General features: G+C 46.9%; 2 protein-coding genes and 1 pseudogene across 4 annotated transcripts; 1 reads left to right on the top strand and 2 right to left on the bottom strand.

Moving 5' to 3' along the window:
- Positions 1-2,418: 2,418 nt before the first annotated feature.
- Positions 2,419-17,035, top strand: LOC102574260 (cytochrome P450 2W1-like; annotated as a pseudogene).
- Positions 17,036-22,792: 5,757 nt separating this feature from the next.
- LOC102574494 (cytochrome P450 2W1-like) lies at positions 22,793-35,971 on the bottom strand. 2 transcript variants are annotated; one of them, XM_019494820.2, is made up of 9 exons: positions 35,388-35,971; positions 32,300-32,486; positions 31,085-31,234; positions 30,828-30,985; positions 30,501-30,674; positions 28,795-28,936; positions 27,772-27,956; positions 26,799-26,940; positions 22,793-24,058 (listed from the first exon to the last, which is right to left on the bottom strand). In XM_019494820.2, exons 1-9 carry the CDS (start codon positions 35,583-35,585, stop codon positions 23,868-23,870), a joined length of 1,527 nt encoding a protein of 508 aa, XP_019350365.1. In that variant the 5' UTR covers positions 35,586-35,971; the 3' UTR covers positions 22,793-23,867. The 2 variants fall into 2 exon arrangements, with proteins under 2 accessions (XP_019350365.1, XP_006261161.1); XM_006261099.3 differs by having other exon boundaries at positions 32,324-32,486; positions 35,388-35,970.
- Positions 35,972-46,028: 10,057 nt separating this feature from the next.
- LOC102574728 (cytochrome P450 2K4) lies at positions 46,029-49,782 on the bottom strand. Of its 2 annotated transcripts, none has more exons than XM_019494616.2 (6): positions 49,565-49,782; positions 48,747-48,920; positions 48,037-48,178; positions 47,282-47,469; positions 46,584-46,725; positions 46,029-46,246 (listed from the first exon to the last, which is right to left on the bottom strand). In XM_019494616.2, the coding sequence occupies exons 1-6, from the start codon at positions 49,721-49,723 to the stop codon at positions 46,059-46,061; spliced, it is 993 nt and encodes a 330-aa protein (XP_019350161.2). In that variant the 5' UTR covers positions 49,724-49,782; the 3' UTR covers positions 46,029-46,058. The 2 variants fall into 2 exon arrangements, with proteins under 2 accessions (XP_019350161.2, XP_059572259.1); XM_059716276.1 differs by having other exon boundaries at positions 46,029-46,186.
- Between the last annotated feature and the right edge of the window lie 11,166 nt (positions 49,783-60,948).

Below are 60,948 nucleotides of genomic sequence, written 5' to 3'. Positions count from 1 at the left end.
TAAAAGCTGGGATTGAGGCTTTGAGGATTCAGAGCCTGGCAGATGGGATGGGAGTGCCAAGGGAAAGATGAAGTTTATTTAAAATGCATAGTGAGTCATGCTTCAAAATGCCATGCAGTTAGGCTAGGCCTGCAGAGTGAGCAGGGCTCATGGCAGGAGGTGGAGCTCAGCACCAGGATTAGGAAGGGATTCAGAAGCCTCGAGAGGGAGCACAAAGCAAAAACAGCGCTTGAGAGACCAGGTCTTTGAAGCCACTGCCCACCTGCTGGCTCCTGTTTCTGAGTCCGAGCAGCACGGGCTTTGAAGCAGCTGAGCAGGTATAGGAGGGAAGGTGGTGAAGAGCAGGAGTCCCCTGCACACAGTGATTTCCTTCTACTGACTTTTAGGAAATTAATGCAAACTTTATTATGAAAGAAGAGAGGAGAAGGGGTGTGCTATGTAGCTGGGGCCTCTTCCCCCCCCCCCCCCCGGCTTATTTTTCTCTTAATGTGGAAATTAAAATACTGTATTGATTTCTGGAATTGCACAAAACCATTGAAAGTCCAAAAAAGGTTTCACTGGATAAATGTTAAACATGCAGAGAACAAACAGTGCTAACCAGAAAAGAGCTGTGCACTACACAGACACCTCTGAGTGTCCGGGAACCTTAAGAAATAAAATGCCTACTCACATGAATCCTCATGCCTGCCTTGTCTTGTTTATTTTTGTGCAATTATTCTGCGTATTTACTGATGATAATACTCTTTTAAGAGCACCAGAGAGATGTTTCTGCTCTGGTCCATATGATTCAATACAGTGCCAAAAGCAGTGCACGATTCCTCAGCATTATTCCATATCCAGCAGGCAAGAGAGCATAGCTCAGCTTCTGTTGGTCAGTCAGCCCTGCCCACCGCAGGTGATTTGGGGGAGCTCCGTGTTTTGTTATACACCAGCTATGGAATATCCCTCCCACAGCAATGACTTGCCATCATGAACTTTTAAAATCCCTGACTAGATTTTACCTGCCTTGTCTTGTGTTTTGCACTTTTTTCCAAGCCTCATCTTCTGCAATGTTCCTGGCACCTTGGGCAATGGCAACAGTCTAAACCATCATCAGGGTCCACATTTTCATGAGGGTTATCAACTTTTAAATAAAAATTAAGTTTATCTTTTAATTTTTAACTTGCATTCCTCTATGAAAATGTATTTAAATGCCAGTTTAAGGAGTTGCTTTGATCTGTTCTTGGCTTTACCTCTTCCATGGGTTATTCTGTCTTGCAGGTTGTGCATAATTCATCCTTATGGCACATGGATTTGTGGGTGAGGACAGTGAAGCTATTGTGGCTTCCCAGTTGGATAGGTGGTGCCCTGGTTAGCTAATCTGATTGCGTCCTCCCTCCCTACCGCCACTAAAAGCATGCTTGGTGCACAGGGACTTCTGAGCACCTTATCAAATAAAAATGGCTAAGCAAAAGCATAGGGCTTGCCTGAGTTGAATAGGAGTCAAGCCCCCAAAAGAGGCAAGGGTGCTACAGACAAAAGCCTCATTCACTGTGCAACCCTAAATTCATCCCCACAGCACAATCTGTCCTGTGGGCGGTCAGTACGGTACACAGTGCTAAAGTGAATTGCCTAAAGTTGCATAGAAGGTCATTGTCCAAGCCTAGAGCTGGAACCGAGAGGTCCAGACTGCTCGTCTCCTGCTCTAACCGCAAGAGCACGCTGCCATTCGTGACATAAGCAAAGTGGCAAAGTGAGGCAGTATTGCAAAGCATTATTTCAGTTCCCTGCACCAAAGTCCCATACTGCGTGGTCAGTCAGTGGCTTTCCTGATTGCTGTGGGATCATCCTGATGGTCACATGTCTGTTAAATTCTTGTCACGGCTGGCACCATTGATTGTAGTAAAATGAAGCAAAATCTTTGCCCGATAGAAAGACATCAAAGCTTATAGTTTATAGCCCAGTGGTTCCCAACCTTTTTTTTGCTGTGACCCACTGCTGGGAGCGGAGTGCGGCAGCAGCGGCGGTGGCAGAGCTCCCAGCGCGCAGCGCGGATCATTGTTTGTGTGCAGCGCCCCCGGCATTGCCCCCGCGACCCTCTTTTGGGTTGCGACCCGAGGTTGGGAACCGCTGTTATAGCCCATCGGACATGGGGAGTTTTTGAGCCCTTGAATACCACATACTGTTTCTATGTTTTGAAAGTTGCCAGAAGCCAGTCAGAGCTGCACGTGTCCCTGTCAGTTCTTCCATGTATATTTGGCAGCATGGTTCAATGCTCAGCAACACTGGTGTGGTTTCTTCATGTTATTATTGCGTTAACAGCAAAAGACAGGACAATTAGCTGATTATACAAGGAGTAGGAGGAAGTACAATACCAGGGAAAAAACAAACGTGTTAACAAAAGAGAAGATAAGGAAATGGAAGGTGTCTGCAATAACGAGCTGTTGCTAGATCAGATTTCAGCAGCAGAATCACTGTGAATCACTTAGCAATGGTACATTTAAATAAGGTGGCCACAGCATGGTAACTGGTAGGTAAGGAAAAGCAGGCTGGGTGGCCCCGCATCTCTAGCCAAGTCACCTCTCAACATCAGGCCACTACTTAGCCACAAAGCGGCTGAACTGCGAAGCAGCAATGCTGGGGAAGCAAAGTAACTCTGAATGGGAATTTGCCCAGTGATAAAACAGTGCAATGAGGCTTTTACACATGGAGGCACTGGAGAGCGATGCTATTGCCACTCTCTGTTAGGTGACTTCTGCCTTATTTAAACAACACAAATTCAGAAAAGCACTAATAGACGATCAAGCCATCCTTTGTTTGGGGTGTTCCTTACCATCCTGAGAGAGCCTCTGAATCAACCAACACCCATCAGGAAATATCTCTGACGACACCATTTTGGTCAAATGAGAGCCAGCAAAGACAGAATCAGCAGTGTTGAATAATTCGTTGGAAAGTAAGGCAAGGGATGGATTTTGCACTCGCTCTTGAGACCAAAGAGGGTCTTTCCTGTCTCATCCTTCTCAGTCTAGGGCAGGAGCACTGTAGCCGTGAGGGTCCAGGAAACTTGCACAGTTGTGTAGCTTAGGCTGCACTTGCTTCTTTCCCAGACCTGAAGAAGGGAACTTCATGCCTGAAGGTTTGTCTAACATCTGTCCCAAGTATACAGTTGATTCAAGAAAAGATATCACCCCAATAAAACCTTGATTTTGTGAATCTGCAATTCCAGACCTCCTTTAATTATGAACAGACTTTGCCCTTTGAGGCTTATAAAGCAGGGAGGAGCATATATTTAGGTATTGTGCAAAACAAAACCTTTGGCAAGTTAACTCAGAGCGCATACAATACACTCCTCGAAACAACTCGGACAACTTTCCGGGGCGTTTCATCACAGTTGGGCTCTTGTTCAGCATGGCTTCTCTAATATCTCTTCATTTCGAGCCTACCCTTATTGGTCCGCTATGTGCTCTGCTTTTATTATTCATACCGTATGTTTCAATGGGCCCTAAGAAGTCAGCTTTAAATTTACCTCCTGGTCCATCTCCTCTTCCCATCATTGGTAACCTGCATTTGCTGGACATTAGAAGGCAAGATATGTCACTAATGAAGGTAAGATACACATTCTGATTTTCAGCATATTATGCTTTGAATGTAAAGATTTACTGATTTAAAATTCTGCCTTTGTGTACAATTCCAAAGTGACTAACCAGCACCAAAATCATTTAGAAATATAATAAGTTTCAAAGGTTTCTGAATGTTCTGGTTATGTTTTAGACCCAAGCTTTGCAAGAACTTTTACAGGTGCTGAATTGTAAAGATCTACACATGTCAGAACTACACAGGTGCTTAAAATTCAGGACCTTGAAACCTTCATGCTTGTAGAAAATATTTTGCATTATTTATGTTACTCGTAGAAAAAAGACAATGAAGGATTTAAGCCTTCATGCTTTTGTTAAAGCAGTAGTACTTTTACTAAACTTAATCAGTAATACCGTAGAATTTGCTTTAAGAGGAAACCTCATCTTGCTTTATCAGTAGAATTTGATAAAGGAAACCTATGAGTCTCATGAGATCAGAACTTAGTGCCCAGTTCTGACGGTTTAATCGGGTTGCCCAGTACTTGACTCTAGAAGAGATCATCTAGCAACGTATGCATTGACTTGTGAGGAGTTGTTCCTCGTGGCTAACAGCAGGACTGGACCTCCATCTGTTGTTCTTTCCATTGGTATGTGGATGCACAGCATTTTTGCTGATTGTTCACACTTTCACACCTGACATTTCCTTTTCATGCAAGTTTCTTGTAGTACTGTAGTATGGGAGCTTGTGAAGTTTTAACAGTGATTTGACAGCTGTGTTGCCAGAAGGCTTTTAAGGCATTAGCAAATAAATGACATGAGAGAGAAAATCCCTCCAATGGAGCAAAAGGATTTCTCCATGCAAGTTTCTGGGGGAAAAAAAACAACAATCTACATAACACCCTGAAGATGCCATGCAACGAAAATACTGTTTTTACCAAATGACTGAAAATATTATCCTGTGAGCTGCTTTTGTTAAAGTGGAAATACAATCTAGAGCCCTGTCTGCAGCTTGGGTCTCTTGCACTAGTGAAGGACATACCACATTGGCAGAAGCGGATCCAGGATTTTGCAAAGGGTGGCACAGGAGCAGTGATTGGCACTGCAGGGGTGACTGGACCTCTTGCTCCCACTCTCTTCCCCCCTTCCCACCTGGTGTGGGCAGACCTCACCATGGGAGCAGCAGTTGAGGACTTCTTTAAGTCCCCAAAGAAGGTAAAACATTTCCCCCCCTTTCCTTACCTGTTCAGAGGCACGTCCTCTCCTTCCTCCCCCTCCCCAACTTGTCACTGCCAGTAACTCAGTCTGGGGCAGAGGTTATGATGGACAGCTGGCTTCCCCCTCCCTGTACCTGCTCCCCAGCTGCCTGGGGGACCAAGCTAGGAGGGGGCAAAGGGGGAATGTGTCCAATGCTGCTACTTAGATTATCCTGGGCTGAGCCCAGCTCTCACACAGCCAGGCTGGAGCAGGACAGGAGCTCCCCTTGCCCCAGGGAATGGGAGGGGACAAAGAAAGGAGGGGAGAGGCTTCTGAGCGTGGAGGGGAAGGGAGAGATGGAATACTTACCTTCTTTGGGGACTTAAAAAAGGCTCTGGCTGCTGCTGCTGCTCTCGCTACATGGTCAGAAAAGGGGGTGCAGCTGTGTCACTGCCCCCACTCTCTTCCCCCTGCCTGATCCACCCCTGCACGCCAGCATAAGCTGTATCTATGCTACAAGTCTCCTCTGGTATACTGCACTGGTAGCCAATGCCTCAGGCCTCGCATGATTCACATTTTCAGAATTTGGGTCTTCTCTCCCAGGTTGTCTAAGACTCAGTTATGCTCTTGCGTTCACTTGTTTCATTCCTTAGTTGCTTTGATGTAAAGCCCTGCAGTATTGAACTGTGAGCCTCACAGAGAGCTGTCACTATCTATTATTTCAAATTTAGCCAACGCATATCAAGTTTTATGACTTACCAGCACCCATACACCCTGTCCTTGTATTCAGATGGCCTGAAAACTTCAGTATATCCCTAATAAACAACAGGTTATTTTATTCTTGGCAATTTTTTGCCAACAGTAATATTATCTCAAGAACCAGCTATTTCTTATGTTTTCTTCACTGTATGCCAGATGATATTAAGCTCTTTGGGTTCACAGATTCACAGAAGTTTGGGTCTGGAAGGGACCTTGTGAGATTGCCAGGTCCAACCCCTCCTGCTCTGGGCAGGAAAGACAACTCGGGTCAAACCACCCCAGCAAGGAGTACATCCAGTCTCCTTTTGAAGATCTCCAGGGTAGGTGCCTGCACCACCCCAGCGGGGAGTCTAGTCCAGAGTCTGGTCACATGGACCATGAAGAACTTTTTCCTTATATTCAGTCTGAAACCTTCTAGGAGTTCATGACCATTGCTCCTGGTTTTCCCTTGGGGCGCTTTGGTGAATAGTTGCTCGCCTAGCCCCTGATGCTCACCCCTGATATATTTGTAAGCTGCCACCAAATCCCCCCATCTTCTCTTTTCCAGGCTGAACAGTCCCGTATCTGTCAGCCTTTCCTAATATGGCTTGCTCTTCAGGCCTCTAATCATATGAGTGGCTCTTCTCCAGACTCTCTCAAGCTTCTCCACATCCTTCTTGAAGTGCGGCACCCAGAACTGGACTCAGTACTCCAGCTGCGGCCTGACCAGTGCCGAGTAGAGTGGGAGAATACCTTCCTTACTTTTGCTTGAGATGCATCAGTTAATGAGTGCCAGCGTATTGTTTGCTGTGCTAACTGTAGCCTCGTACCGACGGCTCATATTAATTTTATGGTCAGAGTGAATTGTATCAGAGTGAAGGGTTAGAGTGGGTGATCAGAGTGACTTTTATATTTCATTTTTATAAGTGACCAGAGATCTGGCTTTCTTGCACCCTCCTGTGATAGGCTGAGGTATTACAGGCCTATTAATTCAGCCGTGATTGTATAACTGCCTTGTAGGCCTGCCATTGTAATCTGTATTGCAATTGTCTCAAATTTCAGCACACTAGATCATGTTATCCAGTTTACACATCTCAGAACATGACTAGGTTTATGGCACTGTAGCGCTTAGACAGACCAGTGTTTGCCTGGTTTGAATGCTATTTTGCTGGAAAGTTTCAGGTCCTTTGCCCTAACTTCAGTGAGGTCTGAAATCAATCCTTCCCAGGGTAAAATATGGTAGTCAACACATGCTTCTCTTTCCAGATTGCAGAAAAATATGGCCCAGTGTTCACCATCCATTTTGGTCTTCAGAAGGCTGTGGTGCTGACTGGCTATGAGGTGGTAAAAGAGGCTCTTCTGAACACTGCTGATATATTTGCAGACAGACCTGCTATCCCGATATTCTATCAGATCCAGCATGGAAGTGGTACCAGCTGTATGAATGAAAGAGGAGATGCTTGCTGTCTGAGTTGTGATTGCTGTATTGCCTACCCCAAGCATTTAAAAGTAATGGGCATCTATACATGTGCAAAGAAGCTGCTGGAGCATGGTAATTATTGTGCTCCAGCTGACTCCAGCATCACATGTATCATTATTCCCACACCAAAAAATGGTGGTGGGGCTGCTTTAACTAAAACCTGTTCAACAAGCTTTAGTTAAAGCAGCCCCACTGCCATTTTTCAGCACGGGGACACTGATACATGTAATGCTCCGGGCAACTTAATTAGAGCGGCTCTCAGAGCTGTTCAAATTAAAGTGCCCCCCTGCCCCCACTGCTAGAGCACGTCTATAAACACCCAATGAGTCAGTCCCCAAAACTCATGAGAGATTTAAATGCGGTGCACTTGGGTTTCTGGCATGTTACTGAGCTACACATTGGGTGCATCTACACATCACACTACATCACCAGAGCAATGCACTACAGCTACATAGAGACTGTGTGCGTCTGCACATGACAGGCAGCTACTTCACCATAGCAGCACTTCCCCCATTATAGTGCACCTCTATAGGGAAGTAGCGGCTAAAAATAACCATGCACCGTGCGTAGGGTGCAGTACGGGCAGTTACTGCATCGTGCACCACTAAAGCACTGCTACTTTTGGAAGTAGTAAAGCACAGTGCAATAACAACATTGCCATAGGACAACGTGTAGATGTGCCCACTGAAAATTGAACTGGGGAACATAACAGGAAATGCTGGCAGGAGCAATCCTGCACCGAAAGGAAATGAATTTCTTAACTTAACATGCAGATATTTTTCATTTCCAATATCAGTGATTCTATAATCATCCTATAAACCTGGTCCAGATGGGGCCCAGTGTTAGGAAGGGTCCAGTATTATATCACCTCCCCAAGGTGCATACCTAGGATGTCTTCAGTCCTCAAAGAAATGCACAAATTTAGAACTCTTGGTTCAGAGATGATACCTTTTATTAGACCAACTAAGAAACTGCAAAAAAAATTGCCTTTTTCAGCAAGCTTTCAGGCTCACACACCCTTCATCTGGTTCAGGGAAAATTAAAGATGGTAAAAAGTCCCCACAGGTAGGAAATAAACTTCATTTTTGCACAGAGGGAGTTGAAGATGGAAGTCTGGTCCCTCTTGGGTCCATGCAAGTTTCTCTGTGAGTTGCTCTTTGTTGTGGAGATCAGGCAAATTACTTCCCTGTTGGTGTCAAATGGCATGCAGGGAGGTTTTAGAAATCTTTCTTGTTGTTCAGCAATGAAGTTTAAAATCCAAAATCCAGTCCTTGAAGCATGCCTTGGAAAGAGACACTTCTTGGGGTGAAATCAGAACAGCTCTCTGTTCCAGCAGCTGACAGTCCAGTTGTGTGCTCTCAGTGAGACCACGGGGAATAAGAGGCACAGCACAGAAGGCCAGTTGCTCATAGCACACTGTTACCCCACCCTCTGATTCCTGCCGTTTCCCACAAAATCCCATTTCTTAACAATGTTGCCGTCCAGGTCCACATCCAAGAAAAACAGAAAGTTTGTTCTTATCAGGACAACTCTTTTTCATACGTCTACACTAATGTACTCATCCTCTTTGTGGTGCGTGAAATATTTTAGCTAACCAGGCTATATTATCAACATTAGTGTGGCATTCCCGCTGACTATAGGCCAATAACGCACATGTTCCCTCTGCCAGGGTGTTCTTTTTTTCTGGAGACGGCTCTGGAAGACGACTCGTAGGTTCACCATGGCCACTATGCAGGACCTGGGGATGCGGAAAAAACTGCTAGAAGGAAGAAATCCGGAAAAGCTTCATTTCCTTATTGAGATGATCAAATCCTTCAACAGTGAGTTGAGTATTTGAAGATTATAAGGGTGAAGACAGATGTAACTACTGTATTAATATCATAGGATACCTATATAAGCTGTTATCCTAAAACTGCTACATCTGCCTAACTCTATACTGACACAAGTGCAGCAAAACTGCTCCAACTTTGACCCTGTTACATTCAGGTCAAAAGATTTAGCTCATTTCTAGCATTACAGAATCATGCAGGGGTAACAGGTGATAACTGGGGGTGCTCACTCCTGAGCAGCAGATCTCCTTCCCCCTTTAAAACAGTTAAAAGGTACATTGGTCTATACCCAAAGTCTCTATAGTTTTTTTATTGCTTTCCAACAGAGCTGTATCAACCTTTGCTTTTCCCAACTGTTGAGTGACAAGTATGTTTTTGCTTTTGTTTGCTTTAGGTGAACCTTTCAAGTTAAGGTAATTTAATACTGCTCCCACCAGCATCACCTTTGCTCTGCTGTTTGGGAACAGATTTGATTATAAGGACCCGGGATTTGTCAACCTGTTAAAACTCATAGATGAAGTTATGATTCTTCTTGGATCTCCATACTTGCATGTAGGTTACTCTTCCATCTCATAATTATTTTCTTATGGCTTTCAAGACTAGCGAGTCAAATGGACTTTGATCACTGAGGGTTTCTTTGAGACTTGCAGATCTTGAAACATGGTTTTTTTGTTTTGGTTTTCTTTTCCTCTTTCATGAAACACAACTGCAAAGAACTGCTTCAGTATCGTTGATGGAAAACACTATGCGGTAGCCAGAGTATATGAGGCTAACATGACCTCTTCAGCTGAAAGTTGGAAACAGCCTCAATCTAAAAGGAAAGTGCTTAATTCTTTTACACATTATAACCAAAGTATTTTAGCTTCCCATCTGATCATCAGATCCAGGTGGACAGTTTCCATGAAATTCAGTGAACTCCACCAAGGTGCAAGGGGCTCTGTTACTCCTCTCAGTATAATCCACCCACACACAATTGAATACAGGATTTGAGTCTATATTCATGTGAGCTGCAAAAAGAGACACAAATGATTTCCAGTTAGTGTAAAGCTGATTCTAACAAATGGAATCGCCAGATCTGACTCAGAGATCCGGATCTTTACTTGGGCTTTCTTCTTGTTGCAACACGTGCCAGGGAAATGTTCTTGCTCCCTATTTCCCAAAAATTAGTTTAAGGCTTTGGCAGAGAGTTCTGTGGGATTCTGCCCAGCTTGTTTTTATTATTATTGCTACAGTTATCTGTGAAGTGCTGGCAATACACTAAGCTTTTTGTAACTATTTAGTTGGTCTAATAAAAGATATTGCCTCTACCTAAAGAGTTCATCTGCCTCTGTGCTTAGACCAACACGGCTACAGCCTAGATCCCTGACAATGCACTAGGCATTGTATAGGACACAAAATGCCAAGGGTCTCTATCCTCAAAATATTTATAGTCAAAACAAGTCTTAGAAGAGAGAGGATTCAATGAGAAGCCTATGGGGTGGGTGGGGAATCAGGATTTTTTCTTGATGGGGGGATAACACTATTCGTAAGGCTGTTGACATGACCGGCTTGCTTTTCGTAGGGTCCCTGTAGAAGTAAATAGGTCTTTGCTTAAGTAGGTATGAGTGACCCTAAAAGTAACTGTTTTTCTAACCTTAGTTATTGGGTCAATTCAGTATGCATTTAGAAGTTACTAGAATTTGGTACTTTAAGGCCACCACTGAAGAGCTCTGGGTAGCAAGTGCTACAACAGCCCCTGCTTTTGGTGCTGCCGGTGCTTATTATCTGGGCATTGCAATCAAGTAGGATGTTAGGATGTATGTGATAAACTGAGCAGCAGAGGAAAAACAGTCCATCTGGGCTTAACTAAATCTTTCAGCTATAATCAAGCAGCTCTTGTCATGTTTGAGGCTTTGTTTTGAGGCTAGAGGAAACAGTTCACATCTTTGATACTGAGTGCCAAGACAATCTTCTAAATGGCTGTTTTAGCCAGGCATCTTTGCCAGTACATTTATTCAGTGGATCAAAACTCTGAGCAGCAAAAACAAAAGAATTAGAAACTTCCCTTTCTGTTTGATTTGCTTTCTTTTTCAATGCAAGCTTAGAAATTGGAGCAAACAGCAACAATAATAACCAGTGAGCAAAAGGTAGATCATGAGATTTGCAGTTGTTATTTTGAGCCTGCTTTCTTTGTTGTAGCAATATGGTGTAAGTAACCCCCCCAACACGCACACATATAAAACAAAACTGTTTATTGTGCTGTGAAATTTAATGTTGCTGAGTAACTGAGTGTAATTGATTTATAATTCATCTGAAACTTAAAAATGATGATCTAACAACTTTAAAACATAAGTATTTTGGTTCTTTAAATGTTTCAGGGGATTTTTCCCCTAAAGTGTGATGCTTTATCTTTTTGTTTTATTACCTCTCTTAAAATGTAATTTCATTGTTTCACCAGTTTACTATCACTTTCCCTTAATTGTATTTTTTAATTCATGTTTATAGTCTATGTCTAGACAAGTCTGATAGGCTCCATTCATTTCTCTAGAGATTCTTTAATAAGAGAAGACACTTTATACATTAGAAGTTAGAGTTAACAGCAGGGACGAAACTCTAGTAATGTATCACTTGGCTACCCATATAGATAGCTTCTCCATTGTAACACTTTAGTTTTACTATATAATTAGCACATCTAATTTTTGTTTTAATCTTTTTCAGTTATTTAATTTCTACCCATTCCTGGATTTCTTTTCAAACCTCACAAGATGATCTTAAGACACGTAGAAGAGGTATGCATGGTCTTAAGGAAATACATCAAGACAAGCAGGAAAGACATTGATAAAAATAACTTAAGGAGCTACATTGACGCATTATTCTTCAAACAGCAAGAAGTAGTTTAGTTTAGTGGCTCTCTGGGTAACTCGTTCTTGAATCTGTCCTACTAAGTTGCACTTGAAAATAACTAAATGTTACTAACCTTTCCTTCTTTCCCAGCAGAGATCTGGGAAAAGCAAGACAGTAAATACCTTGGCTCACAGAATTAGCTCTGCCACATGACATTAATGTGCAGAACTTGTCCTCAAGTGGTGACGTTGTTGTCTTCGCTACTGCAGAGGCAGAAGCAGCATGTGTCATTTTCTCCAGGCACTTGGAGACAGCTACATGCTGTCGTCCAGCGTTATCAGTGTCCTCATTGCTGTTGTACTTGTTGGGTATCATTGATGTGCTGTCACTGTTGAAGTCCCAGGAACTGTGGTGCCAGCAAAGTCGCAGCCACGAGATCCCAACACTAATCTTATAAAGAATGACCCCAGGCTTGATTTGGTCAGGTTTATCATCTAGAAGCACAGCCCTAACATGTTTTGGCCTAACAAGTATATCAGACTAGGAGCTAAGGCATTTGTACCTCTGACAAAGGTAGTCGGCACAACACCGTGCAGGGTCCCCCAGACCTCTATAAAGCTTTCCCTGCTTTCCAATTCTCCTTTTATACAATGATCAAAACAAATTGCAATACGTGTTGCATTCCATCTGTATCTTGAATGTTTCAGACTGTCCTGTCCTGTGGGCTTGTTTCTTATTTTGACCACGGTGTTCCCATTCCAGCCTTATCATCCTGGTACTGGACTATCCTACCTTGTACCATCAGGTCTTCTTCCCACCTCTGGGCAGGAGTGCACATCTGGCCCACATGCCAGGTTTTGTTTATGTGAGGCGTTCATGCAGCAGTTTGCTAGTGAGGCCTCCCTGGCCAATGCTTTAGTGAAGCCTTTATTGAGCAACATATATTAACCAATGCTCCAGTGAGGTCTATGTATGCCTCACTAAGGACACTGGGATGGTTATCAGTTTACTACCAGGAGATGAAAGAGCCCAGCTGTACTGTACCTGAGAACGTGCACTTGGTGCTTGTACCAGAAGAAGAGGATTGTTTGAGAAGACCACAAGAGTCAAACCTCTCAATTATTGCCTGGGAATGAAGAGCAGAGATCAGCAAAACTTAAACATCTATAGCAACCAGTAGTCATTATACTGCTCCATGTCACCTCTGAGAACTTCCTCGGGGAGCAGCAAGAATACTATCTAGGCCCTCCTGCCCTGAAAAGCTATGAGCCCTTAAGCTGCTTGTACAAAGCAAGAAACCCCTTTAGATGATGAGGCCGATGATGCACATCACTCCTCAGCTCTTTTTCAGTAGGCGGCAGATGTACCCCTCTACTTCCCTCCAACCAGTTCACTAATCCCTACTCCCCATCACTGCTGACATTGCAGGTCCTGCCTAATATTCTTTATCCTGACCCCTACCATCCCTGGCATCAACAATGACAACATCAAGCCCTCTTGTAGGGTCTTTAGAGACAGAGCTGAGGCAGCCAGTCATGGCTGGCACAACAGCTGGATAGTGTTAGGACAGAGAATTTGATGTGCATGTCAGATGTGGTTGAACGATTAGCAGTGTTTTTTGTTCAGATGAAAATGTTTCTATCTTGGCAAAAACATGAAGGCCATGATATTTTGGCTGAAAACCAAAACATTTAAGTTCTGAAGTGCCACCAGATGGAAAATCTGCTGTAGTTCATATGCCCCCTGCTCCCATCTACCTCCACAGGCCACGATCCCTGGTTGGTTGACGTTGCCCAAATTGCTGAAGAGGGCCATGGTGCAGGAGAGAAAATGATCCATTTCCCATGATTATATGACCCCAGTTCCCTCTGGCCACATAAATGCACTTGCTCACCCACAGTGCCACTTTCTGCCTCTTTGCACTAATGTCAGTTGTTTTTACTTCAAGAAGAAGAAAAAAAGCAATTCTCTTTTTCATGATGCCAATGTCCTGGCATCCACTCTCGACCTGATGATGGCTGGAACAGAGACCACTTCAACAACGCTGCAATGGGCCATCTTGCTGATGAAGAAATACCCAGAGATTCAAGGTGATCCACAGTTTGGTTTTGTTCCTTGACGCCCGCTTAACCTTGCTTTAAAAAAAAAAAGGATGGCAATAAGTTTGATGTGGAGATATGAATAATGCTACTTAACCACAGAATCTCTCTCATGTCTTATAGGTACTACTCACATATGCTTCACCTAAGTGCATGAGACATTCCTGTCTGGCTTATGGTTTTATACTGTGATCTACCTTTGAATTTTTACATGTCCATCTGGATCCAGTCTTCTAATCCAGCCATAATCATAGCTGGGTTAGAGATGCAGGTTAGTAGGTTAGGCACAGGGCTGGGGCTCAGGAGATCTGAGTTCAAGTCTCACCTCTGCTGCAGCTTTTCTGTGTAACTGAGCAAATCACTGAAGTTCTTTGTACCTCAGTTGCTCTGCTGTAAAATGTGAATAATTGTTCTCGTCTGCCTTGCCCTTGTAGAATGCAAGCTATTCGGTGAGGGGCTTTCTGTCATCATGTATTTGTACAACTTACAAGAGCCAGGAGAGCTTCAGTTGCCCTCATAACATAAAGAATATATCATCACAGTTATTACAGCCATTGTTAATTGACAAATGGGGAATTGTAAAGGAGATTGTCTTTGCAATTCAAAAGCCACCAATGGGGAAACTGGAAATGTTTCTGTGAGCGGTACCCAAAGCAATGTTGTGAAAGCATTCATAAAACCATTAACCTGCATTTCGTTTTATTCCTACCTTGCCATAGGAAAGGTGTATGCAGAGATTGATAGAGTTCTTGAACCAGGATGCTTACCCACCTTTGAGGACCGGAAGAACATGCCATTCACAAATGTTGTGATACACGAAGTGCAAAGATTTGTCACGCTCCTACCACATGTTCCACGGTGTATGTCTGTTAACACCAACTTTAAAGGCTACTTCATTCCCAAGGTATGCTACTCTCTTTGGGAAAGGATTTGGGATCTCCTTTCTGATACTGCCTACCTTCTCTCCAATCAGTGCCCATGAGAGGATGGGCTTACTTTTGAAAGTCACCTGGCTGTGGCTTCATCTCCTTAGGCAATGTCTACAGCCTGCCCGCTCCATGTACCCCATATAATCCTGGGGTTTGCATAGCTCCCAGCTCCATCCCATGTAAGCCTCTCTGGGGGGCTCTGCAAATCTTAAAACATAGAATCATGGGGCTGGAAGGGCACCAATGCAAGGTGTGTGCTATTCCTACATCATCCCAGTCCAATGCCCATCCAGCCTCTCCTTGAATACCTCCAATGAAGGAGCTTCTACAACCTCCATGGGCAGCTTCTCCGTGGTCTGACAGCTCTAACAGTTAGGAAGTTCTTCCTAGAATCTAATCCCATTTTAAATCCATTTCTTTGTGTTCTACCCTCCATATCAAGAGACAACAGGTGCTTTCTCTCTGCTTTATGGAGGAGCCCATTTCCCCCAGCCTGGACATCACAGCAGGCCAGGGTGATCTGCTGCCACTGCTAATGCAGACTTTGTTTGTGTGTCCCAGGGTACAGCTGTGATCCCTTTGCTCACCTCTGTGCTGCTGGATAAAACTCAGTGGGAAACACCATATCAGTTTAACCCCAATCACTTCCTGGATGCTGATGGAAAGTTTGTTAAGAAAGATGCTTTCCTGCCTTTCTCCACAGGTAAGTAAGGGGTCTTTCCTGCAGGCAAGTCGGGTGCTCTGAACCCATCAGGATCAGGCTCTGCATTAGAAAGGTCCGTGTAGCTATATTAGGAATACATTAGTGATGCTGGCAGCAGGCTCTGGTAAGAGTTACAGATCCCAAACCCATGCCTATTCAGTGATGTCAGTGAGAGCTGTAGGGCTCAGCACTTCTGAACATCAGGCCACTTTTACTCACAATGTGCACCTCGGGGATTAGGGTGATCCACTTGAGAAACCCAGTGTGGTCCCCTGCTCCACCACACACTTCTGATGGAACCACGGGCAAGTTGCTGTATGCGTCTACACAAGACACTTCACTGCACATCAGACAAATCTAATGCACAGTAAAGCATCACCATCTACACATATACAGCAATTACTGTGCAGTAGATTAATCTAATGAACCATTTTCTAGTACCTATAGATATATGTACTAGAAATTGGTGCATTAAACTAATGCACTGAAGCACACATGTAGATGCTGACTGGGAGCAAATTGCTCCCAGTCAGCCTAGGCAGCAAGGGGCCACAGGGGGTGGGGAGAGCTGTCCTGGCTCAGTGGGATGCTGCCTCCCAGCCATGCAGAGATCAGGACCCATCCCATCTCCATGTGACTAAGAGGCAGCTGCCTGGCAGCTAGGACAGCTCTCCCCTGCCCAGCGGAGATTGGGACCAGCCCCCATGCTCCCTGCCAGCCCAGGGATGGTAGCCAGGGGAGTCTGGAGCTCCCCCTGGCTGCTGTAGGGGGGCAGAGCAACGCAGGAGCAGCCTTGAACTGAACTGCACCTATCTGGAGCAAATTTGCTCCCGATGGTTACACATTTAGATGTGTGCAGGGGCTCAGTTTAACGTGCCTGAATTTTTTGTGCACAAAATTCAAGCACATAAATTTCACATGTAGACACACCCGCTATGTCTGAATTCCCCAAGCTATAATGTGGGGATGACAACAGTGGCTTAGCTCCCAGGGACATCGGGATGCTAGCTATCTGATTATGAAGCACTCAGCCATTTCATTCTCTTATGCAGACAACTGTGCAAATATAGATTTAGGACCCTAACTTCAATACCAAAGTTCAAAAACATCAGCCTGCATTTACCCACCATTAATCAGTCTACAGTAGGAATCACATGGCTGTTGCTCTGATTTCAGTTGTTCACTCCTGCTTTCTTTGGAATCTGTGGCAGACTCCTATTGACCGGGCGGGGGTGCTGACACTCCAGAAGCACAGCCACGATGCACACGCAATGCCCTGTGGCTGCAATATTCCATGTGATTTTGTAATGACCTTGGGGTAGTTGGTTGGCTGTGCTGATGAGATAGATAACAGGGTCTTTGCTACCACATCATTGCTACCACAGAAGCATGTGCTTACTGAAGCAGTAATTTGTGTCACTGCCCATGTCTCTCCTCACCACCCTCCTGTGTTAAAGGCTCTGCTTTTGTCATTGCAGGATGTAGGAACTGCATTGGTTAAAGTCTGGCCAAGATGGAGTTCTTCCTGTTCTTCACAGGCTTGCTCCAGAAATTTACATTTCACCCCCCAGCTAGGGTCACTGAATCTGATCTGGACACTGTCACGGAGGCTGGATTCACCATGAGACCTCGTCCACAGTCAGCTTGTGCTGTTCCACAACAATAAACAGAAGATACTTAAAAACCTGCCTGACTAACCTGGTTTTCTTTTATGATCAGGTAACAAAGTCCCTGGATGAGGTCGTTGAGGTGGATTTTGTCCTCCTGGATTTTAAAAAGGCTTTTGACACTGTTTCCCACCACATTCTCTCAAAAAAACTAGGTGACTGCAGCACTGATGCCTATACAGTCAGATGGGTGGCAAATTGGCTGGAGGACTGCACCCAGAGAGTGGTGGTGGACAGGTTGTTTTCAACCTGGTGGGATGTGGGCAGTGGAGTCCCCCAGGGCTCGGTCCTGGGGCCTGTATTGTTCAACATCTTTACCAGCGATCTGGATGTGGGTGTGGAAAGCACGCTGTCCAAATTCGCTGACGACACCAAGTTGTGGGGCGAGGTGGGCACGCTGGAAGGGAGGGACAGAATCCAGCTAGATCTAGACAGGTTACAAAGGTGGGCAGATGAGAATAGGATGGAGTTCAACACGGACAGGTGCAAGGTGCTGCATCTAGGGAGAAGGAACCTGCAACACACCTATAGGTTGGGGAACTCCTTGTCAACACGGTGGCAGAAAGGGATCTTGGAGTCATTGTTGACTCCAGGATGAACATGGACCACCAATGCAAGGAAGCGGTCAGTAAGGCTAACCGCACCTTGTCGCGCATCTACCGATGCATCACAAGCAGGTCCAGTGAGGTGATCTATGCGGCATTGGTCAGGCCGCATTTGTAGTACAGCGTCCACTTCTGGGCGCCGCACTTCAAGAGGGATGTGGACAGCATGGAGAGGGTCCAGAGAAAGGCCACTCGCAGGGTCAAGGGGCTGCAGGGCAGGCCCTACGAGGAGAGGCTGAAGGGCCTGAATCTATTCAGCCTCCACAAGAGAAGGCTGAGAGGGGATCTGGTGGCCATTTACAAACTCACCAGGGGGGACCAGTGGGAATTGGGGGAGGCTCTGTTCCCCCAGGCACCACCTGCAGTTACTAGGGATAACGGCCACAAATTGTTAGAGAGAAGGTTCAGGCTGGACATCTGGAGACATTACTGTACAGTTAGGGCTGCCAGGCTCTGGAATGGGCTCCCAAGGGAGGTTAGATAGATATTTAGCTGGGGTGATATGACCCTGGCACCCGTTCCTGCCCGGGGCAGGGGGTCGGACCTGATGATCTGTTTAGGTCCCTTCCAACCCTAAGCGCTATGATACTATAAATAAATATAATTCCCTTATTTTAAGGCATAGAGGTCATTCCCTGTGGAAGTGCAAAAGGGAAATCAGGCCTCAGGTCAGGGCTGGGCAAAACACGGCCCACAGGCCAGATCCATCCCACCAAGCACTTTCCTCCGACCCGCAGAGCCCCTTCAAAACCCAGGTAATGGCAGCTGCCTCTCTAAAAGCCACCAGTGGCACCAGCTGCTGGCTGCAGCACCTCAGGCTGTTTCCTTGGGATCTGGTTGGGAGGCAACCAACCCGGACCTCAGCCTGCCCCAGCTGGCCTCGCCCCGCCCTTGGCTCAGGCCATGTTTGCACCTTGAGAGGGGCAGGAGGGGCTGGACCAGCTTCTGCTTTGGTGCATGGGACTGGAAAGGGCCCTGCCCTGCAGGTAAGCCCAGGAAAGCGGCTTTCTCCATGCCGTGCCGTGCCATGCCACTTGGGCTGTGCAGGGTCAGGCTGGGATGGCACTGGGGAGGGGAAGCAGCACCTGGGCTGCAGCTCTGGCCCAGTCAGCACCAGGAAGGAGAGGTGGCGGCAGAGCCATGTGCCACTTGGGACATGATGGGATGAGTCTAGCTGGAGCAGCAGGGGCTCAGCTGCATTTTCCCGCTGCCTGCGCTGGTCAGTCCCGAGCGGCACATGCTCCACCGCCACTTCTGCTGGCCAGTGCCAACCCAGCCGGGCTCCTCCTGTCCCCAGCAGCACATGGAAGCCGGCTTCAGCTGCATGCCGCTTTTCCTGGTTGGTGTCGACCCGGCTGGGCCCTTCCCATCCGGAGCAGCATGCAGCTATAACTGACTTCCCACGTGCTGCTGGGGATGGGGCGAGCCCAGGTGGGTCAGCACCGGCCAGCAGAAGCAGCAGTGGAGCCTCCTGCCCTTTGGGACCAGCTGGCGCAGGTAGGGGGAAAGTGCAGCAGCACATGGGGAAGTCGCTGCTTGAAAGGGGATGGGATGGGCTAGCCGGCCGCACAAGGGAGGAAAGCTATGGCTGAGCCCCCTGCAGCTCAGGACGGGAGGGGTCCAGCAGCACCTGGTGACAGGACCTGGGCCTGGGCTGGCTTCCGCTGTGCCACAGGGGGAGGGGAGGCAGGCAGGGATGGGTCAGGACAGATTATGGGACGGATATGGTGAGCGGGGTAGTTTGCTGTTGGGTGAGTGAGTCTGATGACACAGACCACATGACAGGGTGAAACTTTTGGTTTCAAGGCCACCACTCCAAAAGGAGTGCTTCTTAGGGCAAGGGGAGGGACTTCTGGTGGCATAGGTCAAGGGTTAGGGGGCAGGACTTCCAGTCCCGAGGTGGCGACCAGGGGGTGGGGCAACTGAAGGGGCGGGGCTACCCATGCGGACCTCAACAGCTCACCATAAGTCATCAAGCAGCCCTCTGCCCAAAATAATTCCCTGCTCCTGCCCCAGGTGAACATTTTTCACTCTCTGTCTCGGGGTCCCACACGTGTGCGCGCGCATGGCTGGCAGTACAAGCAGGGTGGTGGGAGCAGCTCTGGCAGCTGCACCTTGCTTTCCGCTTCAGACAGGGCTCGGGAGCTGCTTCTGCGAGTTAGTCTAGGGGATAGGAGATAGGGGAGGGGGTTGAAGGGCCAGGGCTCGGGGACCATCCCTATGCCACTGAGGCCAGAGGCCAAGCTCTGGTGAGCCCAAACTGGCCCTGCACCTTTGGGGGGCTCCCCTGATGGCACAGGGGCAGTCTGGGCATGCCAAGCTTGGTGCCCAGCCTGGCCCCAATTGTGCAGGGCTGGCCCGGCCACTCCAGAGCCTGGTGCATGGCCTCTGGCGTGGGGCTGATCTGGACACACCAGAGACTGGCACATGGCCCTGATGGCTCAGGGCTGATCCGGACAAGCCAGAGCCTGGTGCACAGCCCCAGTGGCACAGGGCAGATCCGGACACATCAGAGCACCTGTCCTGAACCTGCTGCGTACCCCCAGAACCTTTAAATTGTCCTCCCTGGCTATCAACAGTCACCAGTCACCTATATCTGGGTGGGCTCCAACACTATCTTCTTGTTTGTTACCCTTTCCCAGAAGCCAGGACCTCACAGTCAGGCTGCCCTAGGCCCTTGAGACCAGTGCTGACTCCATGCCAAGGCATCATTGTTATTTAAGCACAGTCTTTTCCCACAGCTCCAGCTTTGGTTGCTTCAAGGCACAGTTCAATTTTCCAGGAATACGCAACAGGAGAAGCCAACAGACACACCAGCCTTGGAAAATGGAGTCCAAAACCCTTACTCATTACCCTAGAGACTTAAATCACACAAGAGATATGCAGATCCAGATAGGAAAACAGTGCAACACCCATGCCTTCCCTGCCTCGGTTTTCTCATCACTCAGCCACCCAGTGAAAACCCTGTGGGGCATCCAGGGACCTCCCCTCTTGTCCTTTACAGCTGTGCTTTCTGCTTCTGGTCTCTCCTCTGTCTCTCTGTAATGGCCAGTGAGGAAGCTTATCATCCTGTCCAGTCCTGTCCTGGGTTGGCCTGAGTAAGGACGGTCACCTGGGCCTCTCTGCTAGTAAATGCGTTGGTAGAATATTGGCGCCATCTTGTGGCCCCAGGTGGAGTCCTAGAGAAACGGTGCTCGACTGAAACGTGGTATGTTCATCGTGGGGCCCGAGCACCTCACCAACGCGTTTTGCAGAGGAAGTGAGAATTAGACGGACTCGACTGAGGAGGGAGATAATATCTACACCCACGTTAAAACCCTGTGAGTCGATGTTATCTGTCAAGTAAATCTGAAGCGGAGTCCCAATTGATGTTCTCCCCATCGTTCCTGCCCCTGGGGCGGGGGGCTGGACTTCATGATCTTCGAGGTCCCTTCCAGCCCTAACGTCTGTGAAATCTATGGATGAACAAGCGCCTGGGCTGAGTCCCTTCTGCTCCTGCCGAGCGGTCTCCCCCTCCCCGCGTCTCCAGCACTCAGGAGGTTGTTTCACCCATACGCCGACGCAGGAACAAGTAGGAGAAGTGTGATGCAAGTTTTCAAATGTGTAAGCAAGAAAGCTGGTTCTCTGCCCCTGACATTTGCAGCGGATGGTTGGCTCTTGTTAATATTCTGTCTCGGGGACTTCGGATGCATTTGCCTCGTGTAATCTGCCGCGTTTTGACAAACAGCTGATCTCAGCAGACTCCTCTCTCGTCACCAGAAGGTACGAGTGTGGGAGGTGATGCCTGGGGGCAGCAGGATATGAACACTGTGATTCAGGAGAGGAGAGAAATCATCTTTTCACTTTCCAAACCAAGATTCTCAACAAACTTGACAAAATGTGAATGGATTAAGCTGCTGTATGGCACGGATGGGAGATATGAACCAGGGGCCTTTCAGTTCCCATAGTCACCCAGTGAATAGCTGGATGTAGGACATAGGTCTCTTGACTCCCCCTTTCTCTAGGCTGTTGTCTCTTCCCTCAAACCCTGCAGATCCCTAGATAAGCTAGTTGGAGCTGGGCTAATATCTGGACTTAATCTGGGCCCTACTGAAGAGAGCAGCAAAACTCCCATTGCCTTCAGTAGGGTCAGGACCTTACTCCTGGTTTTGGAAGCTGCCATCAAAGAAGGGAGCTATTATGGAAGCTGGGTTAGGACCTAACTTGACTGATTCCTGCCTTAACTTGCCTACCTGCTACCCCCGGCCTGCCTTCCAACATGGTCCTGATGTCCATGCCAGATCTCTCCCTCTGGCCTGGGGATGCAGAGGTGCATTGAGAAAGGTTTGGCCTGGAGCTGAGAGCAACACAGCCCAGTTGGTTCAAGCAGGGAGGCAGTGTCAGCAGCAGCAGAGTCTCTTTGCACCCTTGGGATGAGAAGCTTGTTTTCTTGAGGTGTTTCCAAGCAAGGACCTGGAGGATGCATGTAGAAGGGGCAGGAAAAGCTTGTTTTGGGAGTATAAAAGAAAACTCTTGAGACCCAGCCTGCTCAGCCCCAAAGCAGAATGCAGAGGGCCTTCTCCTGAGCTCCATGCCGCTGTGGTTGTCTATCTAACAGGCAGGCAACAGTGCAGTCAGGGGACATCCTGGGTGAAATGCTCCAGTCTGCATGATGCTCTCAGCTAGATGATTGCAGTGGTTCCCTTTGTGGTGAGACAGCTGGTGACTTTAAGTCCAACAGCCCCGACTGTAACTAACCTGTGGACAATCACAGTGGTGCATGTGACAGCAGCCTCTGGCCCTCTCGCATAGCCTTGCAGGGGCCACTGCATGCTGGTCTGGGGCAGCTGCACTGAAATCACTTCCAGTTTAGTAAGACTGAACTGTCTCCGGTGTGGAGGCTCTGGAATCAGTTGTAGACTAAGCTGGAGGAAAGCAACATCGAGCTTAAATGGATTTAATGGGTTTGTTTGAAGAGACGCATCCACCACTTCAAAGCCATTTCAAGGCTTCAAGCCATTTCAAGTGAAGTTGGTGGGATTCTGTATTTAGACCAGGCCTCCGCGTCAAAGCAGTATCTTAAGGGACGCAGCACTTGGTTAATTAGGGCAAAATCCTTCCCTTGGATTTTACCTTCTTCAAGCAAATTTCCTGACTGTTTGCATCCTATTTAAATAACTTCCTGCAATAAGTACCATCAGGAGGGGAAAACTTTATTGGGTGCCCAAAAAAGAGAAATGTGTACATACCCAGATGATATGCATAACATAAGGTGTATAGCATGCAAATGCAAGGGCAGAAAAATGCTTGAGCTATACATGAACTAAAGCAACATTTGTGAATATGGTGGCAGATACCCAGGGCACTCCTGGCAGAAGTGTGAGAGAGAACTGAGGGAGCAATCAACCAGACCCTAGTCCCAAACTAATTGTGAGGATGGTTTTCAACTACCCCACTATTTCTTCCTTATACAGGCACAGAGCTCTTTCTCCTATTCAGTGAGACCAAGGAGGGCAGAGGGCCATAACACTGTGTGTGGCGTTGATTCATTTTCCGCTTCACCGTTTGCATGCGACCTGGCCGGTATACCTGGCAAGGTGACCTGGTAGGAGGATGCTTGATGCTAGAAGGTAGCTACTGAAACATTGAAGCAGTTGGTTGATCCCACTGGATGGCTCCCACATAGTGACACAAGGAGCCTTTCTGCATGTCACAGAAAGAGACCCTGAGAGCCGGCTCTTCTGCTGTCGAATGACTTTGATCCAATCGATGCTATGAGGTTTGGCCAGAAGAACTCCCGCTCTGCTGGCAAAACGCTGAGCGCACTCCCTGAAAGCCCCTCCGTGGTGACAGCACCCTCCTTTCGACAGGCAGCACCAACCTCTTCTGAGCGGCGTGAGGCTTGTGCTCGCTGTCTCGTGACGTATCGGCCCTTCTGCTGCCTTGCCGGGGTGCATGTCTGCGGAGCTACCTGGAGCCACAAGAAGCACAGGGGTAGATGCGTGCGCCGGTGGGCAGGCAGTGGCCTCCAAAATGTCTGGCAGGAGGCCGAGGTGAGTACAGAAGAGGCCTCAAGGCAGCTCAGTCCCGAGGTGTGGGAGTCTGTACATGGTAGTGCATGAAATGACTGCAGTGTACATAATGGCATCTCTACGTCCTCTGAAAAAATCACTTGCTGTTTCTCCAAGCTTCTGGCTTCTCTTTGTTACCTCCCGCATAAATGCCTCCGGGTGGACACAATGAAACGGCCACCGACCAGCACCCCATTCACTTGCGCAGGACTGCCCACGTGGACTGAGGCTGCGGCCTGAGGGTGAATGTGGTCTGGGGAACAGTGAGGTCCAAATCCGATTCTGTGACTCCTGGTGGGGCTCGGAAAGTGAAGGTCTGCAGCAGCCCTACAAAGAACAGGAACAGCTCCATCTTGGCAAGACTTTCGCCCATGCAGCTCCTGCGCCCTGCAGCATCCAAAGACATCATTAGTTAGAGAAAGAATTGCTGGGCGAGGGAGTAGCGGGGTGCTGGGTGGTGTAATGTTACAGTGATGAGGTGATGTTTTAGGAGCAGTAATGGCATCTCGGTATCGCTATCATTATACCCAGCTGAACTGAGGTTCAAGTGCAGCAAAATGGTCTGTGTCAGAACAAGATGATTATGTGGCTCACCCAGGTGACCCAAGCCCCCACGGGTCACCCGTGTCAACCTGACCTCCGACCCGACCACCCATGGGTCACCCAGGTGACCTGCTGGTAGCTGATCTCACCTGTATGCAGGTTCCTTTGCTAGCCCTGCGTGTGTTGAGCAAGGAGGTGGCAGACACCTGTCAAGTTTGCTGGGTTATGAAGAGAGCAATTGAGGATGAGCCCGTTACATGGCTATGTGGTGTCATGGCTAGACACCTGCCTGATACCCATTCCCTGTTACCTGGGGCAAATCACTTCCCTTCTCACCTTCCTTTTCAGCATGCTTTGCATGTCTCGTCTATTTACGCTGTAGGCCCTCCAGGATAGAGGTTGCTTTTTATTTGGGGGTTAGGCAGCACCTAATCCGATGCAGCTGTAGTTCTAGACTGAGATGTCAGAGTACTGTTGGTGGTAATAACATCCTGCTCTTTGCCTCCTAATGTATCATCTAGCGTACATCCTAGCCTTCCAGCAGCTTCAAACAAGCTCTTTCTCCAAAAGGGCAATGGTTTGATGAGTTATCTTTCTTCTAGGTTATTGCCGTGACCTAGCAGGGCACAACACCAGCCTGCAGAGCCAGGGCATCCAGCTGTGGGGCTCCCCATGGCTCAGAAAATCTGGCAGTGGTGGAGCAGTGGCAATTATTACTGTCATTCCACCCTTGCTGCCAAATTTCCAATGTCCATGCTGCTGGGTCAGGGCTGAGACCAGGCCATATTCCCTCCTCCTGAGCAACTGTATTGGGGCCAGGCTGACCCCCAAGTGGCCAGGTCAGGCACCCATCTCACACGCTGAATGGGACCCACTACCCACATGCAGGCTGTGGATGCACCAGGCACTGCTCATCCAGTCAGTGGGGCAAAAATGTTGGGCACTACTGGCTCAAACTGTCCCATTTTGGAGGACTGTAGTACGTTCTTGGACCTGACTGAGGCGGATTCCCCCCAACCAGGAGGACAGTCTGTGAAGGATGGTATCATGAGGAAATTATGGACCAACAAGAACATGGTTTCCAACATCAAAAATCAATCCTGATGTAGGTTAGAGCACCAATTTCCACACTAGAGACTCGGGGACCAGAATCACTGCTGGATTCCTGCTCTCCCAACTACCACGTAAGGGAAACAGCTGCTAAGTGTTGGGTTGCAAGGCAAGATCAGAGGGATTCTGCAGGAAATTCCCCTTTAAGCTGCTTGAAGTTTCCTGCTGAGCTGGGACCTGTAAAGCTTGCAGTAAGGCTGTTCTTTCCAGCTGTGCCCTCTTGTAATGCACTCTGCTGGAATAACAGCTTGCACAGCCTGGAAGCAGGTGGCTTGGGAAGTGATCCACATGTGGAGGCGCTTGCTGCTGTGCTGTAGCACATGGCCAGAGAGGTGATGCTTTTTTACTAGGGAAGACCGGAGAGGGAATTTCTCATACCTTGCAGTGGTTCTTGCCATTGGCATATAATCTGAATACTTAGGGCTTGGGAGGTTTCTTGGGGGGGGGGGGTGTGGCTACATCAATGCAGAGTGGCGAGGTAGAAGCTAGCGGTATATTTTGCACTGCTGCAAATGCATCATTAACAAAGCCTCCCAACACCACTGTGACAGAGTATTCTTCTTCCCTCTATTTTGCAGCTGAAATGGAAGCCTGCAGTGATTTAAGTGACTAGCCTGAGGTCGTGCAGTGATTTGGTGGGACAGCCATAAGAAGAACCCAGAGTCCCTGGTATGTAGTCACCTCTTCTAGACCCTAGCTTATATGTCCCCTCCATAAAAAAATAATTACTTGCTAGAAATGTCTGGTGAGGGTCAAGACTGCCATTAAAAGACTTATCTCAAGTGTGTAATGACCTGAGAGAAACAGGTTGGTAGTTTGCTGCTTAGTGTAGGAGAGGAGTGGTGAAGGACTTCCCGTGTTCTGGCTGTCAGACAACCACAGGGGCAAATCCAGCTCCTAGAACTAAGGTCTCACAAGGAAACCCCTAAATACAGGGTGCATTGCATCCCATCCTGCTTCTAGACCTTCTTCTGCTACATGGGCAACTGGTGCCATCTTAGGGGGGGCATGTGCCCCTGCCCCCCCCCAGCAACCAGTCAGTGACTGGAGGGGTGTCCCCCCATGGCCAATCTCACCGACTGGGGGGGAGTCCCTTGCAGCAACTTACTGTGAGTGGCTGCACTCCCACTACACCCAGCGCTCCCACTCCCTGGCCGGTGCTCATGGCGGGGGAGAGGTGGGGAGACACAGGTGGTCCTGCCTGCCTCCCTGCCCATCACCTAAGTGGGGCACGCAGCTGGTCAGGGGGTACACCAGCACTCTCAGGGGGTGCACATGCACCCTCTATATGTCGCCACTGTTCTGCTACATATTCATTGGTTTCACTTGATGGTTTCACTTAGCCCTTTCTGAAGTACAATTGAAGTACTTACTGGTCAGTGCCCTATCCAACTCTTGCATGGATAGGGCACTGAGCAGTAGGGACTGGACTGAGCATCCTGAATCCTGGGCACCCCCTGTTCCTTGCAGTTACCTGAGGAGAAAGCCAGAAAAGCGTCCTTCTTTAGAAACTTCCCATTGGCATCAAGGAAGTGGTTGGGATTGAACTCATATGGCGTCTCCCACTGAGTTTTATCCAGCAGCACAGAAGTGAGCGAAGGGATCACAGTTGTTCCCTGGGGCACAAAGGTGAGGCAAAGACATCAGCAGGGGTCAAAATGCATCTTTGTCTCTATAAGTCCCTAAACCTCTGACAGTGAGCTGGCCCTCCTGTCCTGAAGAGCTGCCCTCGGACGCATTGCTCAGAGCTCTGTATGGCAAGGCCTGCCTTTTTTTTTTCTTTTTTTTTTTTTTTTACAGAGCCAAGCACAATGTGGTCTTGGGTCCTAGGTAGGGCTCTTGGATGCTACCACAACACTAATAATAGGTAAGAGCAGTAATGTTTAGAGCAGGATCTAAGCCTGCCAAGAGCATGCTCATGAGAGCAGTGACATTGTATCTGGAGTTCAGGCAAGAAAGGGCTGCAGAACTTACTCCTTAGGAATCAGTAAAGTCCAGGTAGCTCCTCTTCATCACTGTTTGCCCTACTCCTTAAGCCATGCTTCCTTATGTGATTGAGATTGCCCACTGAAGTACACAGGAGCTTTGCTGCTGACTTCATCAGAACCTGAATGTGACCTAACAGATGCTCCGTTATGCTGGATATGCCAAGTTCAAGGTCTGGCTTGGGTTTCTGCCAGCCGTGTTTGAATAGTTTGACTGAATTTTGCACAGCGTACACATATGCTGAGATTTTCAAAGCAATGTAGCCAATGACAGGTGTGCACCTAACTCTTCTGGGCTGCTTTGGAAGCCTTAAGTCAAGGCTGACATCCTGCATGCTTGGCAAACAGCTCCACTACGCTCAGACACCTGAAGGGTGGCTCTTAGTGCCTATGTTTCTGGTTATACTTGCTAGCAACAAGCAGGAATTATGTCTGATCCTTTTTTAGAAAGATTATCCATACCTTGGGGAGCAAGTAGCCTCTGAAATGTGTGTCTACAGCTGTGCACCGTGGGACGTGTGGCAGGAGGGTGATAAACCTCTGCACCTCATGTATCACTGCATTAGTGAAGGGCAGCCTTCTCCGGTCTTCATACGTGGCCCGACTTCCCGGTTCGACAACTCTTCCAATCTCCTCTTGCACCTTTTCTGGAAGTAAACCCAAGATCTATCTGCCCCATTTCCAGACCTTTCTCTCTCCCTCAAAAAAAATATTGTGAATCCCCCAACCCTGGTTTCCTTAAGCTGCTCAGTCCTCTCTGTAGTTCAGCTCATTTGTTTCCACTTAGACAACCCTCCTGATACAGGTGTCTTCAGGAGGCAGAGCAGTTTAGTGGAAGGCAGAGATGGGGCTTAATCCATTTAGATTAGCAAGTCTTTGGGTGAAGGGGCTATATTTGTATTCCGTGTTGATACAGCACCTAGCCCAGTGGGGTCCTCGTTTATGGATGGGTCTGGTAGCACAACTGCACTATAAATAACGGTAAGTTAGTAGTAAGGAGACAGGGTGCTGTTGCAAGCAGCACTGCATATACTCATCAAGGCCAACCCTCCCCCTTTATTTGTGCAACAAAATACAAGGGCTGTTTATACACGTGCTTGGGGGGTGCATTTTAATTAGAGTGGTTCCCAGAGAGCTGCTACAAAATGCCTCACTGGGATGTGTATTAAGCCCCTGTGCACTTAAAAATGGCCACAGGCTGCTTTAACTAAAGCTTATTCAATGAGTTTTAGTTAATGTGTCCCTGCAGCCAGTTTAAAACGCAGGGGGGAGGGGGGAGGTTTAATGCACGTGATGCTGTAGCAACTCTGGAGCCTTCTAATTACAACATGGAGCAGAGTCGATTAATCGTGTCTGCTCATTCATACTCTAATTAGAAAACAGAGCAGAGTCGAGTAATCGCGTCTGCTCATTCATATTCCAACCAGAACACCAATGAGCATGTCAATAGGCAGCCAGGCAGCGTGGCCCCAGCCTGTGGCTCACTTTGAATCTCTGGGTGTTTCATCATCAGAAGGATGCTCCACTGCAATGTTGTGGCAGTCGTCTCAGTGCCAGCTACCACCAGATCGAGTATGGAGGCCACCAAGTTTTCATCATGGAAGAGGCTCTCCTTCTTGTTCTTCTCCTTTAAATACACAAGTTTAACGTTGGTTTGAAAGTACTTTGACCAGGTGGCATCAAAGCTGAGTAAGCTTGGGAAATGCCTCTCAGGCCAGTGATTGTCAACCACGGTGGGTTGTTTGAAGGGTGCTGCAAGGTGTGAGAAGACAAGTGAGGACATAAGCAAGGTGTGAGGAGATAAGTGCAGGCTCAGGCTTGTCTCTGCCTGGCTACTGCCCTAACCCTACTGTCCAGATCCTCTGCAAGGAGGTAAGCACTGCAGTAAGTAAATTAATTCCTGAAATGGGGGACGTTCAATTCACAAAAGTTATGGAGTGATTTGAGTCTGCAAAGGTTGAGAACCACTGTTCTAGAAATACGTCAAGGATAACGGTAGGTGAGTGACCACACAGGTCTCTGTGTTCAGGAGCATGTGCATGTGTTCCCCAGCTGACCGTATAGCAGACGCACAGGGCACGTTTAACTGGTGGCAGCAACACCCGGCTGAGGATCACTGAGCTAAGTTGAGGCATTGCAGCAGTGTCCTCAAATAGGGATGCTGCCACATTCAAAAAAGTGGTGGAGGGGTGCCCTGAGCCTAAAAACAACCGTGGACTTAGGCCATCATGTTTTAAGATGCTTTCCCACATCTGGGTGTCAAATGAAGAGATGGGTCTGCACCACGACATTCAGAACTGAAGGCAGAGCTAAACCTCCCCCAAAAGCGTGGGGAATTTGGATGCTGGGTTTGGGTCCTTGGTGCATCTCTAATCAAATGTAGTGCTGAGCAGAGCTTTGGAAACTACTCAAGACTCAGCTGTGTAGTTCAGTTTGCAAGGGGTAGACTTAGCCTGTCCCCATCTCAGTGCAGTCGGAGAGTCAAGTTTAACTACATCAGGCTTCCCAAAAACTCCTCCACAGCTGCCCGCTCACAGAGCATCCCTCTACCACCCAGCTGGAGGAGAGTGTTGGCATGAAGGAGGAAGTTCAAAGAGGCTTCATACTAGATTATCAGAACAGATTGAGCCCTGAATCCTGTTCCAGATGAGTGACTCAAAGACTCAGTGTGCACAGCTGAATCAGCTCCAGCTTGAAAGATGAGAAACTCAGAGCTCAACTATTTAGTCTGTATTAAAAATCATGCTGGGCATATGCCAATCATTTTAACTAAATGGATAATATATGGAGGAAAAAAAAAAACATGTCTAGCACCTATAGTTGTGATATAACAACTCAGTTTCTATAAGGATGTGAGTGGTTTTAGGATAATGAAACCAGTTACTGATATCTAAATTCTTGTAAACAGAGGGGCAGATTTAACCAACATTTAACACCATTTATTGGCTTGTAGGAACCAACAGTTTACTTTAGATTATAAAGGTGGTTTCAAAAACAGGGTGAAGTTTGTTCTCTCATCTAAATCTGGTGGGAGCCTATGTGACATAAGTTACAGCAAATGTAAGGGAATGGATTCTCATCTCATTTACATTGGGTAACTGCATGAACTTCAGTAAGGATCTAATATCAGGATCTAGCTACTTGCTTTTGTGGAGAACATCGATTGTAAATGGATTCAGTCGGTCAAATACCTCTTCCTGTTTGAACACCATGGCATCGATGTAGCTCCTTATGTTGTTCTCATTGATGTCTTGCCTGCTTGCCTTGATGTAATTCCTTAAAATGATGCGCATATCTTCTATTCTTCTCAGCAAAATCTTGTGGGTTTTTAAAAAAAACCCAAGGAGTGGGTAGAAATTAAAAAACTAACACGGAAAAAACACAAAATGTGTTAGCACTTTGGTTTATAGTGTCAGTACAATGCAGAAAGGCCCCAGACACCAGGGAAAGAGAATGATCCAGGAGTGGAGCAACTTACCAGGTACGAAAATATCGAACACATGGGCAGGGCTACTTACATGCAAGTATGGAGAGCCAAGAAGGACCATAACTTCATCTATGAGTCTCAACAGAGAGAGAAACGTTGGGTCTTTGTAGTCAAACCTCTCCCCAAACACCATATGAAAGGTGATGTTGGTTGGAGCAATGTTAAATGATCTTAGGCTGAAAGGTTCGCCTGTGATGGGAACACCCAAAGCATCAGTATCAGCCCCATGCAGCGGTCCTTTCCAGATGTGAGTGATACGGTGTCTAACTTTCTTGCTCCCTGGCTCACCTTGGTGGGATTTGATCATCTCAGTGAGGAAGTGAAGCTCTTCAAAGATATGTTCCTCCATCAGTTGCTTCCCCATGCCAAGATTGCGCATGGCGGACATGGTGAACCTCCGTGTTGTTCTCCATAGCTCCCCAGTAGAAAAGAACACGCCTACAGGAGACAGTGGTAGCACAAGTAAGCTGGGGGTGAGCAGGGCACCAGCCCAAGGTACTGACTTGGAGGGGAGACAAAAAAAAAATAACAGCTGTGATCACTGGCCCAGCTATGCCTCCAAGAGGGAGAAAACCCATAATGGGTTGGGGTTTTTTGCCTCTCTCACCAGTAGGTGCCACTATGTTGGACTTGATGGAGTGCTACTTGGTGGAATAGGGTCTAACAGGGGATGGCTGAATCTGTGACTTCCTCACACCATCTTTTTCCTCTTTCCCCATTCTCTAAATGTCTTAGAAAACATTTTATCTGGTTCCTCCTCTTCTTTTTTCCCCGCACTGAAGTTCAAATTTGAATGGAAACTTTCCACCTCAATTATCTCAAAATACTCCTTGATTCCAGTGAAGGATAGTCATGTGGTAATGTTTGATATCTCTCCCATCCGTATACTGCCTCTGAACGTGGCTATAGATAGCTGTGCTTTCGATTCATGATGGACAGAGCCCCTGCGTCATGGCTCCAGAAGCTGAACTCACTGTTATCAAATGAAAAATCAAGGGGAAAGGAAGAAAAATATTACTTAGAGGCAGGATATCTGTAAAATGGATATAGTGAGGAGCTACTGGTGCACTGAAGTTTGCTCTAGCTGGGAATTTTCTAACGCAGCATTTTTTCCCCTGCAGAAAATGCCAGTTCATTGAGAACTGGGTTGCTAGAAAGGGTTGGTGTGGATAGGTTTTCTGATAGTTCAGGAAAAGTTTTAAAACAAACCCAGGGCAGGTAGGCACCTACTTTCATTGACTTCCTACTTTCAAGCACATTACTGCCACCCGGCCTTTAAAAATTCTTCCTCTTCCCCTTCTAACAATTAGGGTGCTATTTGGACCCAAACTTGCTTGCAGCATAATTAGCAGAGTGAAAACCCTGGTGAGCCACTGGAAAGACAGATTTTCAATGTCAATTGAGCTTAAGTAGAGCCTCAGGGTGGGACTTCCATAAGTGTTCTGTAGAGGAGTCAATGAGAGCAGAAATTATGCCAATGCTGAGCATTTTTGAAACTCCCACCATTATTTCTCCAAGGACCAGTACCATTTCCGTGCTGAATTTCTTCAAATATTGGGATAGCAGGTCTGTCTACAAATTCCTCTGTGAAGTTCACCAGTGCCTCCTTCACAGCTTCATACCCAGTCAGGACCACGACTTTCTGGAACCCAAAGTGGAGGGTGAACACCGGCCCATATTCTTCTGCAAGCTAGAACAGAGGCCAGGGTTTATGGTCAGAGCAGGAGAGAGCACATCAAGAAAGCATTGATTTTCTTTTAATAGCTCTAGACCATGCCAGTGCATTTGAAATACAATCCAGAACATGGCTGATGCCCATTCTTGATTCAGGAACAATGCTAGGCCATGAGACATGACTGCAAAGGCATTACGCTTGAAAAACAGTGCCATGATGGGTAGCTGAAGAGCAGCTGTTAAAATGGCAAGTCAGCAGAGACTCTTGGATGGGTTTTCTTAGGCGGTGAGGTCTGTAGGTTAATAGCTTGGTTTCTGTGTTGGGAAGAAGGTTAATGAAAAACAAATGCACCCACAGTTAAAGGATGAGGATTGGTTAGCAAAGCAAGTAGAGGAACAGAAGGAAGACAGAGGTGAGATAGACATTGCCGCACAAAGTGGAAAGCAAGTCTTAAAGCAACCATGACTCATTTCAAGATAAACCACACACATCCTATTCTTCTCATACAAAAGCCCTCTGGATTCTCGGTTGCCTTGTGCTGAAGTGTCTGAATAGTGATACCTGACACAGGCCTTGCATTGGGTTGCAGTGATGTGAACAACTGACCCTGATGCCGGACAGCAGAGAATCAAGTCTCTGTACAGAAGTCAAACTGGAGACTTTGGCACATGGGCCTTATGAATATAGTGGGCGCATCTACACGAGATGCTGAAAGCGTAGTGACTAACTCTACTGCATATTAGCATGTCACGGCAAAAGCCATGCTAATACGCTAATTAGTCTAGTCTACTGTGCATTAGTGTCACCTAAAAGACGTGCACCAGAGCTACTGCACAGTACAGCCAATTACAGCACATTAAGTTAGTACAGGTACTAAACTTAATAAACCCTAATTACAGTGCATTAATTCACATGTAGATATTCCCTGTGAAACCCATCTTGCACCAGAGAAGATGCTTCAGGTTTTTCTGTTTTATTTTTAAGAAAAAGGAAGGGCATTTCTTTCACTGCTTCACAGCCAAGACAGGCTCCATACAGCTAAAATCAAGCCATGATTTTCCTTCAGGAAGAGCTAGGTATTAAGCACTGTGAAAAAAAAATAAAGTACTTTGTAGGCCCCAATGCCAAATTCCCACCCAAGGACACAGTGGCAGCCAGTACTGCCTGCAAGATCTGCTTTAGGGGATGAAAACTGGCTTCTTCCAAGTACTTCCAGACAGCTGCTCCTCTTGGGTGAAGAAACATGCTTGCTAAGGCATTCTGTGTAATTCCCTGGAGGAAGAATCCCAGCATTGCAGGGTGTGTGCATCTGCTGCTACATGTCTTGCATTTTTAGAGGATGAGAATGTGACCCCTTTAGGTAACCTTCATGTTCCATGCAGTGAGTATTTACAAGCCATTTCATAACTAGATTATGGAATAACCCAAGCTATTAGCATAGAGGGCTGAAATTTTGGCTCCTACCTGCTTCTGCTGTGGTTGCAGTGGCTTTTAACATATTCTGGTTTGCAAAGGAAGCCATTACATGCTGCCTGCGTGCTGTGAACTAGTGCTCCAGGGCTGCACAGAGAAGGCTGGGGGTGGTAAGGGCAGAGGAGGGGAGGTCCAGGGCAGATGTGTGGCCAGTTTTGTAGCAAGGGGGGGTGCAAGTAGGACAACTTCCTGAGCACTGAAGTGAAGGGGTGCCAACAGGAGGGAGCCGCAAATGGTTCATTTGGGGAGGCATGGGAAAGGGTGGCTCAGGCCGCTGCGTGCACTCCCAGACAAGCATGGGGGGGGGGGGCATGTGCCCCCTGGATCTGTGCGCAAGGCGAGGGCGGGCTGCCACTGTGGGCTTTGCCCCGGGTGCCAAACTTTGTTGCTACAGCCCTGTGTGTGGCTGTTACATAATTCACTGCCAATAACTCAGCATCAGACGTAGGGTGCAGCCTTCTCCACAACCTATTAATTAACATGGCAGCCGCGTAGCGGTAAGGGGAAGCGAGGAGCCCAGCCCCCACCAGACCCTGAAATCTCTCTAGTCCTTGTGCTCAGACATGGCTCATGGTAGCGACCAGTACGCACCATGCAGCTCTCCTATTGCTGTCGCTTATGCATTTATCCTGTGAAATATTGCAGGCTCTGGGAGCCCCAGCCCGGGACTAGGTCTCTACCTATCGGTCACGCTTTTTCCCTGCTCCCTGGCACAACTGCCTGAGCAGGACAGATGTTTCCAGAGCAAGGGGAGGAAGTTTTACCCAAACTTTCCCCTGCACCTCAAGAAGCATGAAGGTCTTGGAACGACATTAGCCTGACAACCTCTTTATCAGCATCATCTTACATGCCAGAGCTGTTGCTCTCAGTAAAGAAGGATAAACGGTATTTAAGGACAAGCTAGCGGAAAGGATCACTTGGGTATTTATTCCAGTTCCTTGACAAAAAATGTTCAGCCCATTTTTAATTTTGACCCATTGCTTTCCATCAGCATCTGCCTGGTTAAGAACGGGGTAAAATGCTGCCCGAGGACATGGGGCTTTTGCCCTTTCTTCTGTGTTTTTGGAAGTCTGTAATTATTTCCTCTTATTTCTCCCTGGTAATTTTTCTTTTCATGCTAGCTGTTTGCCAGCACCTTAAAAGCCTCCTGGGTATGGGAGCTGTCAAATTAGTATTTAAATTTCTGTAAGTGCGCTATACTTCATGTATCTGATCAGGCTTACATGAAAAACTCCCACATTACCCAAGGCCTTTTTTCAGTGTTTAATCACTCATATATGACACTGCATCAACTCAGGCAGTTGCTAGAAAACGCCAAGTAAAAATGTTACAATGCAAGTTGTACACCCCTGAAATGTAATTCAAATTAAAACAAATGTTCTCACTGATACAGCTGACACAGTCTCAAAATGCACAAGGGTATTTGTTTTGTTTTGATCCTACCTTCATTAGCGACTTATCTTGCCTTCTAATATCCAGCAAATGCAGGTTGCCAATGATCGGAAGAGGAGATGGACCAGGCGGCAATTTACAAGCTGAGTTTTTAGAGCCAGTTGAAAAATAGAGCGCCCCTAATAATACAAGCCCACACAGCAGACAAATAAGTGCAGGATCACAAATGAATGATGTTAAAAAAGCCATTTTTGGTCTAGTTGTAATCTGGCTTCTGGGACCAGAAGCAATCAAAAGGTGGTGGCACAATTCAGTTGCTAGCAGCTGGCTTCGTGTTTGTTCTTCGAGATTGCTACAAGCGCTCTATTCTTATTAGGGTTTACAGAGCACCTAATAAATACTCTACACTCCACCTTCTTTAAACACCTGAGAGAATGTGGTCCAAGCAGTTTGCAAAGCCTGTCCAGAAATTAAGGTTTCAAATTACAAACCCCTGCATGTGTGTACAGGCATATGTACGTGGGATAATGGAGCTCAGCATTCCTATATCTCTTCCACACAAGATCTCAGAGCAATGGCGTGACCTTCCAAACACCTTGGTGGCATAAGAAAGAGGGGATTTTGCCTGAGAATCTGCTGTAGAACCTAAATGTCAGGTGTGGATATGGAAAGAGATCTCAGTAATGCTGTGAGGGCTATAAATACCACTGGGACTTTTATCATTAATGGAAACTTTAACTTTCCAGTTATCCATTAGAGAACAAATGCTGCGATTAATGGCAGTTATTTCTTCACCAAAGAGTCACTGAACAAGCAAGGGCTAATCTTGGTGTTGGTAAGTAGAGAGAGGATTATAGAAGAGCCAGTCACTCAGTTGGACTGAGTGATCATGTGTATTTAGTTCAAATGAAATGGGAGGATAACTGAAAGTGGGTCTGTAACTACAAACTTTGGGCAAACTTTGGAAGGTAAAGGTGCTAGCTATTAAAAAAAAACTGCACTGAGAGGCTTGAGGACTTCATTCCCAAGCTTCCTCCACATTGAAAGGCGCAAGTTCCCATCTGGAAACTGTATCCCAAGCAAGGGTTAAAAAGCTGTGTGAGAAGGGAAAGGGAGTTCATAGCTAACTGGATAAATAACCACCTCAACAAAGGTCTTAGGAGAAAGCAAAGAAACTATAAGGAATGAAAAAAAGGATTGATCAGCAAAGAAAGGTGTGCTGCGGAGGGCAGGAAGTGCAAAGATAAAATGAGACTTGCCGAAAGTTAGGCCTTGCAAAGGAAATGAAAACAAATAGTCCAAGGTTCTTCAGCTATATAGATAAAAAGAGAACACAGAAAGGAGAAGTGGGGTCACTGCATGGTAAACACCTGGTCAAGATGAAAATTATGTATGCCCCCCAGCCCCCCAAGTGAATACTTTGCCTCTGTTTTTATACACTAGGACAAAGACAGGATTGCTAGTGCAAAGGAGAGTGTTGAACTGGAGGGTGCCATGGAGGTGGAAAGACGACACAAAGAGCTCAATGAGTGTACTAACATCAGAAGGGCCGGATCATTTCCATCCCAGAGCCGGCACATGAAATTACACATCTGGTCCCTACCAAGTTTGAGGTGGTGCCATAAGAGTGAATGTGGGACACGCATTTTTCACCTGATCTTTCTCTGGCAGGACAGCTGACTTTCCAAACAAAGTGCAATAGATGCAATATAGCTGCACTACACCAAAGCATTTGATTTTGTGCCATGTGGGAAATCTTTACTAAAAAATGAGACAATAGGGGCCGATAGAAGTCAAAGGACCTGGCTAAAGGAGAGTTGCTTTGCAAGGAAAAGTATCAGTCTGGAAGGAGGTTACTAATGGCATTTCTAAGGGATTGCTCTTGGGACCAATTTTATTTAATGTTTGCACGAATGACGTTGGTACAAAAAGGAGTGTGCAAATGAAATGTGCTGGTAGGACAAGTTGGAGGCATAGTAAATACAAAGGGGTCAGAATATCATAGGAAAAACTGGATGACTTGAAAGACTGAGGGCATCCACCTAAGGACCAACAACAGGAATTTCTGCCAGTGGTTGGGAGCTCAGCAGTTGAATATAGGGTTGTCAGCTCTATTTGAATCTATTCCCAGAGGTTTCATCATGTGCCGTAATGACATTAATGACTGATCTACTGTACTGAGTATACTTTACATCAGAAAGGCAAATGCACATTACTACTACATTTAAAAAACCCACTGGCCTACTGTATAAATTGGATTCAACATTTAATATTTCTTTTAATGAATACCCTGTCATTTATCTCGTGAGTGACTCTCAGCAGTCTCCTGGAGATTTATATCTAATTCCTGGAGGCTCCAGGGCAATCCTGGAGGGTTGGCAACCCTAGCTGAATATAACAGAGCAGTTGAAAGGATGATTGTGAGCAACCAAGGTGATCCAACTGAAAAAAGGCAAATACAGCCCAAGGACACACCAAGTAATGGATCTAGCTGAAATGGGGAAATACTGGTACACATGTCCAAGAAGCTGGTGAGATCCTGTCTGCAGTGCTCTGTACAGGTCTAGTTACCCATGTTCAGGGATGGATGAATACAAATGGGAAGAGCTGAAGAGAATGGGCTTTGAGAATGAACCAGGGGGCCTGCTCCTTTACAAGTCGAGAGCAGAAAGAGCTGCTCTGGTTTGGCCTAGAAAAGCAAAGCTTGAAAGTGAATCTAATTTCAGTGTATATCTACATTATGCGGAGGTACCAAGGAGGGGAAAGAACTATATAAGCTAAAAGATAAACTTGACCCAAATCCCAGTGGCATAAACTGGCCATGAAGGAGTGGAGGCTGGCAATTAGAGGACTGTGCAAGCATCAGCGGTGTGCGGTTCTGGAACAGCCTTCCCCGGGGAGCGGGGGGAAAGGGATAGGGAATCTAACTCGTTTTCAGGTAGAGCTTGATCACTTTGTGAAAACAGTTACGGGATATGGCTGCCTGTAACAACAGGGAACCAGATTCAGTGGCCTAAAAGGTTCCTTCCAGCCCTGTGTTCCTATTACTTTCCCATCTGAAAAATGGGAGATCAGAAGCAGCAGAAAGTTAAGTAACTTAGCCAGGGTCACGTGGTCACTCAGTTGCAGAGCTGGGAGGGCACTAGCCTGTTGAATTGCCTGTAATAGCACCTTCACCAGGCACTGAAGCTGTTGGTAGAAGGGGAATTAAAAAAAAAAAAAGGCTTTGAGCAGTATTACAGGGAGTGTGGTGAAGCCGCAGTCGTCTTCTAGTCAAATGTCAAAAATCAGGCACCAGGTTTCAACTGCTTTGGGTTCATTTATACTCGTCCCTGCAGCTTCTCAAATCTCCATTTTGCAGAAGACTTTGTACTGGCTACACACAGATAGTTCGCGAAGCTCAGGAAAACAGAGCGTGGTTCCTCGGCTTTTGTAGGACCTGTGCACTGGCAAATGGCTCCCTGTGTGCAGCTCAGTACATCAGCCCTTAACAGCTTTCACTTCAGCCAGATGTGGTTCTTCAAATGCTTCATTTGAATCATGCCATCACCTGGGTTCCTGCTTAAATGGAAACCTTCCACATCCATCATCTTTAGTATTTCCAAGAAGGAAGACAAAAAGAAGGTCTTGGGTTGTGTGATACCTTCATGTGACTGGAAGCAGTTGTTCCAAAGGGGCTAGCAGCAGTTGTCCACTCCTGGAAAGCATTGGTGCCAAAGTGTGTTGGAGTCTCAATCCTGCCTGGGCAGGTGGGCAAAGAGAGAGAAGAGGGAAAAGAAGTACAATAATTTTTTGCCTTCACAACATCCAAGGCCAATAGCCGAGTGACGTCCTTGCCCCAGCACCCCTGGGACTGCTGTCACATCCTCCTGTGTTCACAAAAGCTTGCCCTTGGCTAACGTGATGAGGTAGGCACCGTGACCACAGCAGCAGTGTTCGAGACAGACAGATCCAGGCTTGCGTGCGGACCCTAGAGCACGTCCACTGTCACTTTTAGCAATTATTACGGCAGCACCAATTGCTGGCTGCTCCCTTCAGACATGGTCAAACCCCTGCCCCCGGCATGTTGAGTTAGCGCAGCTTGTGTGGTCCTGGGGGATTTCTCCTGTCATGCCGCACCCTATGGCCCGTGGAGCTCTGTGCTACTACCCGTTGCTTTGGTATTCTGCCTTTCCTTTGCAAAATGTCTAAGTAATAAAAAGGGCTTTTCAGAAAGAGACTTAAACTGTCTGGGAAAGGATTTTTTTTTTTCCAAGCCGGCGCTGAGTGCAATGCCCTGAAATGACAAGGCGATGTCGGGCGCCTGTGATGACAGAAGATCCCTGTCTAGATAATGGACCTGCTACGTGTTTCCCATGCCATGCATTTGGCTACGTGCTCGCCTACCCGAGCACGCCGAGGCTAGTGCAACACAGACAGACACAGCACTAGGAGTGCGTTACCGGGGTAGAAGCACTGGGACAGCACACAGCAATATGCTGTTGATGTGGGCACAGCTGTACTGGTAAAGCAGCCCACTGTGCCAGCCTCATAAAACCAGCCCCACCACCAATAAAACACATGCCACTGTAATCTTGTCAGTGGGACTGCATCGATAGCAGGGGTTGTGCTGGCCTAGCTGTCAGTCAGGATCACTACATGGATCTGGCCAGAGACAGCAACCTAGAAAAGCCTTCAGATGGTTTATCTCCACAGCTGCTGCGCTGATGGACACCTGGGACATTGTTGTGCCCTGTGCCAATCCTGGTGACCAACCCAAGTGTGGGCACTGGCCTAGTCCACCTGCCCAAGCCACAGACACTATCCTAGTGCATCTTTCCATGTGCACACAAGGCGGACTGGGTTAGTTCTTGGTACGGTAGGGTTCAGCACCCTTCTGGCTTCAGGTCCTTATCTTGTTCTGCTTCCTCTCTCTCTGCTGGTGCCACAATGTCCATTATAATTTTTGGCGCTCTGGACTCTGTGCTCTCCAAGGCTGGGAGTGCCAGTCTGTGCCACATGCAGAATGTCTGATGACTGTGCTAGCTGCATTCTCCTTTGGTTACCTACCAGCAGATACCATTTATTTTCCTCCAGGCCTAATTCACACCTTTCTTACCTTGGCACTGGGGGCACATTGGGCCAGCTGATATGTGCCATTCATGAACTTTGCCATCTAGATTTAAGTGGAATATTCTCTTCACCCATTTTTCCATTCCATATCTCCGATAATGTCTCCTTGTCCAAGGCATCTGCATGGAGCTGAAAGGTGTGTTCCTCTTTATCTGCCCATCTGCAGATTTCAAATGTCATCAGGTTTGGCTTACTATCTACACGAGCACGAATCACTACAAACAGGCCTGTGTATGGTATAGATTTGCATCTAGCCACGTTTTTCAATCAGCAATCAGGACAGTGGGTTTCAACCTTTTTTGGACTCAAGCTGTGAACTTGAATAACTTCTGTGAATTGAATGGAACCCAATTTCAGAAACAAATGTATATGTTACAGTGCTTACCTCCTTCCACAGGGGCTGGGCAGTAGGGTTGGGGGACTGTTCAGGCAGGGACAAGTTTGAGCCTGGCTTTTCTGCTTAGCATATCTGCTTATCTCCTCACACCTCCCAGCACCCTTCAAAGGATCCGGTAGCCCCCTGGTTCAGTCAGACTCTGAGGTTCTTCAGACCTTTTAATTTGTAAAGATTGCCACCTGAAGACCCCCAGGTGGAGGAGGCAGGTTGCTAGTTTCCGGGAGGACATCAAAAGGTTAGGAGTAATGTGCCTTCTGGGGAGGTAAGGGTGATGGGAGAAGAGGGTTTTATGTCTCTAACCAGGCCTTGATAAACTGGCTTAGTGTTAGCTCTGGGGTTGGGCAGAGCTGCATTTTGTCCTCCATCTTATCTGGAGTTGCGGATGCCTCTGCTACATACCAGACTGTCAGACTGGAATGGGGCAGTGTATGGATGGATATTTGGTGAGCTTGGAGACTTGGACTTTGCAGGTGACATCTGTCTCATTAATAAATCAGTTGAAGATGTGCAGTGAAAGACAGATGGTCTTGCAAATTCAGCCAAGCAAATAGGTTTTTATTATTAATAAATGAAAGGTAGAAGTTATGCAAGTTAATTTGCCAATGGATAATTGTGTTTCCTTGGAAAGTGAGTTGTTGAAAACTGTTATTAAATTTGCTCCTCTAGGTAGCATCATTCATGACACTGGTGACTGCACCGTTGATGCCAAGTCTAGAACAGATCAAACAAGTGCTGATTTGAGCAACTGCAGGATGGAGACCTCAGGTCACCACTGATAACAGCAAAATTAAGGACTGCAGAATCCTCCTCCTCCATGGAGCAAAATCCTGGAAAAAATAACAAGTCCATCCAGTCCAAACTGAACAGCTTTCATTGCTGGTGTCTGTTGAGTAAGTAAATGGATGGAATATGTCAAGAAGAGGTTGAAAAATGGGCACAATTACCCACAACAATCCAGGGAGCATGGAAGAAGAGCTGGACACATTTTAAAAGTACAAGATAATAGGCTACGTAACCAGGTTTTTCTCTAGTCAGCTCAAGACAGCGGAGGGAGACTGACCATGAAGCACAAACAGTCCAGTAAAGATTTGGAGAAGTGAGGCCAGGAGGTTGATGCCTGGTGCTGCCTGACTTATGCATCAGACTGGCATAGACAGACTGACGATGAACCAAACCTCCAATCAAAACCAAGGGTTGATCTTCCTGCAGTCTGTAGTCAAGTCTCCAGAGAGAGAGCGAGCAGTTGATTGGTCAATACCGACTTGGTTCATAGGCAACCTGTGTACAGAGGCCATTTCCGGACATCCTAACATTGACTAGACGGCCGTCATGGAAGATGAGAACTGCCTCTCGTGCAGTTTGATCCTGCACTTCACCACTCAGCAAGCTCTCAAAATTCTTGAGCTTCCTAATGCTCATTACCCAGTGGGAGCGGGAGACCAGGTGTAGAATTGCTAATACAGTTGCCAAGTTCCCAGGATCATTATATGATTAAGCCATGCATATATGACTTGAATTTGCATATTCATTTAATAGAGGAGACGTTTAAAGGGGATAATTAATAAGAAAGAAGATCTGCAATTGCCTTTTTCGATTGCAGTTTTCCGAGTTTCAGTTTAAATTACTGCTTCTGAGCTAATCACAGCTATTTCCAGAGAGGTGGTTACTCTTCCTACCCATAGCAGGATAGTTTGCATATAGAGGTGTGGGAAGGTAAGTGTGTCTCACTGCTTTTGTAGCCCCTGTGTGAGTCCCTGTGACAGGCTGGTGCATCTTTTGCTTACATCAAAATTTGGCCCAAGGTCTTGCTGTATCCTAATCCTGAGATGCTCAGCACCTGTAGCTTCCATTTTAGCTGTGGCAACTATCACTGATTGGCAACAATCAAGCAAGCCTGTAATCTGGTAAGCTGCAAAGCAAAGCATTAAGCATTTTGGTGCTTACTGCTGTAATATCTGGAGAGGAAGATACCTTTGGAGCCCTTGGAGCACAGACTGTATTTCTTACACAGGGCTAAGCAGAAAGGGGCAATATTTTCTAGAGGGCTTAAATCCCATGTTCAGAGAAGTAGGGTCGAGACAGATGAAACATTCCCCCCCCCCCCCCCGTTTAATCAGCAGTATACTAATGTAGGAAAGTAACAGACAGTAACTCTTCAATTGGGTCATTTCACTCAATCTGGTAAAGGATCAAGCTCTACCAGGGTAAGTTATACTAGTTTAGCTTTTGTCTGCTTCCATCCCAGGGTAGCCACTGGCTAAATGTAAACAGGCTATTAACAGTGCCCTGCCACCATGTGGTGAGGACAGTGGTAGCAGCTACTGTCCCAGGACAGCTGAATGTCTTGGCTAAGTACAGACAGTCAAAAAGCCTGAGGCTGAATTTATTCTCTTTGCAGACTAGAGAATAAATTCTCTAGTCTAAGCTGGACTAGACTAGAGAATTAGCTGGACTAGACTAGAGAATTAGCTGGACTAGACTAGTCTAAGCTGTGTGGATTGAACCAATAAGCAAGCGCGCAGACATTCACTTTTGATTCCAGAAATGCAGCCACAGGCCTGCAGTGGCCCAAGCCAGAAGCCAGGGGGTGCTAGAGCACTCCTCCCTGCTCAGCTGGAACAGACAACTTGGGCCAAGGCTAGCCTGTCCACCCTGCCAGATGGGGTTTGTGGGGGAGGTCCAAAGCATCCTGGGATGCTGGGGGACTGTGAGTTAACTTGAATCTGGAGGGGATCTGGGACAAAAGTTCAACAAACCGACTGAACCGAAATCAGTGAAGTCTGCTACTACATCCCTCCATCTTAAACAGGTTTCAGTCATTTTGAAAGCGGTTTATGTGCACTGAACTTCTGTTGTGTTCCAGATTTGAGCCAGTTTCCAATCAATTCTACTAATTCATGTGTCATTTCTGGCCCTGGCCCTTGCCGGTTTCTGATTCTGGTTTAATTTGGAGCTGGATACAAACCTGTTGTGAATTACATCAGGCACGAGAAGGGCTGTCTGCACCCCACATCACTAGTTTTTTTATAATTGTATCCATAGTTGGCACTGAGAGGATGTTAATAATCCTATGTCACAGCAGCAGGAAATAGGAGCTGTTAGGGAAGGACTGACTGGGCAGACCGGTGCACAGAGGGAGTGCAGGCTCAGGCTCAGCTGAAAATTTGGGTCAAAGTGTCTCAAGATTTTTTGATCCTCTGAGGATTTATCTGTGCCTGTCTGCTCTGTTTCAGGCAATTAGCAGCTGGTTATAATAAAGGTGTGGTGCATGGACTGTGAGCTTTGAGTTGCAGAGGGAGATTCAGAGGAGAGTCAATCCGTTCTGGCATCATCTGAAGAGATTACGTAAAACAGTTTCATTCCTTCGGTTAAAAACATCACTGCTTCTTGTATCTCAGATGGATTGTTCCGATAATGACTCTCATTGTTTCTCCATTCTTCGCTTGATGATGTCTGCTGGCTTTGGGTCTGACACTTAATTGTGTTTTACAGGCGCCAGGAGAATTCATGGAAAGAATTATATGAATGAGAGGCAAACATCTGACCTTACTGGGAAGAACAGAGAGCATAAAGGGGAAGAAATAAGGCTCATAATGACAAGGATGCTGGAAATGTATAGAGTCTCTGTGTCTGGTTTAATGCAGAATTGCTGGTGGCTTTGTTCACAAATCCGGAAGAAAGCCTCCCAGGATGGAGCGGGTTCAAGGGAACAACCTCATTTAAAAATAGTATATTTGGGCTTCACTTTATTTGCTAGTTTCTGAGCCTTCACTGTGTACTTGGCCTCTGTTCTCAAGATAGTCTCTACAGTCCTAGAGGCGACAAATGTACTTTTATTAATGAAAAACTAAGATTCTTAAGTAATTCCAGGACTCCAGGTAATGGGGCTTTGAGAATAACACCAAAGAGCTGGTGACAGAGAGCTTTGCACAAACACGACACAGACTGAATGTTTGTGAGCAACTGCTACACCATCATGTTTTGGGAAGGTCCTGACATCCTCCCACCGTGCCTCGTCCTGCATGCAGGAGGTGGTAGGTGGCTGCTTGCAGGTATTTCATCTCATGCATTTGAATTCTGCCACGCGAGAGCAGTGACACTACTCGGCCTTTCACGGAGCCTCTGGGCCTAATTTAGCAGAGCGCGTCCCATCTTAATGCTGTCTTTCCCCTGTTCCTGTGGTTCTGTCTACACGCAGCGCTCACATGGACCCAGAGGGACAGCCTTCCATCTTCAGCTCCCTCTGTGCAAAGATGCAGTTTATTTTCTAGCTACAGGGACTTTTTACCATCTTGTACCATCTACACTTTTCCCAGAGCCTGACAAAGGGACTTCGATCCCAAAAGCTTGCAGAAAAGGAAAATGTTCTTGCTATTTCCCAGTTGGTCTAATAAAAGGTATCATTTTGGAACCAAGGGTTCTAGTTTTTTGTTATGTCTTTTTGTCTCAGACCAACACGGCTACCAAGTGCACCCCTACAACATCAACATGGTACTTAAGGTGGATTAATTAGCATGACTGATAGTGCCAACTAGTCACCCCAGAGCTAATTAGCCTGCCTACGTGGCCATGGCAGTGTGGCTTCCCATTCAAGAAGCACCCCCCTGGAGCACCACAGCAGGCTGTAGATATAGCCCCTTCCTCTCTTCATGTCTTGTTCCCCATCGATTCTCCATACCGGCCACAGCTTTCTGATGAACACATGGTCAGCTGTCTTCTCCTAAAGCCCACATGACCAGACCTGCAGCTCCACCGTCCCTGACCGTCTCATGAGCTGAGGAAACACATAGGACTCATGATCTCTTGCCGTATTCCCACCACGCACCCAGCCAGCTGGACTCGTACAGAACTGTGCAGGTGAGAGAGCTGGGCCCTGACCCCAGGGACATGGGAAAGGCAGCAGTTTTTGTACCCTTCCCGCTAGACTGTGCCTTGGTGCTACCTGGGATTAGCAAGAGGGAAAGACATGTTGTATCCTCCCATGCACCCTGCATGGTGCACCCAGGAACCATCTGGCCCTGGGTCTTTCCACTGCAGCGGTGACTGAGCCAGCAGTTGCAAAGCACTGCCCTTAGCTGGAGTAACACTAGTTGTGGAACTTGGAGCTGTCACCAACCTCCCCCCGTTTTCTCCTGTAGTGAATGGTGCCTCTTTGGCATCAAAAATCCGATTTCAAACATCAGTAATCAATATATTTATTGCATGTGCTTTGACTATTCATGGGGTATGGCACAAACCAGGTGAGGCATTGGGGTTAAGGTGAAGCCAACGTCCGCCGTGAGATCTAGGTCTGACTTAGATACACCAGGAGGGGGTTGGAAAGTAAATTTCCGGAGCAAACCTGCAAAGAAGAGGAAAAGCTCCATTTTGGCCAGTCCTTCTCCGACACAAGCCCTTCGCCCTGGAAAACATGGAGGTGAGCGGTCAGCAACACACTGCTTGGTTAATGCTTTTGTCTGAGATCTTTACAACTGTATCTATGGAGCCTGTAACAGCTGGTAGGAGGCAGCTGTTAGGGGCACCTGACTGCTTTTAAGAGGGGTTTTTGTACATTTATAATGTGGCTGCTTGTGATAATGGGACTGGATGATGACCTAGGACATACCCCCAGTTCTCAGGTTCTGTGTTCCTATTTGGGTCTGATTTTCATAAGTCTGAACCTCCGCAATTCCCATGGGAATTGGAGGGAACGGCATGGTCAGCAGGATGGCATACTGAGTGCAAAATGTGCTCATTACCTATGGAGAACGGTATAAACGCCTCCTTCCGGATAAAATTGCCATCACTGTCCAAGAAGTGGGAAGGGTTGAACTGATCTGGTGTCTCCCAGTGCAACTTGTCATTCAGAACAGAAGTCAACAGGGGAATCACTTCTATTCCCTGCAAGGAGTAAGGACAACAGACAGATGGTCAGAGGCCATCACTCTCACAGACCGAACATATTTATCCACGTGAGGAAGTAAATAGCACTGAGCATCACTGAACAAATCAACATGATACTTCTGCTCATGGGAATACTGAATCCCTTCAAATCCAAAGAAATCATGCTCAGGAAAGAACCGTGAACATTATCGATGGATCTGTATTACGCAGAATACATGGTCCGTAAATACTGAAATCCCTTAGCAGTATGATATTTCTCCTTCCCGCTCTGACTAAGCAGTCAGCACCCTGAGACGGTATTAGGTGCCTCCCAAAGAGTACATCTAAGTCAAAATCCTGCACTCAGTTGAGTGGGTTTAAACCGAGAATAACGGCGTTGACCGCTGGATGCAGAATCCAGTTCTTCTAGATTCTGAGAACAGACTCTGGCCCAAAGCTTAGAGACTAGATACGGAAGAGCAACCACCACAACCCTTTTAGAGTTAGATTCTTCCTAGCTTTGAGCAAAACAGTGCGAGTGGCTGCAATTTCAGCTGTCAACCTCAACGCTTACTTTAGGTATCACGTAGCCCCTGAAATTAACATTCCTGGAGGTGGAACGTGATACGCTCATTGGGACAATATTGGCAAATCTTTGTATTTCATGGATCACGGCATCCGTGTAAGGCATTTTTTTCCGATCTTCTAGGGTGGGAAGCTGTCCTGGTTCAATGACCTTATTCATTTCTTCCTGAATCCTCCCTGGAGAAGAGAAAGGGACAAGGATTTCAGGTTTCCAGAGGAGAACACAGCACCGCAACAGGCATCTCATTTGCAATCTAAGGAGAATTTGGAAGGGAGCCTCTAAGGGAAATCTGGGTGTTGCGGGAATAAGTGTTGGTGGTTCAGCAGGTGACTCGTTTCCCCTCGGCTGTTACTGAGCCAATAACCCCCACTATCATGGTAAATCCCACATCTGGTTCTCATCTCACACTGTTATCACTCCATAGTCTTCATTGGACATGCAGTCAAAACCAGGCCATCCCTTGGATGTGAAACCAGTGAAAACAACAAGGTAGATGGCCAGCCCACAGAAGAACCGCCAATGGGTGTAACTGAACCGAAGTGGAATTCGGCCTCTCCTTTGCTTGTGCACTTCTAGTTAAACTCAGTTGAATGGCACCTCTTTATAAGATTGATTGTTTTCTAATTTACTTCGAACGTGGGGCACTTTCTATGTACTCCTGGTGCATGCCCTCTCCCTTCTGTAACTGTGGCTGTGACTTGGTGTGTAGCAGAATTGGATAAAAGCCTGGTGCTTAGCCTTACTCTGGATTTCTGGGTATTTCATCATCAGAAGAAGACCCCACCGCACCGTGGTAGAAGTCGTCTCAGTGCCAGCAGCAAAGAGGTCCAGGGTTGAGAACAGCAGGTTCTCATTGTGAAAGTAGGTGCGAGGGTTTCTTGACTCCTTCAAAACACACCGGGAATGCTCATTAGATCCATAGCAAGTAAAGCCAGTAACCCTACGTTGTAAATCTAAATGCCTTTCAGCTTTTAATGAGTTTGAGCCTCATTTTATCTTTTCATTCATTTCACTTTTAAGGGAAGACAAGAATGTAGTTCAGTCTAAGCACCAAACTTATAAGAATTTGCTGAGTAGAAAATAAGCAAGCAGTGCTAGGGGCATAATCCTGAACAGTAAGCAGACCTTCAGTCACTGTGATAGGATGTTTCTGTGCAAATCCCTGTCTGCTAGCAGTGATTCTATTGCTTTCACACCATGAATTTCCATGGGACTTCTCTGCACATTAGGTCACTTGGTCAACAGTATCACTAGAATTATTCAGAAATCAACAGGCGACTCGGTGGGAGCACGGGCAGATGGAGGTAGCCCTGGTATACGTCTATTCTGATCACAGTAAGTCTAGCATTCACATTCACCCCCATTCCCTACCAGATGTTCTGCATTAATAAATGAAGCAAAAGCTAACAGAAAGCAAAGACGCGGGTTATGCCGAAGCTTAGCTGTAGAATACCTGCTGTTGTTTCATCAGAAATGCATCAACAAAGCCTGTTAAGTTATTTGCATTGAATTCCTGCCTGTGTTCCTGAAAGAACTTCTGCAAAAAGGTGTTCAGCTCATCCACGTTCCGCTGCACGGTCCTCGGGGCGCCGAACAGAAAGCCAACGGAGGGGTAGAAATTATATAACTGGCAGAAAACAAAAGGATTCGTGTTTACTGGCATCCTGGACACCTCCCAGAGCTGCAGTCTGTGGAAGGGAGGAGCTGGTATAGCACACAACACCGTGGACTGACTCATGCCAGGGGTCTGTCAGCGACCACGGTGTGATTCTCGGAGAGGGCAGTAAAAAATCCCCAAGGGACTCCTAGCTAATTCATGTAAAATCCTTGATTTGCTAGAAAAATGCCTTCCTGATCCTTAAAGGGGAGCAAGTGATGCCCTAAAGCATCTTGGTTGGAAGGTCACAGAGACCCTAACTTGGCTTATACAGCCAAAATGTATGGGTGGCTAGAAAGCTCTCGTGTCTTTGGGAGCCTCCTTCCTACTTGTCCCCTTGGACGTTCATGCAGGAAGCATCCAGAAGGCTATGCCTAACATCCTTTGAGTGACAGAGGTAGGACCCACTATGGAGAGTCAGACCAGGGCAGTCCTGGCAGCAGGGGGAGGACTACACTGATGCTTAAAGAAGCAAGGATCTGCAACGGCACTGTTCCAGCGAACCGCAGGCACCACTGGTTGATTCTGGCTCCTGACCCCTGCACCCCTCCGCGCCCCCAGCACTTCTCTCAGCATCAAACCCAGCAGTTAGCCCTTTGCATATTCACACTTACCAGCACCATAGGGGAGCCCAACAGTTTGGTGTTTTCATTTATCAACTTCAGCAAAGTTAGAAATACGGGATCGTTGTATTCGAACCTCTCTCCAAACAATATAGAGCAGATGACATTGGATACGGCGCTGTTCAGTATTACCTTGGTGTCAAAGGGCATCCCTGTGTTTCCAGCAATGAAAGGAAATCAGTTTAGGAGTCACACTTGTGTGGGGGATGTGCCGGTTTCACTCTGCCGGGCAGGAATGCTCCATCTAGATATTGTATTTCCGAGAATAAGTTCTGGGAAGTGATAAGCTAATGACATGGAAAGCTACCGGCTCTAATGAATATGGAAACCATCAGAGGCTCAGTTAGAGCAAAGTCAGAGATATGCAAAAGGACCTGCTGCAAAAGGAGTAAATTCTTAACTCCCCGGATTAGCAAAGTCCGGATGCCTATGACTAAGCACGTGGGAAGTCCTGTTAGTCTTAGGCTAAAGCCTGTTGTTGACCTGGGCTCTAGCTGTTCTTTATCAGAATTAAAGTTTTCACACTCACCCCGGTGAGACTCAAAATATTTAATGAGGCAATTCAGCTCTTCGAGAATACGAAGCTCAATGGTTTTCTTTCCAACCCCAAAATTTCGCAGAGTAAATAAGGTGAATTTTCTCATGGTTTTCCATGACTCTCCATGGCTGAAGCCTATGCCTAAAGGAAAGTTAGAGCACACTGACATATCATTTGGTTTATGAATGTCCATAAAGCTGTATTTCAGCCTGTATGGAAGTTGTTATATGTCTTCAAAATGTCATACATATCAATGCACATCTTGACAGATTTTCCCTCTCATAAGAATACAATGAACATACACACATTTAAAAAAAAAATCAAATAAGCCCTTATTTACCATTTCCTTTGGTTATTTTCTGAAAAATGGGGATTTCTGCTCTCCCTCCAAACTCTTCAGCATGGGTTAAAAGGGCTTCCTTGATGGTTTCATATCCAGCCAGCACCACTGCCTTCCTGGGTCCAAAATGCACAGTGAAGATGTTGCCGTATTTCTCAGAGAGCTTCAAATGTAAATACATATGTTGATGTAGTAACAGATCTGGATCCATCGTTTAGGAAGCATCAGGCCATTATCTGTACACACAGTCTGAGCCACTGGTCATTGTCCTTTTGCTTAATTAGTACCCCACACTTCTCAGCCTGACACACCATTCACACATAGGGTGACAGGGTGACACCCATAGAGGAACAGCTCATCCATACTGATTTCAGTCTTATATTGTGGTCCCATAAGAGCACAGAGAGCCCAGGTCTGCAGGGAGATGAAGGTATGTCTACATCATGTCCCCAGCCTGCCTAGGAAGGGAGCACTCTTGAGTATGCTCTGCCTGCCCACACCCTCATACACCAGACCCAGAAATGTGGCAGTGAAGCTGCTTCAAGGGCATCTCCCCGTGGTTATTGGTTTCTGTGACTGGTGTGGCTCCGGTTACCCATCTAGACTCAGGGCTCCAACCACTGGCTCCTGTCATGAGTCCTGTGTATCCTAAAATCAGAGCGCCACCACAAAAACTGCAGTGCTTGTGGTAAATGGGTGTTTATACACATGCTCCAGGAGTCGGGGGGTGCTTTAAATAGAGGGGCTGTGAGAGCTGCTCTAATTAAAGCACCCAGAGTGTCACGTGTATCAGCGTCCTTATGCTGAAAGATGGCAGCAGGGGCACTTTAAATAAAGCTCATCGAACAAGCTTTAGCTAAAGTGCCCCACCACCATTTTTCAGTGCAGGGATGCTGATACACATGATGCTGGAGCCTGCTGGAGCGCAGTAATTACCATGCTCCAGCACACTTGATTAATCGAGTCTGCTCCGACTCGCTGTACTGATACGTGTATAGGTGCCCTATGAGACTCAGCCAAGACATCCCCACGTCCTGGAATCCCGGGCCCATGTACAATCCAGTTTGAGGCATGTTTTCTTGGACCTCCCAGGAAGGTGGAAGCTGAAAGCCTCTGGCAACAAGCAGAAGTCTTCATTTCAACCTGCAGCAGTTTGCCTGGAGAACCGATATGGAGCCCTAGCAACAGAGGACAAAGAGCATGTTCTGGTGGTGAAGGAAACCAGGCCAGGAAGATCAAGGATCAAGACCTTTGCCACCAAGAAGAAACGACAGGTGACAGGTGACTCCCTTCTCCAACCACCAGCCACTCCCTTCTCCCTTCTCCAAATGGAGGTGGAGGCATCCATTTGCTATTTAGAAAAGTTGGACATATACAACTTTATGAGGCCAGAAATGATGCACCCAAACGTGCTGTGGGAGTTGGCCAATGTGATTGCAGAACTCCTGGCCATTATCTTTGAAAACCTGTGGTGCCTGGGAGAGGCCCTAGATGACTGGAAAAGGGCAAATGTAGTACCCACCTTTAAGAAAGGAAAGAAGGAGGATCCAGGGAACTACAGACTGATCAGCCTCACCTCAGTCCTTGAAAAGCCATGGACCAGGTCCTCAAGGAATCCATTTCTAAGCACGTGGCAGAGAAGAAAATGATTAGAAACAGTCAGCATGGATTTACCAGGGGCAAGTCATGCCTGACCAACCTCACTGCCTTCTATGATGAGATGACTGGCTGTGGACATGATTATACATTGAATTCAACAAGGCTTTTGATACGGTGTCCCATAACATTCTGGCAAGCAAGCTAAGGAAGTCGGGGTTGGATGAATGGACTGTATACTGAATTGAAAACTGGCAGGATCATCAATGGCTTGATGTCTCGTTGACAGCCGGTATCAAGTGGAGTGCCCCTGGGGTCAGTCCTGAGGCTGGTTTTGTCCAATATGTTCATCAACAACCTGGAAGATGGGATGGAGTGCACATTTAGAGATGACACTAAGATGAGGGGAGTAATAGATATGCTGGAGGGTAGGGCAAGGACTCAGAGAGACCTCAACAAATTGGAGGACTGGACCAAAAAAAAAAATCTCATGAGATTCAATAAGAAGAAGTACAAAGTCCTGCACTAAGGACAGAACAATCCCATGCACCAGGACAGACTGGGGGCTGAGTGGCTATGCAGCAGCTCTGAAAAAAAGGCTCTGGGGGTTACAGTGGACAATAAACTGAATATGAGCCAACAGTGTCCCTTTGTTGCAAAGAAGTCTAACAGCATCCTGGGCTGCATTAGTAGCCAGCAGATTGAGGGAAGCGATTCTTCCCCTCTATTTGGTACTATTGAGGCCATATCTGGAGTAATGTGTCTGGTTTAGGGCACCCCAGCTCAGAAAGGATGTGGAACAATTGGAGTGTCCAACAGAGGGCAACAAAAATGGTTAGGTGGCCTTGGGCACATGACTTCTGAGCAGAGGCCGAGGGAACTGGGTTTATGTAGTCTGGAGAAGAGAAGACTGTGTGGGGAGGGGATTTAGGAGCAGCCTTTAACTACCTACAGAGGAGTTCCAAAGAAGATGGTCTTGGACTGCTCTCAGTGGTGGCAGATGACAGAACAAGGAGCAATGGTCTCAAGTTGCAGCAAGGGAAGTTTAGGTTAGATATTAGGGAAAACTCTCTCACTAGGAAGGTGGTAAAGCCCTGGGACAGGTTACCCAGAGGTGGTGGATTCTCCACCCTTGGAGGGTTTTAAGACCTGGCTAGACAAAGTCTTGGCTGGGATGATCTAGTTGGGGATGGTCCTGCTTTTAGCACAGCGTTGGACAAGATATGACCTCCTGAGGTCCCTTCTAGCCCTAATTTTCTATGATTCAATGGTTCAAGGATCAACTTAGAGCAGACTAGAGGCTGCTATATTTTATATGGCAAGCACTGATACAGCATAGAAACAGTCCAAGGATTTAGGGGCAAAGCCACTTTGCTGAACTGAGGACAACTCAGCTACAGGTCAGAGTCTGGGCTAGGTTTTTATTACAGAAGGAAGCATCTATTAAAACAGTAGCACAGTCACTTAGGGCGGGCATCTCTGTTCGTGTTGAAGAGCTGTGTCTTATCTTGTTTCTAGTACTCCAGTGCAGGGCCCATTTTCTTCACTCAGTCATATCATTTCACTACCATAGAGTTATGCAGCAAGAGCTCTTTACAGGCACTACAGTTCAGAATGAACATCCCAAATACTGAGCGGAGGCATACAGTGTGGGGAGTGTCTGCTTGCAGGCTGGTGAGGAAAGCATGCAAGTATCATTTAAGATCAGGCCACAACTATTGAAGTGATTCAGAAACCCTTCTTCTTGGCACTCATTCCTGCAGTCATTGCAAGGAGAATCGTGCTAGGGTCCTATCAGAATCAGCTGCTGCCCCTTGGAACTTGAATCCTGCCTTGAGGCATGTTCTCCTGGAGAAATTCACAGGAGCTCTTGGCTTTAATAGCAAATTAAGTCTGAATCATCTGTTACACACAAGAGCAGTTTTGACAATCTAATCATATGCTCAGGATTTTATACTTAGTTTAAACATACTGTAAGTCATCTGCTCCAAATTTCTTCTCATTTCATATGTGCCCAGGATACCATTTGCAATGCATTAGGTACATCCTGAAAATTGAATTTCAGATTACAAGCTGCTCCTGTTATTACTCAAGACAAATTGAATTTTGTTTTCCTCGAATGATGGCTTGACAGCGTGGGAGAGACTGCAATACTGATTCTTTTCTCTCCAGCAGAAACACAAGGCATATAGCAGACAAGCAGGAGCAGGCAAGCATAGTAATTCCCCAACCTTTGCTGAGTTAGTTCTTTACATTAATATATCTTGGCATGAGATCTAACTTGGAGCTGCTGACTTCTCTCAGCATCATGAATATTGGATGTGGCAGGCTTGAAAGTATGAAGGAAGCCACTTGGTGGTTTATGGGACCTCCCAGTAGATGTGCATCTACATCATAAAATCCTCCACCACAACTAATAGTTACTACCCTTCCTTTCCACACAGCCACACTTACAAGCTTTGCAGAGAAACTAAGGATTTAGTGGGTGGAGAAACCGAGCTCCGGGCCCCTGCAAATGCCAGGAGGGTTACATTGGTTGGGCAGCAGAGGGAATTTGTACTTTGCAACACCTGCCTAACTGGAGAATTTCTGTGTCCAAGGCTGCCCCTCCTCACTCTGACACTCACGTGCAAAACAGAACGGCAAACACAAACTCAACAAAGAATAGCAGTGCCCTGTGGGTTTCAACACAGCCTCTCTAGGTATTTGAATCGCTGCCCTTCACGTGAACCAGACAATAACTTTATGCAATAAAGTAATGTAGCCGACCTAAAAATAGTGAAGCCTTTTTTTCTGTAGACAAAAAGATATCCGCGGAGCTCTGAAAATGGACAGAAATACAAAGTTTCCTTTCAGAAAAAGTAGTTGATTACCTAGAAACCTCAAAACTGATGCCCAGAAATCTAAAAGAATATGGGCTCTGGGGAGGGAAGGGCTGAGGTTTGTACTTCCTCTGTGAATAAGCGCTGGGGCCCTGGAAGCAATGTAAAAACAAGCAAAATCCCTCTGTATTTGTGGTGCTGTCTTCTGTAAAGATTTGTATGCATCTGTTGGTAATGGTGTACAGGCTGGATCTATAGGGCTTGGCCCTAAGTCTGAGGTCAGGTCAGCTGTGGTGGCATCTTACACTCATCAGAGACTAAGTGGAGGTCTTTGTATGCCCAAAGGTTGACCTACTGGGATGGGATTGCAGGATGGGAGCCTGTTTGTATCTTTGCGTGCATATGGGGGGGGGGGGGAATGGGCATCTCTGTTGTAACTTAAACACTTCCCTTTTGTTCCCACACCTGGACATGATTTAAACACATTACTCCCTAGATAGACAAGGTTCTTTGGGTGAATCTGATTTCTTTTATTAGACCAACTTAAATAGATGGGGAAATTTTTTTCCCCCAACTATTTAAGTTGGTCTAATAAAAGATATCAGATTCACCCAAAGAAACTTGTCTGCCTGTGTGCTTAGACCAGCATGGCTACAACCTACACCCCTTACTCCCTAGATGTCATTCTCCTCCCCACGCAGCCAGGCCCATGACTCTCATCCTGCCCCTTCCCTCTACTCCTTCCTACCTCCATCAGCGACTGAAAGGGCTTCCTCAGATCCACCACGTTCAAGTTCCCGATGAGAGGAAGTGGGGGCGGCCCAGGGGGCAACCTGCAAATTGACCTTTTGGAGCTGGTCAAAAAATAGAGGAAAGCCGCCAGCCCCCCTGCCAGGCAAAGCAGCGAGCCGGAGCTCAGCCACTGCAGCGCAATGTCCAGGACAGCCATCTCGGATCAGAGCAGAGAGGTGTTTGCATGGAGGAGCATCTCAGGTCTCTTGGGGCCTCCCTTATAAAGATGCCCTGACCTTCTGGACACACCTGCTGGAGATGCAGCTGTGGCACAGCGACACGGGGTTCGGACCTTTGTTTATGTTCACTTGGATCAGATGTTCGGTGGGAACCTGTCTGCAAAAGCCCTGCTTTGTTCAGAACCTGGATTATCCTTCCTGCTATTAAGCTGGGGCTCCTATTTCATCCCCAACACTTGAGAAGGGTTTTATTTGAAGGTGAGGAGTCTGACTGATGTGTAGGGTCATCTGCCCCTATGGAAATCAGTGGCCGGCTCCCACTATCTTGTGCTGGATTGGCCCCACTGGGCTCCTCTAATGCCAGATAGCAGAACCCAGGCTATGAACGAAAGTGTGAACTGAGGAGGGGGGTAAGTGGCAGCGGGGAAAGCCTCCTGCAGTAGCTGCTCTGGCTGTGAGGCCTGTTGTTGGCCAGCCAAGAAGGAGGCAGAGCCAAGATAAATGATAAATGAGCTAACTCAGGCTTAATCTGCATTATGGAGTTTGGTCAACTTTTGTGGCCTCAGGTTTGCATTCATCCCTACAGAACATTACCACAATGCGCCTTAATCCTGCCTTTCTGTTACTCCAGTCAAACCACCTCCCAGGATAGCGTAGCCCCCATGTGAACGGGGCTGAGAGCTATGGGATGAAGGCAACTTAGGAAAAACGGGCAGAGAGTTGATCCTACCTGTGCACAATTACTATACCAGCATCGCATGGTGCTGGTGGGGCGTAGCACAATGCACTATCCACAGTGCTCTGGGTACCTGCAATGCACTGGGGCTCCACCCAATGCCACCGCATGCCTGAGGAGGCACTACCCAGGCACAGGGTACACCTGCTCTGGTAACATAGCAAAGCTGGCTGTTGTAAGCTAATAACATGGACGACAGCAAAATATTCCAGTGCTGACAAAGAGGTCTCAGGGCATCCCCCAGGCAACCTGGAGGTCAGGCTGGAGACTGCAACAGTCACCCCCAGGGTCACTCCCCAAGGATGGCTGTGACAGTGAACTTTGCTGTGGTGCAGCACCATCTGCAGACTCGTAAAGGAGGAACCAGCCCCCACTTCCAGAGTCAAGAGAGGATCTGGCTTGCACCCTCATCGGCACAACAAGGCTTTTGCTGAACGTGATCGCTAACAAAGGGCCCAGAATGAGTGCCGCAGATTTACACCATTGTCCTGAAGCCAGGCCCGACGTGGCTCCGTAGCAAGGACTACCCAAATGGAGATAATTTTTTTCACCCTGGCTGTAGATGCTGTTTGATGATGGGGTCACGCGGTATTACAGCCCTTTCAAAACCTTCAGCTTTAATAATACTTTTGCTAAAGCCCTGCAGGCACCTGGCACAATCTCCTTTGATGGAACAATGAATGATTATTTATTAATAATAATAAAAGTATATCAGCCGAAGGCAGCTTGAATCAATAAACTCTATCTAAATTGCCATGAATGAAGGTGGCTGCACACCTGTCTGCTCTGAGAAGTGTATTGTTAAGCGGGCTTCATGGCAAAAGGGAATCAGAACGAAACAAGTCAACCCCGGTCTGCTGTGAGGAGAGGAGGAGGAAGATATGGATGTAGGCAACTCACTTTGGAGATTTGTCAGAAAACCAGGCATCCTCCTACTCTGAGTTTATTTCCTGTAATGGACTTTCCCAGTCCACAGTGGCATAAAGAGATGGGGTGATGAATCACAGCTACTGTCAGGCCTTTGCTTTACATGCATTTGGCATAAGAGGAAACCACACAACCTACTCACCAGCTATAGCTATATATGTGCTATACTGCTTCGTTAGGGCTCCAGTGGCTTCTGTCAAGGAAGACGAGGAGGCCCCTTAGAAAATTTCCATTTTGTTTGGAGGGATACTACCCATACCCAATCTCTGTAGTCACGCATATGACAATATATGGTCAAAACCTTTCACAGGCAAAATTCCCAGTGACTTGACAACATCCTGCACGTGGCATAGACTGGTGAGAAATCATTATGTGAGGTCTTCAGTAGTAGAAACCATTGGGCTTTCTTAATGTTGCTAAAGTCTTTTCCCTGCTATCATTTCTCCTGTTGATCTGCTTCCCCCAAAGCCATGCCAGACCTCTTCTGCTGGATCCAAGGAGTCTCCGTGCAGGACTTGAGGAGCAAGTAGTGCTCTTCACTCACGTCTTTTCCTGCCAAGCTCTTTTTCCCATTCAACCTCACAAGCTATGGGGAGCATCAAAACTAGACAAGTGAACTTAACCATGCAGACTCGAGCCATTTCATCTGTGTTTCGTGGAAATACTCCACGCAATTCTCTTGGAAATGTCTGCAGAGTTATCTAACTTCTGTGTGCCGGCCCTGAAAAGAACATGTAATCTTCTAATGGGAAAGAGGTTAATAATAGCTACAATAACAGTAGGATAATGCAGAGAGAGGAACCTATTATAGAGCCGTAATTCAATCAATGGGTCCTGATAACGTAATAAACCACAAGAGTGAACTTCATGCAGCGTGTACGCATCACAAGACACGGCAGCTGAATTACAGCCGAGAGAGATGCCTATCAGACTGTGCATTGTTAGCTGAAATATGTAAGGCCTGGGCACACCCTATTAAATGTTAACATTTTAGAATGACTTTAGTGTGATTTAAAAAAAACACACACACAGTGCTCTTGGTTGTGTGGACACCTTTCACCTTGACAAAGGCTAATGCAAAAAGAAAAAGAAGAAAGTTGCCCGGCCTTGATCTCTTTCCATTTCTTGTAATGGTCTATTGCAAGATTTTATGAGATCCCACCCAATTCTTCTTCAGTGTCCCAACCCGACACGTTTATTTCGTAAAAGCCCAAGTGATTGATATCCTAAGTATCCGATGCATTCACTCTGGTACAAGTATCTTCTTCTGGGCTTGTCGCCCATTTCATGTCATTTAACTGTCAAATCAGTCTGTGTAGCAAGTCATCTTTGAAAAGAAAGTCTTTTAAAAAGTACTTTAAATAATGATTACCTTGCTGCAGGTTTTCAAAGGACATCTCGCATTTCCACGTTCTGCACGTCTGACATTGGTGGGTCGTGTGATGGGTCTGATCACTGGAAAGAGAAATGACTTTGCTAAATTGCTTCTTGTGGTAGACTCTGTGCTCAGGCAAATCCTGAGGGTGTAGCAGTGCTTTCTCTTTCCCAACAAAGCTCCCTCATGAACCGTATTTCCTCCAAAACCATGATGCTTGCTTGTCAGGCTTTCATAGGGACAAAGTAAATTCTGGGAGATTCTAGAAGTTCAGACCTTAAGATTCATAGATGTTAGATGTTAGGGTCGGAAGGGACCTCAATAGATCATCGAGTCCGACCCCCTGCATAGGCAGGAAAGAGTGCTGGGTCTAGACGACCCCAGCTAGATACTCATCTAACCTCCTCTTGAAAACCCCCAGGGTAGGGGAGATCATCACCTCCCTTGGGAGCCCGTTCCAGACCCTGGCCACTCGAACTGTGAAGAAGTTCCTCCTAATGTCCAGTCTAAATCTGCTCTCTGCTAGCTTGTGGCCATTGTTTCTTGTAACCCCCGGGGGCGCCTTGGTGAATAAATCCTCACCAATTCCCTTCTGTGCCCCTGTGATGAACTTATAGGCAGCCACAAGGTCGCCTCTCAACCTTCTCTTGCAGAGGCTGAAAAGGTCCAGTTTCTCTAGTCTCTCCTCGTAGGGCTTGGTCTGCAGGCCCTTAACCACACGAGTGGCCCTTCTCTGGACCCTCTCCAGGTTATCCGCATCCTTCTTGAAGTGTGGTGCCCAGAATTGCTCTCAGTACTCCAACTGCGGTCTGACCAGTGCCCGATAGAGGGGAAGTATCACCTCCTTGGACCTATTCGTCATGCATCTGCCAATGCACGACAAAGTGCCATTGGCTTTTTTGATGGCTTCGTCACACTGCCGACTCATGTTCATCTTGGAGTCCACTAGGACTCCAAGATCCCTTTCCACTTCCGTGCCACCCAGCAGGTCATTCCCTAGGCTGTAGGTGTGCTGGACATTTTTCCTCCCTAGGTGCAGCACTTTGCACTTCTCATTGTTGAACTGCAACCTGTTGTTTTCTGCCCACTTGTCCAACCTGTCCAGATCTGCCTGCAGCTGTTCCCTGCCCTCCGGCGTGTCCACTTCTCCCCATAGCTTTGTGTCATCTGCAAACTTGGACAGAGTACATTTCACTCCCTCGTCCAAGTCGCTGATGAAGACATTAAAGAGTATCGGTCCAAGGACCGAACCCTGCAGGACCCCACTGCCCACACCCTTCCAGGTCGAGACCGACTCATCCACCACGACTCTCTGGGTGCGACCCTCCAGCCAATTCACCACCCACCGGACTGTGCTGGAATCTATCCTGGAGTCTAAAAAGGTTGGGAGCCCCTGCACTATGGATTCCTGTTGAAATCTCTGGGTTGTGGTGAAACATGTTTGCACGCCTACCGGTGCTAACACCATGTGGCACCCATGACACCCTCGAAAGGATCTCAAGGCACCCTAGCTGAGAATCACTGATCTACTCAGCCAGAGATACCTTTGTGGAGTGAAGTTCCTTACAGGATTCAGCAGTTCCTTCCTGACTGCTTCCAACTGGTGTTGGAGATGGAGACATGGATGGGGCTGTAAGATTACAGGTGAAAAAGGTAAATCTGCCAAGAATGTCTGTGTATGAGTCCATGCAAGGAAAGCGGGAGTTCCCTGGTGCCCAGGGCAGGCAGTTGAAGGTCAAATTTTCTATTTCTGGCTCTTTACCTTCACTCACTGTGTGACCCTGGGAAACATCACTTTGTGTTTGCACTTTGTGACTGTTCCCTAAAAGTTGGTCTCTCTCTCGCTACACCCCTAGTGCTGCTTCAGCTGAACCTTAAGAGGGAATGAGCCAGCCTTCTGTACAAGTTTGTACTGGGCCTAACACAATATGACTTGCAGATTCGACTTCAACAGAAGCAGTGAACTAATAATAATAATCCAAGTTATAAAATCCCATTATCAAAAACAATCTGCTCAATAGCTTTTTATTTGTCCAGGTGCCTGGATAAACTAGATGAAACTAGTCTTTG

The sequence above is a fragment of the Alligator mississippiensis genome, chromosome 13 (assembly GCF_030867095.1).
Source record: "Alligator mississippiensis isolate rAllMis1 chromosome 13, rAllMis1, whole genome shotgun sequence".
Classification (NCBI taxonomy): domain Eukaryota; kingdom Metazoa; phylum Chordata; order Crocodylia; family Alligatoridae; genus Alligator; species Alligator mississippiensis.
This window is presented reverse-complemented; position numbering and strand designations above follow the sequence as displayed.

Coding starts and splice junctions, on each gene's coding strand:
- LOC102574494 (XM_019494820.2), bottom strand. CDS start 35,585: ATGGCTTTTTTAACATCATTCATTTGTGATCCTGCACTTATTTGTCTG. Junction 27,957..28,794: donor GAAACACCCAGAGATTCAAA/GTGAGCCACAGG, acceptor GTTTACTTCCAG/AAAAGGTGCAAGAGGAGATT. Junction 24,059..26,798: donor TTTTCTGGCTTTCTCCTCAG/GTAACTGCAAGG, acceptor TGGATGCTGCAG/GGCGCAGGAGCTGCATGGGC.
- LOC102574728 (XM_019494616.2), bottom strand. CDS start 49,723: ATGCCCTTTGACACCAAGGTAATACTGAACAGCGCCGTATCCAATGTC. Junction 48,921..49,564: donor TGGGCTCCCCTATGGTGCTG/GTAAGTGTGAAT, acceptor GTTTTCTGCCAG/TTATATAATTTCTACCCCTC. Junction 46,247..46,583: donor GTTTATACCGTTCTCCATAG/GTAATGAGCACA, acceptor CATGTTTTCCAG/GGCGAAGGGCTTGTGTCGGA.